Here is a 72089-nt window from a genome sequence, read left to right as displayed (position 1 = left end):
TGCGAAATGTACTGGCTTAGATGGATATTGGGCAACTTTGTCTTTTCCTAATCCAAAGCCACTGCAAAGAAAATAAGAGTAAAAAAGAGGGATTAAGTCTAATGCCACTATACAGAGTTGATCGAGTCTTAGGAAAGACACCATTTCTGACTCCATGTCTGTGTTCTTCTAAAACAGAAGCTGCTCTTCGAGCAATAGAATCTTTGCTCAGAAATGGAACAATGATGCAGGGACTGATTGAGTAGCCCAGGAATAAGCTGTACAGTCATTTATTCATAGAACACACTCTTACTGAATGACTCAGGAAATGGGCACTGAACTATATACTAAAGTTCAAAGTTATGCAAGGCATGGTCTCTGCCCTCAAGGAGCTTATAATTTAATGAAGAGGGAAAATAAAGTCAGTCTACAGAAGTGTGGAGAATGCCGTAGCCTACTGAAGTTCAAAACTATGACTCTCACCCAAATATAAAGTGAACATATGTCAAATATTTTATTCGGCTCATTAATTAGAGTGTGATGTTATGACCAGATCATAGAACATATCAGAAGCTAGGTATACACAAGCAATCTTAGGGTAAGATTAATGGGTAGATAAAAAGCAAGTCCATTTCCAGCAGGACCATAAAACTTTAGGGTGGTCTTTTCCACAGGAAAGAAATTATTTGAATCTCTACTATGCAAAAAAGACTACAAGTTAAAATGTAACTTCACTATATCTGGAACCATTAATTAATTGTAAACAGTGAGGTGATCTAAGTACATTTCTTAATTATTCCTTGGAATGTCTTTGTTCCCATAGGAAATCAAAAAGACTGCTGCCAACATTTTTGCCTTGTTTTTAAATTTCAGGTAAATTTTCTGAAGCACAGAGAAAGACACCTTTGCCAATTCCGGTCAAGACGGTATGGGCTGGAGGCAAAGGTGTTGATATTTGAGTTTAAATTTGAGAGATAAGTAGGGAAAAAACTAGACAAGGATCAGAAGACAGTCATTCCAGGAAAAGGGGTATTACGTGACAACTTTATGTTGACTCCTGTGCTACTTGTATGTAACCCACCCACAGACTGACTGGCAAATCACAAAACCACTCTGGAAAGACGCAGAGTCCACAGAAGCTCCTTTCATTGAGATGAGGGGTAGAAGTTGCTGATTTTTGATAGGCATGAATTAAGGAATAACGTCTTAGGGTGGCATTAAAATTATTCATAAACTGGGAAAGGACCTGGATGCCTTCACAAAGCCTAGGGCCTGCCTCATTTTGGACCTTGAGCTTAGGTGAAGACTGAGAAAGAGAGGGAAAAAACAAAACAAAACTGTATATCATCTATTTACTAGCCACATGTGCTGTTTGTCTGAATCAGTTTGTGGTCTTTCACTTAATCTGTTTAGAATTCTGTACATCTGGGTGTATTTTTTCTAGTGTTTCCTATCATATCGGTGACAGAACTGCCAACACAGAGGTATCCATAAATTATACCGCAGTCTAGTAGTTTCTAGTGTCTGGAAAGCTTGGAACAAAAGACTCAGATGCAAATGTGAGCTGCTTAATTCAGTGAGTAGTTGCGATGTTACCCAGGTGCCAATGACATCTTTCTGACCAGCCAAAGGCACCAGGGACCAACCCAACATACATTTTTAATGTGCTCAGCTGTGATAGCATATACACAAAAAAGGCCTTAAGGCCTTAAAGTCATCCTCTTGGAAACCACTGCACTTTTAGGGACCCAAAAGAAATGGTTAAATTTATCTTCTTTTTCAGGGTTGCTTTTTTTAGTATGAATTATGTACACTGAAAACCTGTCAATTATAGCAAATTAAGGGACTTGGCAAGTGCATCCCTCAGAGGCAGATGGTAAATAATATTCAGATCTGATTTGAAATAGGACCAGAGATTAGCTGGTGCAGAATGTAAAAGCAATCCAGATATGAGAAATAAACAGATTTAATGTGAGCTGAAGAAGAGGTTTTTGGTTTAGGATAGCTATAGCGATGTGTTTAAAACAGACGACTCATTACACAAGGTCTCATTGGATAAGCCTGTTCTTTGAACTTCTTTCTGGGATTCTTTAATGGACAATTATTTACAGTGTTAGTATCTTTGTGATGTTACTCAGATGCCTCAGATTCCTCATCTGTAAAATGAATACAATGGGTTGGTATGAGCTAACGACATCACCATATGATGTGCTTAGCAGAGTACTTGACATACAGTAAGTGATCAAATATTTTAGCTGGCTTTTTTTTGAGAAGTTATTTTTTTCTTTGCTATTGATGAGAATATACACAGAACATACACCAACACAACAATTTCTACTTGTACAATCAGTGACAGTGATTACATTGTCTTCAAGTTGTGCAACCATTCTCACCCTCCTTTTCCAAAGTGGTCCTCTCCAATTAACGTAATAAGTAAGGAAGACGGAAGAAGAATTGATGCCTTTGAATTACTGCATTGGCAAAGGATATTGAATATACCATGGACTGCCGGAAGAACAAACAAAATCTGTCTGGGTAGAAGTACAACCAAAATGCTCCTTAGAAGCGAGGATGGTGAGACTTGGATTTAAGTACTTTCGACATGTTATTGGCAGGGACCAGTCCTTGGAGAAGGACATCATGCTTGGTAAAGTAGGCAATCAGTGAAGAAGAGGAAGACCCTCAACAAGATGGATTGGCACAGTGACTATAACAAGGGCCAGGTAGTGTTTTGTTCTGCTGTACATTGGGTCACTATAAGTCGAAACGGACTCAACAACACCTAACACCAATAGTAACATAAATCCACTGCCTCCTAAATTTCTATCTAATCTTAATAAGCTGCTGTTGTGAAGTGCAATGAATTACTTAATATGGCCCTTCTAGCCATGGTGTTTGTGATTCAGATACAATGACTGGATGGGGCTATGCAAATAAGGTCTATGGAAACCTAATGAAGGGATTGGTCGGTTTTGCCACCCTGTTAAACTTAAAATTAACCATCCCAGAGGCAGGAAGGAAAGGATCTTACCACCACCAAGAAAGAAGACCCCGGAGTGGAGCATATTCATTGGACCTGAGATCCCTGTGCTGAGAAGCTCCTGGAACCAAGAGACCAAGAGAGACAGAGACAGAGAAAGAGAGAAAGCTGTAACACCGAAGATGGTGAGAAGTGGTGGCAGAGGAATGGTAGCGGGGCAGGAGACCAGCCCACTGAGAGATAAAGCTGAATACCTTCAGGCAGGAGGCTTGCTGGCAGAGTAGGGTACCTCCAGGTGCTTGGTGGAGCTGGGTTTGCTTACACATGGAGCTAGAGCTGAGTGCCTTCTGGCTGAGGCTTACTGGCAGAGTGGGGTGCCTCAGGGCAGATGTCTGCAGATCCAAAAGAGCTTTGTAACCCTTGCCCAAGCAGGGTAGAGGCCAAGGGGCCAGAGAGGTGTGTCTGTAAGTACTGCTGAGAAGAAGCTGTCTTGACTGAAGAACTGTATCCTGAGTGTTCCTGTACCTGAATTGTAACCTGTTACTTCCCGAATAAACCCCATAACTGTGAGTATGGTCTGTGAGTTCTGTGTAGCCAATGCAATGAATTATCAAACCCAGCAGAGAAATAGAGAGTGCCATCAGAGAGACAGTTGGTATCAGAACTGGTAAACATGGCAGAGAGAGGAGGTATGTCTGACCTCCACCTCATAGCAATCAGCCTTTGGGTTTTGATTTTGATATTCCTTCCGTCCTGTGAAGTTAGAGGAGGTCAGATGCTGCTGCCATGCCATTTTTACATGTTGTCAATTTGATCCCATATAGATAGATCTTAAAACAGCACAATTGGTCAGGGCAGACATCCTTTACTAGTTAAGCTATAGTTTCATTTTAAGATTTCAGGGGATTTTTTTTTTGTTAGTGTTGTAATATGATCAGCAAAATAAATAAGAGCTGTCACACACCCCACCCCCAAATATTATTTTTTACACAAAATAATAGCTAATGCTGAGTGTTGACTATGTGATAGGTACTATTCCATTACTTTCATTTCACAGAGGACGAATGAGAGGCTCAGAGAGTTTAAGTACTGAGTCTTTGTCGCACAGGGAGCAAGTGGCAGATCCTGGATTCCTAATTACCTTGACGCTCTGTTGTCACTCAGAGACTGACGGCTACTTAAAACCCAAGGAAATCCTGAAACGTAAAGTGACAGAAAAGCCCTGTGTATATCTAAGTTGAGGTGATTTTCTGGGGATAAGGTAAAACACAGTAAAAGATTTGTTCTCTGCTTAGCTTTCTACTCCTCCAGACTCAGTCTGAGTACTACCCCAAGGGCCATGGTGATCTCATCTGATTTGCCTAATAACTCCCTTTCTTTTAAACCAATTCACCACAGAAATAATCTAGAACAGTCACTAGGCTCAGTTACAGACTCCACTCCTTAAATAAAACTTGGGAGAGAGGAGGGGAGAAACCAACGAGATGACAAGACAGGAACACACTAGCTAGAATGGAGGTAAATCAGCAAGGCCAGCAGGACAATGCTCTCAGGGTCTGCTTGGGCAGGGTCACTGTAATCCCTGCAACTCTTAGAAAACACTCCTAAGATCAACCAGTCTGAAAACTGGTAACTTCCTGGAGTCTGAAGTCACAGATAGGACAAACTAAGTAAGCATATGTTAGTCATGTAATTCATGTTCGGCCTAGGTTGCTAAAATTAGGAAATGACTCAATCGCCATACACCATTACAGCTATTTTCAAGGCTGTAAGCAATGCGGCACACCAGCACTGATGCAAAAGCTTACCCCAATTAGCCTCTGCAAACGCTCTTCCTGCAACAAGGCTGCGTTTGCTAGGAACCTTCAATCTAATTACAAGGCTTGATTCTCCCGCAGGGCCTGCTTCACCGGATGATTTCATTTTACTTTTAGGCTAACCTTTGCCATCAGTGATGTCACTGGAGTGTTCCTTCTCTTGAGAGATTCCTAGGAACACACTAAAAGGTTAATTTGTTTGATATTTGGTTAAAGAGACTTCACTATGGAGGGGTCCTGTTTTGCTTTAGGCAGGTAATGGTACAAAGCAGGCTTCTTCAGAAGAAAGTAATTTGCACCCAGCCAGCACCAACATAGCTTTATACACTAACTACCCAGAAGTCACTCAGATGGAAAATAACTGCTGTGAAAGAAGTCAGTGGGTCCTTTCTACAATTCAGATTATTCACTCAAGGAGACTTTGCATATTTCCTAGTGGTTTTCCTCACAAAAATAAGAGCGGCAAGGCTCAGTGGAAAATGTAACAGTTATGCCACAGGAAAAAATTGCGTTCAACCACCTTAAACTCTCTGAAAAATGAAGGGAAGGGCACAACAATTTCATCACCATTAATTCCCAAACTTGAAGTACAATTATTACCTATGAAGATCCTTCTCACTCCTCCTTTGCCCTTCCACTAGTGAGCATGGCCCCATTGACGTGTAGGACTAGAGATGCTTCAGAAAGGCTGAATCCAGCTTATAAACATCTGCATTACTCATCCTTAATACCTCTTTCATCTAGGGCTGACAGTTGAGGGTGTGTAAACCAAGCCAATGTCACCAGTTGAAAAGCTGAAAAAAATTCATGGCACGTTAACATCGTTTATGAGCTACGTGATAAAAAAAATAATTGATTCTGCTAGTTTCTTCATTTATAAATATTTTGACCTTAAATTTATCTTTTCTTTTTAAATCAAATCGTAGCATTCATTTTATAAATCGGGCCTCTCCACCGCATCCCTCACCAGCTTTTCAATAACTGGTTGACCATTGCTACTGAGTCAACTCCAATGCATGGTGACCCCATGTGCGTCAGAGTAAAACTGTGCTCCATAGAGTTTTAACTGTCTCATTTTTTGGAAGTAGATCACCAGGTCTTCCTTCCAAGGTGCCTCTGGGTGGACTCGAACTTCCAACTTTTAGATTATCAGCTGAGCACGTTAACCATTTTTACTTCCCAGGGACAGTCTAAATCGTTATTTTTTGTTTAATTAAATTAACTCCATCTCCTTTCTCTATACAACATTTCAGTTTTGATTATTTTGTCAAATAATGAAAAAAGACTTTACAACATAATAAAAAAGATTTTGAAGCACAGTAGTGGTATGAAAGAAAAAAAAGAAAATTTTAGGGCTCTTGATACATGAAGAATAATAGAATGACTATATAATAAAATCTGGCAAAATAATGAACCGTATGGGCAGCTGGACACAGACTTATTGAATATGTGAATGTGGCTCACATTAAATTTTTAAAATTGTGGCAAAGTTTAAGAATAAAAGAAAAATTACTAGATTCAACATGTAATAAATATATAGAATTCATTGTCTAATTGGTAGGTTAGTGTGAAATTTTAAATGTAAATACAACTTCTGATAAGTTTTTGAATAATAAAGCAAAAGTTGGTTGTTGAACATTTGGGTAAAGATGGCAGAATAAAGCCTGATTACATCATTTCTATTTTTCATTCTGCCTTTGCGAATGAACAAATTTTAAAATATAAATTAAAAAGCAAATGAAATAAAGCATCATCAGCACCAACCAAAAGTGAAAGATGTGCAATTAAAAGTAATGAGCATTAATAAGTAAAGAAATTTAAAATAAAGAAATGGAATATTCTAGAATATAATGAAGAAGTGTGGGCCACCTAGTTGGCTTCTAACCCTTCACCAGCATTCTAGAAGCAATGATGCTGAGCTACAATATACTAATGGTTTTCACCAATGCTGCTAAACTCTGAGGAAGCAAAAAGAGATTGTACCCTTGTATTTTTGTTCTTCTAACTGGAAAGTAGTGGAAATAGTTCCTGAGAGGAAGGGTGAAAAGACGGAAATGGAAAAATGGGGATAGTTAAATTTTCAGGGTTTCACACTGAATAGAGAATAATCTTAATGGAAATGAGATACAAACTCTACTCTTTACAGAAAACCAGATCATCAACACAGTATCAAAAGAGAGAAAAGAGCCCCAAAATTGTTTAATCATAGAACCTCAGCTTAGCTCCTTTTTCTCTCCCATGCTCTCACATCACATCTTCAAGGAGAAGCAACAAAAATTGATACCAACCATGGTGGAAAAGGAATAGAACAATATTTCTTTGCACTATATCAGCAAAGTTAACAATTAATCTCATCTGCACCAAAACACTCATGTCAAATATAAGCGAGATGAAAAGAATCTGCATGCCAACAATTCAAAGACACTACAGGGAAAAATCAATACAGACAATAAGTTAAAAGAAACAAAACATGCAAAGACAAGAAAAATTATATACGGAAAAAGAGCAACCCAGAGAAGAAAAGAAAACTGTCTAAATGCATTGTGCTATACAAAAATTTAACAAGAAGACTATTGCAATTTAAAAAAAGAGAATGGAAAGATATAAAAAGAGAGTCTCCCGTGTTAAGTAAAAATGATGTGCAAAGCAAGAATATTATGTAACACATTAATATTAAAAAAAAAAGAAGAAGAAATAGAATATAGGCAAGGCTAAAAATAAAATGATACCCTAAATAAAAAGCTTTGGAAAATCACACACACAGACACACACACGCACGCACACACATATACAGAGAAGAATAACATATCAAAAGGAAGAGAGACAGAGAGAAAGAAAAAGAAAGGAGTAAAGAAGGAGGAAGGAAGTAAAGCTAAGAAAGAAAGAAAGAGGAGAGAAAGAGATGTTCAGGACAGATAAAGATGAACCTACATAAAATGATTGGCTTTCTTGAAAACACCTCAACCGGAAAACCAAAAATATATTTATTGTTAATTGCTATTGAGTCAGCTCTGACTCATGGCGACCCCATAAACAAAAGAACTAAATGTTGCCCAGTCCTCTGCCATCTTCGTTATTGCTGGTATGCTCAAGCCAATTGTTGCAGCCACTGTGTGTTTTGAGTATCTTCCAACCTAGGGAACTCATCTTTCAGTACTATGCCAGACAATATTTGAGTGTGTATGTGTGATCCATAGTGTTTTCTTTGGCTAATTTTTGGAAGTAGATGCCCAGGTCTTTCTTTCTAGTTTGTCTTAGTCTAGAAGCTCCACTGAAACCATGGGCGACCCTGTTGGTAATTAAAATACCTGTGGCATAGCTTTCAGCATCATAATAGTGCTCGAGCCACCACAGGAAGATGAACTGACAGAAGGGTGGGGGGAAAACACATTAAAGAATATAAAATTAGAAAGTTTCCCTGAAAATATGGGGGAAAAGGTGCAGATAAAAAGTACATATACTAATATAAGAAACAAATAATTTAGAATGCTCAAAGCCAAAATATATCCTGGTTTACTATTAATCTTCAAAGGTAAAGAAAGACTTCTTAAGGCTCCTCTCCAGAAATTCCAAGTCCCACATCAGGAGACAAAATTAGGGTGCACTGAAACTTCTCCATGGCAACATTTAAGGCTAAAAGACTAGAAGAAAATGTCTATAGAGTTCTAAGGGAAAAAAAAATTTCTTCTATGAATTGTGTGCCCAGTCAAGTTCCAGATATAAAAATGATAAAAAAAGATCTTCAAGAGCTATACAAGAACTCAGAAAATACAGTATCATACTTTTATTCAATCAGTGTGCTTAGGAAATAATCCAAGCAACTGGACTATGTGCAGAAGAACTGGGCATCAGAATTGAAGGAAGACTCTTTAACAACCTACGATATGCAGATTACACAACCTTGCTTGCTGAAAGTGAAGAGGACTTGAAGCACTTACTGAGGAAGATCAAAGATCAAAGCCTTCAGTATGGATTATACCTCAACATAAAGAAAACAAAAATCCTCACAATTGGATAAAAACGCAATATCATGATAAATGGAGAAAGACTGAAGTTGTAAAGGATTTCATTTTACCTGGATCGACAATCAATGCCCATAGAAGCAGCTGTCAAGAAATCAAAAGACCCACTGCATTGGGCGAATCTGCTGCAAAAGACCTCTTTCGAGTGTTAAAAAGAAAAGCGTTACTTTAAGGACTAAGGTGCACCTAACCCAAGCCATTGTATATTCAATTGCCTCATATGCTTATGACAGCTGGACAATGAATAAGGAAGACCAAAGAAGAATTGATGCCTTTGAATCATGATGTTGGCAAAGAATACCAAATATACCATGAACTCTCAGAAGAACAAAGAAACCTGTCTTGGAAGAAGTATAGCCAGAATGCTCACTAGAAGTGAGGATGGCTAGAATTGGTCTCACATACTTTGGACACGTTATCAGAAGGACATCATGTTTGGCAAAAAAGAGGGTCAGTGAAAAAGAGGAAAGCCCTCAATGAGGTGGATTAACGCGGTGGCTGCAACAATGGGCTCAGGCATAACAAATGTGAGGATGGTACAGGACCTGGCAGTGTTTCCTTCTGTTGTACATAGGGTGGCTCTGAGTGGGAACCATCTCCACGGCACCTAACAACAATGTTTAGGAAAAACTACAATAATCCATTGCGATACATTGTACTTCTTCTTCTTCTTTTTTGTCACTTTTAAATAAAAGAGCATTTTAAGGAGATTTGTATCCAGCTGAATTAAACTTTGAGATTGAGTACGGGATAAGGATTGGTTGTAGCAAGACAACATGGGTAAAATGAAGACATTTTAAGCTGGTAGCAATATAAATGGAAGAGAAGAGACATGTTTATGTGTATAGCTACAAAGTTTGCAAACAATAGTAGCTAAATTGGTATTTTCTTACATGCACATATCTCTCAGCTTTACAGAAGATCTAGCTATCCCAGTCTGTTCAATAACACTTTATATTTGTATGCATTCTATACCCTACCCATTTTTGTCACCTTCTAAAGCTTGTTTTCTAAGAATATTTGCAAGCCAAATTATAACACTTTTTCCATCCAGAAATTTATAATTTTATACAACTTTCTGAATTGGTAATGTAATTTACACAAAATAATTGGAATATTTATTATAACTTTTGAAAATTGATAAAAAAAAAAAAAGTTTGTATATTATTCCACGCCTATTCACGGTTCAAGGTTCAAAATGCCGTATTTTAGAAACGAAATTGTATTTTTGATATAATGCCATGCTAACCAGGCCTCTGAGGAATTAGCCTGGTTTTGTCTGCATGTGCTGAAATAGGTACGTTAAGAGTCTCTGTAGAAAACTCACTTTCAGAAGTGTCTGTGGATTCCGTGTTTACATATTAGCAGATGTGCCGACTGAGGCATTCAGGATTCCTTACATAAACCGAAGGCCAGGCTGCCTTTATTATAGCGTGGTTATTTTAGCCCCTTGAGCCCAGAATGCAGAACTCAGCCCTTTCACTTAATTTCAGAAGAAATTTCCTCCTACAGAAGTATTACTGGACATTGTAGACTTCAGTAGAGATTTGGGTGGTCATGGGAGGGGAGTTTACATCTCACAACACTAAGCATTCTCCCTCTGTTCCTTACCCTTATGTCACTTTCTTCTTTCTTTCTACCTTTCCTATAGATTTCCAATCTTAAAAAAAAAAAAAAATTGGTGTCAGTCCATTCTGACTACGGCAACCCTATGTGCATCAGAGTAGAACTGTTGTGCTCTATAGTGTTTTTAATGACTGATTTCTTTGGAAGTAGATCTCCAGGATTTTCTTCCAAGATGCCTCTGGGTGGACACAAAATGCCAACCTAGCTTTTGGTTAGTAAATGAGCACATTAACTCTTTGTGCTACCCAGGGCCTTCCGGATTTTACCTTTCAAACACTGGAGCCACGTGCTAGCCCAATCGACCTCTGAGAGTGTTTATTATCAATGCACAGTCTTACAAAACTCGGGTCTCTCAATGAAGAATTCTCACAGCAGAGGTAAAAATGTCCCTGTAATGTGCTATTGCCTCAAAATTATAAGCAGTGATAATATTGCTGGGATGAGGACTTCACTATCTGATTCAAATGGGTAGTACACACAAGACAGAAAGTGTTGGCATTTGAAAGCCTTTACTATGATTTATAGAAGGTAAACAGTAAACAACCTTATGAGTCTGCTCTACTCTGGCCTACAGGATCGCTAACCACAAGAACAGATTACGTATTGAAAGAAAACAGAAATAAATTGGAGGCGGCCTGGTCCCCTGTACCTCTACAAGTATCCACTTAGCATCATAGGGAAGGAACCCACTTATGCCTGAAAGGGGACCTTCTCACACTTCCCAAATTACCCAGGTCCATTTCCATGTCGCTGGGTGGGCATGCCATGGTCCAGGTGTCAGCAGTTGTCTCTCTCTTTCTTTCTTAGCAGATGTGTCGTCAGGTCAGTTTGGATGGAGCATGGCTATGTTCGTGTCTCTCTCTTTCTCTATCTCTCTCTCTGTCTCTCTCCATGGCTTTTCCTGGCTGGGTCTGGCCCCCTGTGCTTGCTGCTCCAGCTCTCAACCAACAGATTCAGAACAACCCTGGGCTAATGCCAGGGTTAGGTCAGCATTACAACAGCTATTAAGGAAAACTGTTACGGGCAATTCCTATACAGTGTATGCCCAAGTCTCTGTTCTTTCAGTGACTTCCTGCCCAGAAGTGCCTAGCTGTGCTCCATGGGTTGACTTGTTTGTCAACACCATCTTCTTTGAGGGCTAACTTTGCCCACCACTGCTGGCTCTCAGTCTTGTGTTTCCCACTGCTCATACCACTGCCGCGTATTGCGTATCTCTGCCACTGGGCTCTGCTGTGCTTGTTGCCATTTCTCTTGGTCTTCAGTGTTATCATCTTAATGAGAGTACCAGCTCAGTGTCACAGCCCTTGACCTGTATTATAGCTCGTCTAGGTTCTCAGTGCAGCGCTCCTTGTCCAAAGGATGTGCTCCCCTCCTGGCTCTTATAGATATGGAAGCCCCCAAAACCTCTGTGACATTGGCCACTTATATAGAAAAACCTGTCAATTTTTGTGCATGGCTTATGTAAAACAACCAATCCCTCAGGCAAAATATAAACCAACCGATACTACTGGGTGGATTTGCAAGCCATTTGTGAGAATAACAAATCAACCAATTCCTGTCAGCTACTTCCGTGGCTAGTAAACCAACTAATCCCTTGCAAATTTGCAGTCCACCAAATTGTTTTGGGAAAATAACAAACCCAAGGCCAGAAAGTCCTTATAAAAGAAAACCCATTGGTTTTCTGTACCCAGTGGTACAGAGATCAATGTAGAAAATTTAAACTATGGTCAATATGTAATACGTTCTAATCTGCTACTATATACCAAGCCAATTACTACAAATTCAGTGAAGACCTCTGTTTGGGGGATCTTCATTTTCCTGTTCTCCAGCTAACCAAAAGGTCAGTGGCTCAAACCCACCAGCCACTCCTCAGGAGAAGGATGTGACAATCTGCTTCCGTAAAGATTACAGCCTTGGAAACTGTATGGAGCAATTCTTTGGTGTCCTACAGGGTTGCTATGAGTTGGAATTAACTCAGCAACACAACAACAACATCATCTACACATAACATGGGTGTCTGTGTGTGTGCGTATGGTTAGCTCCTTAAGTGATTGCATAAAATTTTCTTAAAACACTGTCTTGACACACTTTTGAGGGCCTGGCTGGAGGTCAGTCTCTTCCCTTTACTGAGCAGCTAAGTCCATTCTTCAACCACTTCGTTTATCAGATTCTCATACTCCTAGACTACTATGTATCCACGGAATCACCCCCAGGTCAAGTACCCAATAACTAGGTACAGTCCCTATGTCCCCTGAGCCTGCAGAATTATTCAAGGTGCCTGATCTCAAGGAAACCCATGAAACCTAGCTAACCGGACCCTGCTTGCCTCACATAAACCCTCTCCTACAATTTCAGCTCATTGTTACCCTGTCCCCAGGTGCAAACCCCTGTGTGCCCCTCCATCATGGCTGCTGCACCTCCCTGTCTCTGGGACCTGTGAGTACAATAAACCTAGCTACTTTTCACAGCCTCCCTGACTCCTCTTTGCCACATCATGCCTGACTTACCATCCCACAAGTCTAATGGAGCAGTGACGCTACCGGGAAGCCAGGGATGAAAACCACCCCACTTGTGTAGTATCTCCAGTCTCTGTCTTCACCAGTGTTCACCCCCCTCCACAGAGGGAAGTGTGACTTATTTGGGATTGGTAAGATCAATAAAAAGTTTGATTATTATTCCATTTCTATTCATGCTTCAAAGTTTCAAATGCCATGTTTAGAATGCCTAGAACTTTAAGAACACATGCGCATAGCCCCTTCATTTTCCTCCATTTGGATTTTTCCTCTTATGAAGCTATAATTTTTGAAGCTCCTGCCTCCACGCAGTAAACACACTTGGTTTCGGGCCAGCCCTGTCTTCTAGAGATAGATCTGGAGACTTATATCTCTCTGTGTCCCAAATTTGAGAGAAATAAAAGGCAGCAATTCTAGGTTAAGTGTGTCTCTTTTACTGACTCAAACAGTCACTCAGTATGGGTCATATCAAAGTCTTATCTTAGAAGAAATAATAGAAAACCTGATTAGGTCTATATATTTATGTTACTCTTCAATTCAGATTCCTTCCTTCCTCGCTGGCTTCCTTCTCTCTTTCTATTCCTGGATTATACAGGAATGCATAGGTAGCACAGTGGCTAAAAGCTGCAGCTACTAACCAAAAGGTCAACTGTTGAAATGAACCAGCTGCTCCTTGGAAGCCCTTTGGAGCAGTTCTACTCTGTCCTATAGAGTCACTATGAGTCAGAAACAACTTGACAGCAATGGTAGTAGTAAAAAAAAAATTTTTTTTTTTTTTACTACTACCATTGCTGTAGCAGTGAAAAAAAGTATAGGTTAAATAGAGCCTAGTCCTGTCATCAAACTAGGTGTGCTTCAGTCACCCCAAGCACACAAGAACTGTCCTGGGGTGTCTCTGTGATAGCTGTCCTGTGGCAGCCATGCAGCAGCAGTCCCAGTGCTGTCAAGCCGATTCCGACTCATAGCGACCCTATAGGACAGAGTAGAACTGCCCCATAGAGTTTCCAATGAGCACCTGGAGGATTCGAACTGCCAACCCTTTGGTTAGCAGCCATAGCACTTAACCACTAAGCCACCAGGGTTTCCAATGCGGCAGCAGTAGAGCAGTGAAAATCTTGCCTTGGAAACGAGTCACCTGCCTCTCATTTATGACTCTTCAGATAAATATCAGGCCATCCATTTATAAAGAGCTGTATTTTCCCATACTCCTACCCACAGTTAGGATTCTATTAATGTTCATTAATTCCTGTGGCCTGTGTTAAGAGATATCTCAGGTGTATGGTTTGTCTCATCTAACTGGCAGGTGACCTTCTTGAGGACAGGGACAAGTGATTGCTTCTTGCCTTTGATGTCTCGGCCTACTTAGCCAATCTTCATTTTACTTATGATATTCTAACTACAACCGATCCTCCAAAAAACTTGCCCTCTCATTGACAAACCATGCTACACAGTGGTACCAGCCTACTCGTAGAGCTTATATTCTAGAAGACACTAATGCAGACATTGACATTTACAAAAAAAGGTAAAATGATACATGATGAAAATAATTTTCAGGAAGCTCAAAGCTAAATTTGATTCTCCGTTTCAGAAGCTATCTTTAGCCTATAAATTCTGATATAGCTATCTTGACCTAGCATAGCCCATAATCACATTCATTTGTCCTTGCTTGAATAGTTTTAGCACATCTGTGTCTTTTTATTATAAGCTACCTCAGATATTTTGGGCGGTAAGAGGGGTTATAAATAACAAGTGCAGTTTACCTCTAACAAAATACATTAAGCATTAAAATATAATAATTGCATTATTCACATGTAATGAATAGGCACAGCTCACACAGAGGAAAAAAAATGAAGATGGAAGGTGGTTTTGTGGCTCAAATCTATTTTGGGGAATCAGAGATGAGCAGCTTGATCACCTGAACTTAGAAAGGGCAGAACATCAAGGTTATTGTATCAGCTGCTTGTGAAAATGATTGCCCAATCTTCAGCAAGTGGCCCGGAGCAGGATCTGTGTTCAATGACTCATCTGAGAGGTGGCCCTTCCATTAGCTCCTCTGCTATATACCACGGCATTCATTTAATCTGACTCACATTGTTAAATGCCACACACTGAATCACCAATCCTTCTACATAAAGCACCTGGTTCAAATGTCTCTATGAAGTACTTATCCAGGCTGAAAATCTCCTCTTGGCCCTGAGAGACAGTGGAAACTGTGGTTATAGCTAGTTGCCTTGGAAGCCTCATATGAGTTCAAGTTCACTGGCTCTCTAGATACCAGATAAAGCCCAAACAGCCAATAGATTTTATTTCTGTATTGTGCTTTATGATCCTGCTCATACCTTTCATTGTATGGAATTAAAAATTCTCATTAGTAATCCTATTTCTAATAATATTTGCTTTCAAAATATTTCTCTTTTACTGTATGTGGTTTTCTTATTTATGCTATTTTCTAATGGGATGCTCCAAATATGGGCTGAAAATTGCTCCAAGAGCCTTTAAATAAAATGCATTCTAACTGTCCAGATGTTCATTTCAATGCATGCATCGTATAAATCTAAACTGATGAGAATAGTAATGGCCCAGCTCAGTCTGTCTTCTTTGGTGAACTCTGAAACAAGAAAAATAAAAAATGTGCTGCTGTTGAAGTTATGAGTTTTAACTACCAGAGGGGGAAAAAAAAATTTTTTTTTTGATTCTGTGGACAATGAAGTTGACTTTCTGCAATGGTCTTCCTACTGTATAATAGACAAATACCATCTCTGTCAAAATCAGGTCCAAAAGCTTCCTCTATAATAAGGCTTCCTTGTAAAAAGACAAATAAAAACCCGAGTAATCCCCGAACAAATTCCAAAACATGACCATACTCTACTGCTTTCCTTTCTGAGGACTTTAATAGATACTCTGCATGTTTTCATTGTTCCTCAAACATCTCAAGCATGGGTAATGTGATAATCTTCATATCTTCCATCTCTGAGAGTTTATATAAAATTGTACTGAGCTAAATAACATATCCCGTAGCTTCACTCACTGTTTGTTGACCTTTGAAAGTATGGCAGAATGGCTTCAAACAAGGCCCAGTTGTTAGAACCCAGCACCCTGGTTACTGGGTTACCCACATAGCCATCTCCTCTGATTAACAGATTTGGGAGAAATTCTCAGAGTTTTGTTCTAGAAGAGGCAGGTGCCCTTGATGATACATGACACAGTTGATCTTATTATGATTTTCACTCCAGAAAAAAACCACAAGGTATTATTCACCTTCCTGCCCCCTCACTGAGGCAACCTTGAAAAACTATGGATGTCCTTAGAGCAAGCAGCCTTAGTTTCTGGGCTCTCTCACCTTTGTGTCGTCACGAGAGGTGTGGTGCCGCATTGCTGATGTTTCACCCAGATTTTTCCCCAATTATAGCATTTCCTGTAGGTGTGTTTGAGTGAGGCTCTTAACCTTGAACGTGCAGCTGCTTAATGAAATCATTTCCATAGTAACAGCCAGAGTTAACACTTACTCTACCCCACTATGCCCAGAGCTAGAATGCTGACATTGTATTCCAAGAAAAGAATATTTTTCAGGGATTCTACCTTACACTTCATCAATAACAAATATTTATCAGTTCCTTTATTATATATCATAATACCAGACACTAAACTCAGCCTTGTTGGTAATGCTATAGGAACATCAACATATCTGTAAGAAAAATCTTCTTGACAAACCTTATCTGCTACTAATCATTCATTCACGGTGTATGTACCCTTGGCCATATTTAACTCAGTTTTCTAAGAATATATTTTAAGGTTTTTAATTTATATTTACTCTCCTCTCCCCCACTAATAGATTATGAATTCCCTCAAATGCAAGGACTCCTTAAGAACCTATTTCTTTTATGATCTTTCTACAGCTTTTAATGTGGTGCCCTGGACATTATAGAAGGTTGATGACAAACAGAAGTCAACAGAACTATAAACAAAAAAAGATTCCTTTAAGTGTGGAAGAATGATTACTAATTTTCTTGGCTCATAAAGAGAAGCATCAGGTTCAGTATTTATGTAATAAAGACTGTGTGCCAGAAAGTGCATTGATTGTTATATCTTGATTTAATTTAAGAAGCTAGTCAAATGAAAAAGATATTTGTGGTTTCATGTACTGCTAAATTAGTACTGTCACTTCAAAATTAGATAGTAAAATCTTGAAAAATTCCCTGAAACTGCTGAAATACCTTTAAATGCCAGAGTTAGTAATTTATCTTGTGGCATTAAAATTAAGTACGTGGTTACTATCTGACATTTCTCTGGATTAATTTCTAAGTCTTTGGGATGATTTCACAGATGTCCATCCAAAGACAAGGAAATGACCTAGAACTACACAAAGGTTTCTCTAGCCCTAAGTAGAAGCCCTTGTGTTGCAGTGATTAAGAGCTTGGGTGCTAACCAAAAGGTCAGCAGTTTGAATCCACTAGCCCCTCCTTGGAAATCCTACGGGCCAATTATACTGTGTCCAGGGTCACTATGAGTCGAAATCGACTAGACAACAAGGGTTTGTTGTTGTTGTTGTTTTATGGCTATGTAACTCATAGATATAGTATGAGGGATGTGGTCTTGGCATTTATTCAAGACACACTGAAACACATCTTGGTATCCCATAATCTTCTCTCACACATCTGCATCCCAGTGATGGTTACCTTTGCTCTTAACTCAAGAACCATTTGGCCTGCAGAAACTGGTCCCCTCTGTTAGTATCAGGACGGCTGTTTGCAGAGTGAGCATCCTCAGCACTCCTTCCTACACACCCCACCCACCCACCTGGATTCAGTAAAACATTGAACTCCCCTTAGTATTTTCATTTTAGCACCTTCCTCTACAGGTCCAATAAATGATATTTTAAGTGTTTCTAAACCTCAGAACCTACCCATTTTTCACAAGCTCATCTCATTAACACTTTCTCCTGGCAGCTCCCCATATAGATACACTACTTGAGCAAAAGGTGCCATTATTCATTTCCACCTTTCCTCATGGAGTGATAAAACCTGCCCCAAATACTCAGATTTACTTAGGAGCTTGCTGGGTATCCTTACCTTCCTATATTAATAATCATTTCGCATTTTCAGGGTAAGATTCTATTTACTACATGGAAGGCTGCTGGAGGACTAGCGATCACTACCATGCATAAAGCAATGGATTAATGTGCTCCTGGCAACTTCTGAAAGAAAAGATTTTGTCTCTCCTCTCTGAAGTGACCAAGTTGATATCCTCCCTAGTCCAGAGCTCCATGTGCATACCTCCAGGGGCAAAACTAGGCCTATTTGCAATCTGGCTGCATAAATATTTAATAAAGAGTTTGAGAGGAGGCTGACTAGAGATCCATCTGTTAAACTGCTGGAGACATACCAGACAGCGTGAATTAACTACAGAATAGGTCCATTATATTGTCAGGGTTCGATAGAGGGCCAAAGATACGCAGCTGATCCCACATTCTAAGAAGACCAACACTGCTATAGAAGTGAAGCAGTCAAGAGAGGATGGATATAAATCCTGCCACCAAATGAAGCCAATTTCTTGTGCAAATCAGTTAATGATGCTCTGATGAGGTTTTAAAAAAAACTAGCTCTGAGGTATTTAGCATAAACCGAATGTCTAAGCTAAGCCTGAGTCCTCAAACTTTGATTTCAATTGCCAGTTGTCATTGTTCCTATTAGTTGCCTTTGAGTCAGCCCCTAACTCATGACAACTGCACGCACAACAGAAGAAATTGCTGCCCAGTTCTGCCCCATCCCCATTATCATTTGCAGGTCAGACCACTGTGATTCATAAGGCTTTTATTGGCTGATTTTTGGAAGTAGATTGCCAGGCCTTTCTTCCTTGTTTGTCTTAGTCTGGAAGCCCTACTGAAACCTGTTCAGCGCCAGAGGAACATACAAGTCTCCACTGAAAGATGGGTGGTGGCCACTCATGAGGGAATTGAAGCTAGGTCTCCTGCATGGAGAACAAGAATTCTACCACTGAATGACTGATGCCTCACCAATTGTCAGCAGTTCTCTAATATTGTCATTGCTTAATAAATAAAATGAAAATCAAGTCAGGAGAAATGCAACAAATGTAAGCTAGATGTATTCGTTCTTCAATAGTTATTCAACCCCTAATGCTTTATAGTATTAATAAAAATATTTTTTAAAAAACAAATGCTTAAGCCATCACTAATCAGACTGTCACGGTGCTTTCTTTGACATTGTGAAAGCTTTTTTTTTTTTGAGGATGAAGAAAGTCAGGATTTCTAATAAATAATTGATTGTTCATAAAAGTTATACAAGCCTCCTTTAGGGCAAACAGGCCTATGTTAATGTGGTAGATGAATAGCAAAATACACTGATGCCAAGTTTTGTCTCATTTAACCTTTCCATCCTGTTTTCCAAGAAAAGATTAGGATTGAAGCATATGATTTCAAATAAAGAAAAGTACAGTTTTTTTTATACTAACAGATTTTTTCCTTTGCCACCCGTTATGGATTGAATTGTGTCCACCAAAAAGTTATGGTGAAATTCTAACCCCCTTACCTGTAACTATGACTCTGTTTGGAAATAGAAGGTCTCTTTTCTTATGTTAATGATGGCATACTGGAATAGGGTGGGTCCTAAACCTAATACCTTCTGAGTGGAGTCTTATAACAAGATCAGAATAGACCCAGATAAACACAGGAGAAGACAGACACCATTTGAAGATACATCTATAAGCAGCAAAGAATGTCAAGGATGGCCATCAGTCAACAGAAACCAGGAGAGATGCCCACAGAAGGAATCAACACAGCCAAGGCTCTGATTTGGGCATTTAGCCTTCAGAACTGTGAGACAATAAATTTCTGTTCTTTAAAGCCACTCATTTTGTGGTATTTTGTTATGTAAGCCCTAGAAAACGAAGACACTCCCTTGCTTCTATTCCTGCCCCCACGCTCAAATTTTGGGAAAGAAAATACTTCATCAAGAAGCAGCAACAAGTTCTTATTTTTGGTCAAATGCCTTCCATTCCTTTTCTGTTTTCTAGTTTTTTTTTTTTTTTTTTTTTTAGCAGCCTTACCCTTTTGACATAAAAAGAAATAGCATAGATTAGACAAATCCCTTAAGGCGATTTGTTGAGATGGGGAGGGGGGGCACAGGAGGACAAAACATTGCTTGGTGCTGAGAAAATAAGGAAATAATTTAAAGCTCTCGATTGCATTCAGAGTCAAAATGCAAGGAGAAATTGGTTCTTTTCTTTCCACTCCTCCCCCCCAACACTCAACAGACAAACACACACTCATACATGCACACACACACATATGCAAATGCACACATAGGTAAACACACACTCACGTGAACACACAGCACATGTCCTACAGTGTTTGAGGTAAAAAGTAAAAAACCTATTTAATCTCACACATATTGTATATGCATATAGTTTTATTTCCAGTAAGTAGGTTTTTGTTCCCAGATCTTCATCACTTTGGTACTTCGCTAGTATTAAGTCTAATCAATGCACCATCAGTAGCCAATCCATTATTATTTGGTAGAATGTAGTAAACGTATTTTTACTGCCATGTTATGACAGGTACTAAGACATTGAGATAACAAAGGTTTTCTGTGTGACTACTAGACAGTATTGCACATTTTAAATGTACCTATTTTAAAATTAAACTTTCTGTGTTATAGACAGAAACAGATTCATTCCATTAAAGAATAATTACAGCTTTATTTTGGTTGAGTTTCCAAAAGACAACAACAAACCCTTATTTCAATTCAGGATTTTTGTTTTTTTTTTTTAAATTTTATTGTGTTTCAGGGAAGTTTATAGTACAAATTAGCTTTGCATTCAAAAAGTTTATACACAAATTGTTTTATGACATTAGTTTCAATCCCTGCGATGGAATCACAGTATTCCCCTCTTCCCCTTTCCTCCTTGTGTTGTCAGTGTCCATTTGTCCAGTTTTCCTGTCCGTTCCTGCCTTTTTGTCTTTGCTTTTGGGCAGGTATTGCCCATTTGGTCTCATATACTTGATTGAACTAAAAAGCACATTCCTTACATGTGTTATTGTTTGTTTTATAAGACTGCCTAATCTTTGACAGGGGCTAGGGCTGGTGGCAGAAAGGTGGACTTCCAGAGCGGCTTCAGTTCTGAGTTAGCAGGGTGTCTGGGGGCCATGGTCTCAGGAGTTTCTCCAGTCACTGTCAGACTCGTAAGGCTGGTCCTTTTGTGTGAATTTGAATTTTGTTCTACATTTTCTTCCCACCCTTTCCAGAACCCTTTATTGTGAACCTGTCAGAGTGGGTCGTGGTAGCCTGGCACCATCTAGTTCTTCTGGTCTCAGGCTGGTAGAGGCTGTGGTTCACGTGGTCCATTAATCCTTTGGACTAATATTTTCCTTGTGTCTTTGAGTTTCTTCATTCTCTTTTGCTCCGAGTAGGATGGGACCAATAGATGTATATTAGATGGCCTTTTGAAAGCTTTTAAGACCAGATGCTACTTACCAAACTAGGAAGTAGAACATTTTCTTTATGAACTATGTTATGCCAATTGACCTAGATGTCCCCCAAGACCATGGTCACCAGCCCTCAGCCCCAGTAACTCAATCCCTCAAGGTGTTTGGATGTGTCTAGGAAGCTTCCGTGAATTTGCCTTGGTTCAGCTGTACTGACTTCCCATATATTGTGTGTTGTCTTTCCCTTCACCAAAGTTAACACTTGTCTACTGTCTAATTAGTGATTTCCCCTCCCTACCCCTCATAACCATCAAAGATTTTTTTTTCCTATGTGTAAATCTATCAGTAGAGTGGTTAAAGCAATCAACTGCTAACCTGTTTGTGATTTGAAACCACTTGAGGCTCCAAGTGAGAAAGATGTGGCAGTCTGCTTCTGTAGAGATTTACCGCCTTGGAAACCCTATGGGGTCTCTATGAGTGGTAATTGACTCAGTGGCAGTGGGTTTGGATTTTAAACCTTTTCTTGGGTTTTTATAATAGTGGTCTCATACAATATTTGTCCTATTGTGATTATTTCACTCAGTATAACGCCCTCCAGACTCATCTATGTCATGAGATGTTTCATGGGTTCATCATTGTTCTTTATCATTGCATAATATTTCATTGCATGTACGTACCATAATTTGTTTATCCTTTCATCTGTTGATGGGCATTTAGGTCATTTCCATCTTTTTGCTATTGTGAATAATGCTGCAGTGAACATGGGTATGCATATGTCTATTTGTGTGATGTTTTTAATTTTTTTAGGACATATTCCTAGGAGTGGGGTTGCTTGATCATAGGGTATTTTTTGTTTCTAGCTTTTAAGGAAGTGCCGTACCATTTTCCAAAGTGGTTGCATTTTATATTCCCACCAGCAGTGCATAAGAGTTCCAATCTCCCTGCAATCTCTCCAATATTTGTTATTTTCTGTTTTTTCCTTTTTTTTTTTTGATTAGTGCCAGTAATGTCGGGGTGAGAAGGTATCTCATTGTAGTTTTGATTTGCATTTCTTTAATGGCTAATGGGAGCCCTGGTGGCGAAGTCGTTAAGAGTTCAGGCTGCTAAGCAAAAAGTCAGCAGTTCAAATCCATCAGCTGCTCCTTAAAAACCCTATGGGGCAGTTCTACTCGGTCCTATAGGGTTGCTTTGGGTCCGAATTGACTCTATGGCACACAACAACAATGGCTGATGATTGCCAGCATTTCCTCATATGTCTGTTAGCTGCCCAAATGTCTTCTTTGGTGAAGTGTTTGTTCATATCCGTTGCCCATTTTTTAAATTGGGTTATTTGTCTTTTTGACTTTGAGGTGTTGAAGTATTCTACAGGTTTTAGAGATTACACCCTCATCAGATGTATCTTAGCCAAATTTTTTTCCCCAGTCTGTAAGTTCTCTTTTTACTCTTTTGTTGAAGACTTTTGATGAGCGTAAGTGTTTATCAGTTTAGGATTTTAGAAAGCAAAGCTGATGATAAAGTAGAGATCATTACTATCTGAAGGCATACCTGAATTCTAAATCATGGGCTTGTTTACAGGCATGAGAGCATTAAAGTAGTAGCAGGACTTTAACAAAATACAATTTAAAGGTTTTTGCTGTTGTTCATAAAGGATAAATGAAATGATAATACTACTATTAAAATTTTCAAAATTCAAGTTCTGTTAATAACCAGGTTTGAGGAGTAGGTAACTTCTTTAATGCATTTCTGTAACATGTAAGATTATTCTACAAAGTCTTTGTCAAACATGTGACTGTGTAATGTGTAAGTAATAACGCGAAGAGGTTATTTCAGATCAATAGATCTGCTTCTGTCCTTTGCACTAGAAAATGGGTTTCCTAAAGAAAAAGGAGGAGATCGAGTTTTTGGATTTTTCTTCCCAAACAAGAGGGGAGGAAAAAAAAAACAAAAATTAACTAACTACCTTTCCTTAGACATCAGGTTTTTGCGTGAAAGAAGTCACCACAAATGTCCACACTGGAAGAAGAGCACAGGAAACCATTGCTGCCCCTCAGGGGAGTTCCCTCTACAGCACGGAGATTTGAACCCAGCGTATTACTGATATGATGGTGAAACAAAGACTGTGGACAGTTCGTGTTGCCTTTGCACTGACTGACTACTTCCTCAACAGGGAGCCGCTGTTGACCAAAGCAGCCAGGGTGTCGGTTTCCCTTCTCCTGAGGAAGTAGTGGTTGTGGACAAAGGAGGATTCTAGACTCTGGCTCTTTTTAAGTTTCACCACTTCCATCTCGTCACAGCCACACAGATGACTCATGTCTCCCCATTTCCAGGGCAAGAAGGAGCTTAAAGAGAAAACATCTCTAGTTAGATTTCCTCCTCTTCTTGTTCACTCCTGGTAATTCTCATATCCCACAGCTGGGATGTAGAACCACTTTCAAAGTTCACGCTGACCACAAAACTGCTTGTTATTTCCTTTCCCCAGGCAGAAGTCCTGTGTGTTCAGAGTAAAATGAGAAGTATATAAAGGTACACCTGGGAATGGTTTTATATGGGGGAATGAAGTTTGCATAAGAGTGTTTGCATTTAATTGATTAAAACAGTTTTACACACACACACACACACAAATTATCTAATAGAAGAACAAGAAAAATCTGTAAAATTATATCAATTATCTCTGGACTACTACCTCCCACAATAACACAAATACGTTCACAGTGTCCCTTCGGAGACCAGACAAGGCACAGTGTACAAAATTTGCTGTAACCAAGGTAACAAAACATTGTTTCTTTGTATCAACTTTTAGGACAAAAGTATTGTTATACTTACTGGCTGTTATGCTCACTGTTATTTTCAAGATTTAGATTTGGCTATTTGTTTTCCTCTAAGCACTCGCTCTCTAATTCCTACAACTTTCAACAGGGACCTAGATTATAGGCCAAAGCCTTTCTGGAATTATAAATAAATAATATTATAGCTGGAACAGGATTCCTCTTGTTTTGACATTTCTATGAAAATGTATTTATTAACATAATTGAGTATCAGTTAACAAATATATATATATTAATTACATGGGCTGCAAGTATGCATGAAATATTCAAGATAATATAAATAATTTTCATGTCTACCATTTTATATAAAACCATGTTATACCTTTGTAACCAAGCTTGAATCATTCATAATTATCACCATCTGATTCTATGCCAAAATAGACATCCATCCTGGACCATATGTAACCTCGTAACCTTGAAAGAGGATTATTCCTTCCAAGCATATATGCACACATCCTTCTTAATACAAGTATTATTTTACACATTTTCACTTACATAAGAATTATACTTAGATGCTCAACTTTGCTATACAAGCAAAACTGTCAGAGGTGCATGAAATCAAAGCTCAACAGCAGTCTGGAGTTCTGTGACATCAAGTTCTCCCACTAAGGCTTTACCCGCACTGCCTCAGTTTGATACAAATCCCTGGTAGACATGCTCTCATAGTCCTCATCCTTGCATGGGTTTTTACCTTTTAAAAATATCACTATTTCTTTGCACAAAATTGGCTCAGAAATGTTCTCTGAGTGTTATTAGTTTGGGCTTGCAGTGAATGATTACAGGTCTAATTGTTAGCAAGTTCCTGAGAGCTTTTGCATTGTGTGTGTGTGTGTGTGTGTTGAGTGTGTGTACACATTAGAACTTACATTTTACCACATCATGTAGCTGCAAATGTATATTGAATATCACCAATGTAACGATTGAGTTTGTTGTTGTGGTTGGCTGCTATCGAGTTGGCCGCCAACTCATGGCAACCTTATACACAACAGGATCAGACTGTTGTGATCCAAAGCATTTTCACTAGCTGATTTTATGGAAGTCGATCTCCAAGCCTTTCTTCTTAGTCTGTCTTAGTCTGGAAGCTCTGCTAAAACCTGATCATCATCACAGCAAGCCTCCTCTGACAGAAGGGTAGTGGTTGCCCTTAGATTTGAGGTGCATTGAATAGGAATTGAACCCAGGTCTTCCGGTTAAGAACTTGGGTGCTAACTAACTGCTTAGCAGTTTGAACTCACCAGCTGCTCCTTGGAAACCTTATGGGGCAGTTCTTCTCTGTCTTATAGGATCATTATGAGCTAGAATGGACTCGATGGACATGGGTTTGATTTTTTTGGTCTGCTCCACATGACTCAGTGCTGGAAGTAGTCGCTCATCTATGCCAGGAAATTTGGAAGATAGCTACCTGACCAACCAACTGGAAGAGATCCATTATTTATGCCTATTCCCAAGAAAGGAGATCCAATGCACAAATTGTCAAACAATATCATTAATATCACAAGCAAGTAAAGTTTTGCTGCAGATCATTCAAAAGCAGCTGCAGCAGTACATGGACAGGGAGCTACCAGGAATTCAAGCCTGATTCAGAAGAGGATGTAAAACCTGGAATATCATCCGCGATGTCAGATGGATCCTAGCTGAAAGCAGATAATACCAGAAAGATGTTTACCTGTGTTTTCTTGGCCATGAAAAGGCATTCAACTGTGTGGATTGTAACAACTTATGGATAACATTGAAAAGAATAGGAATTCCAGAACATGTAATTGTGCTTCTGAGTAATCTGTACATAAATCAAGAGACAGTGCTTCAAATAGAATAAGGGGATAGTATGTGGTTTAAAGTCAGGAAAGTTGTACACCAGGGTTGTATCCTTTCACTGTATTTACTCAGTCTTTATGCTGAGCAAATAATATGAGAAGCTGGACTATATGAAGAAGAACAGGGCCTCAGGATTGAAGGAAGACTGATTAATAACCCATGATATCCAGATGACACAGCCTTGCTTGCTGAAAGTGAAGAGGACTTGAAGCACTTACTAATGAAGATCAAACACCACAGCCTTCAATATGAATTACACCTCAACATAAAGAAAACAAAAATCCTCACAACTGGACCAATGAGCAACATCATGATAAATGGAGAAAAAACTGAAGGATTTCATTTTACTTGGATCCACAATCAACACCCATAGAAGCACCAGTCAAGAAATAAAAAGACACATTGCATTGGGTAAATCTGCTGCAAGAGACCCCTTTAATAAAAGAAAAAAAAACTTAAAGACTAAAGTGCGCCCGACCTAATCCATGGTATTTTTCATTGCCTCGTATGCATGTGAAAGCTGGACGATGAACAAGGAAGACTGAAGAAGAATTGATGTCTTTGAATTATGGTATTGGCAAAGAATATTGAATATACCATGGACTGCTAAAAGAAGGAACAAATCTGTCTTGGAAGAAGTACAACCAGAATGCTCCTTAGAAGCAAGGATGAGGAGGCTACATCTCACATAAATTGGACATGTTGTCAGGAGGGATCAGTCCTTGGAAGACATTGCGCTTGGTAAAGTAGAGGGTCATTGGAAAAGAGGAAGACCCGCAACAAGATGGATTGACACAGTGGCTGCAACAATGGGCTCAAGCTTAACAATGATTGTGAGGATGGTGCAGGACCAGGCAGTGTTTCGTTCAGTTGTACATGGGTTAGCTATGAGTCAAAACCGACTCAATGGCACCTAACAACAACCTCGTGAAAGGTGAGAATTCTACAACAGAACCACTGAGGCCGTCATAATTGGATTTCCATTTCCTTAATTTTAAAATGGCCATTTTGACTTTGGAAGTTAGTGATTGGTTATAGAAGTTCTGCCTACAAGTTAAAATTTAGAAAACACTTATGCAAAGATGAACTAGCTTTGAAATCTAAGCCCATGGGTTGTAACTTTTCTTCTGTCAAAAGAAATAAACTATTTTCTTAAAGTTTAATAAAGCAAATATTAAGTTGTCCTCCTAAGCACCCAATTTCCTCTGAAGTGTGTCTTGCTTAATCTGTTTATCTTATATTTTTTCTTACATTAGGGAGAAATTGCTGCTCTGAGAATCTGGATTTGTATTCTCTGAGACCACGTTTCCCACATGACTTAGTCTGACTAGAATAATTTTCATTCATGGAAGTATGGGCAGTGTAATGTGCATATGATTGAACTTTTCCAGTAGTATAGGCTTAATAGCTCTAAGAATTTGCAAATTTGCATTAATTTTTTCCTCCTGTATTATATTTGCCCTGTAGCTCTTGAATTAAATTTTTTATATGCCTTCACAGATGTCATTTTAGTTTCAGATTTGGACATCACCTAGAGATGTAGGACAGGTGCTTAATTTATATTCGTAAAGGGAAATTGTTCCAATCGTTCTCCTGAACTAATTTTAAGAGAGGATTCCTTTGCAGTATGATTTAGTCTCTATTATTAACTATCGAGAGCAAAACATAGATTAGCAATATTAAGAGATCGATCTAAAAATAGGTCTTACTAAACGCCGATTAATGATCCATCAAAAATGTCATTAAATTTTGTCAACTACGTTCTGGTGTTTTGACCATTATTATAAGTAATGGTTATTAACTTACCTGTTGACATTAAACCAAAAAAAAAAAAAAAAAACTATTGCCATGGAGTCAACAGGGTAGAAGAAATTTTTCTTGTTGTTATTTTTTAATTCAAATTTTATCTATGTCTAAGCTCCACCAGCCTTACTAAAAGGAAGCTGATCATGTTTGGGGTCATATGCTCCTCTGTGAGAGTCTCTCCAGTTTAAGCCATCCTGGTGTAGGGCTAGGCAGGCAGCTCCATACTTCACAGCCTCTGCTTTTGGCCCTTGGACCATTGCCAAGGTTTCAGGTCAGGGTCTGTTGGAAGTTAATTCTCAGGTAACCACTCCACTCACTTCAAGGTCCTACCCAGCCTTTTCGCTCCCAGGTCTCATGGATCCACACTGTCTCACAGGTAGGTTGGCCATGCTCAGTTTATTCCACTCTTCCAGTCAGAGCCCCATCATCGTTCTGGCACTGGAAAATCCAGGCTGCCATCTCAATGAACCCAGGTTTTCAAAGTAATAATGACAGCAAAGGTTAACAGTGCTTCCTACATGAGGGAGCCTCAAACGCATTAGCTTCTTTAATCATCACAGCAACATTAAGAGAGATGAGCTTATGAAATCCATTTTACAGATGAGAATAGATAGGCACAGAATGGTTAGGTGACTTGTCATTAAGACAACAAATGGCAAAGCCGGAATTCAAATCCATGCATTCTAGGTCCAGAGTTTATGCCTCTAGCCACTCTATTATACTGTCTCTCAGAAGAAGGACAAATACGTGTTAATCTTTTTCTTAGTAAGATAAAGAATCTGTACCTTTAGTCCACTGAGATTTAATTTTATAGAGTGACAATTAAGATTGGGGGTAAAAAGTATGTGAAGGAAACCTTTCAAGAATTCCTTTCAAGAAATACCCCCAGGAGAATGTAAAACACAGTTAAATTCAAAGTGAAGTTATTTGGTCATATATATGTAGCAGAACCTCAAATATACTCACATCATACCTGGAATATGCAGGGGAATGTACTTTACATATTTTCATCTCTCAGTATTCTAATCTTCCACATAAGCCCCCATCCATTAGGTAATGTGGTGTGGAGGGGGTAGGGGTGCAAGTGAGGGGTTGCTAATGTCTAATATAGTTCTTAACATAGTTTGATTTTGTAGTTTAAACACCCGGTGTTTATTAGGGGCCATTGAGTTGTTTCTGACTTATAGAGACCCTATGCAGTGTACAACAGATGAATATGCCATCCAGTCCTGCACCATCTTCACAATCATTGCTATGACTGAGCCTATCATTGGAGCCACTGTGTCAATCCATGTCATTGAGTGTCTTCATTTTTGCTGGCCTTCTACTTTACCAAGCATGATATCCTTCTCCAGGGACTGGTCACTCCTAATAACATGTCCAAAGTACTTGAGACAAAGTCTCACCATCTTTCATTTTAAGGAGCATTCTGACTGTACATCTTCCAAGAGAGATTCGTTCATTCTTCTGGCAGTCCATGATATAGTCAATATTTTTCACCAACACCATAATTCAAAGGCATCAATTCTTCTTTGGTCTTCATTGTTCATTGTCCAGCTTTCACATGTATATGAGGCGATTGAAAATACCATAGTTTAAGTCAGGTGCACCTTAGTTCTCAAAGTGACATCTTTGCTTTTCAACACTTTAAAGGGGCCTTTTGCAGCTGATTTACCCAGTGCAATACATCATTTGATTTCTTGACTGCTGCTTCCGTGGACATTGATTATAGATCCAACAAAATAAAATCCTTGACAATTTCAATATTTTCTTCTTTTATCATGATGTTAAACACCTTAGGTGTACCCAGTTTATTAATATAATTATTCAAATTCTCTTATTTTTGGACCCTCCCTTAAAAGTCTCTTTGACTTTTTAAAAATCATGGCCAGGTATGTGAGAAGGGGGCTTATATGACTTCATGGTATCCCAAGGGCTTGGAGACCCCTGGAATTGTCCTTTGTTATTCAGTAACTGATGACTTCTGACATGTTAATGGTCCCAAAACTGAGTTTTCTGTGGCATCTGCTGATAACATCTGCAGCTAGAACAACTCATGATGTCACTCTGTCATGGCTTTATCCTAGCCTAGCAGTGGATTTCTGGCTACCGTTGTCTCACGTAGACTCTAATGTACCGTTGTCTCCATCACATCTTTTTTCTAGGTGGGACAACTCTAACCTCTATGCTGGTCTTGTTTTGCCACAACCTTTGCAGACTCCAGGGAAGGTCTGCTGATTCTCAGCTCGGTGATCAAACCACACAGAATAAACCCACTAAAAGCAGTTGCCATCATGTTACGTCAATCCTAATTCATGAAAACCTCAGGGGTGTCAGAGTTGAACTTTGTTCCATAGGGTTTTCGATGGCTGATTTTTCAGAAGTACATTGCCAGGTCTTTCTCCTGAGGCACCTCTGAGTGGACTCAAACTTCCAATCTTTCAGCTAGCAGCTGACCATGTAAACTATTTGCACTACCCAGGGACTCCATACAGAACAAAAAGAGATGAAACTGAAGTACAAATTTGACCTTCTTGTCCCCCCTGACTATGCTAGTCTGCCTTCATAACCTTACTCATGTGTCTCAGTGCTGATGTGACACCTCCTGTCCAGGGCCCTCTTCACAGAGCAGCAAACTGAAAACAGGGCAAGAACCCCCGCCCTTGTTCCCGGGCACATTTCCCCTGTCCCTAAGCCAAAGCATGCAAAAGTAATTGAGACAAACATCTGATTGTTTTCCTCTCCTTTTTCTCTCGTTATATCCTCCTCCTTTGCTCCATAATCCCCTGGATGAACTTCCTCATTCCTCGATTTCATAGTCATCTTCTATCCAAAAAAGCAAGCTATACTTACAAAGCTGTTTTTCTGTTTTGTTTTTTTTAAGTTATATTTTTGCAATCCGATTTTGTGGCTATGAAAATCTTACTTGCTAGGTAGATAATAAATGGGTATGATAATAACTGTTCTTAGCTTTAATCCCAAACTCCCATTCCTCAAGAAGGCATAAAATTAATGTTGCAGTTATTTATGGTTATGTAACAAACCACCCAGATACATGGTGATTTAAAACAACAATAATTTATTTTGCTTACAAATCTACAATTCGGGCAGGATTTGGCAGAAATGATTCGTCTCTGCTCCAGACTGAGTTAAATGAGGCACCTCAATTGAGCATAGATGATGCACTTCCAAGATGACTAACTCACATGGCTGGCAAGTTGGTGTTCAGCTGAGGCTGTTGGCCAGGTATCTCAGTGCCTCTCCATGAGGTCTCTCCAGAGTGCTGTTTCTTCCTCAACCATGGTAGCTGTGTTTTGAGTAAGGAAGTGAAATTAAGTGAAAGTTGCCAACCTCTTAAATCCTGAACCCAGAAATTTGTAGAGTCACTTCTGCTGTATTCAGTAAAATCAAAGTTTTCAAAAAACCTCCAAGATTCAAGGGGCAAGGGTGGTTGGGGTAGGAGAGGAAGGATACAGATTCTACCTTTTGATAGGTGAAGTTCAAAGCATGTGGCCACCTTTTATCCACTTTTTTTTTTACTCAATGTAGTCATTTCCAATTACATTAAGTCACTCCTAGGCTTCCTCAGATAACTGTTCAGAAGTAAGTTAGAAGGCAGAACTTCTGACAATGGTGGAGTAAAGAATTCAGTAAATTCTCCCCTCTTCCCTCTCCCAAAATATACAACTGAACAGAATTGTCAAAACAACCATTTAAGGACTTGGAAGTCAACCAAAAGCAAACAGCTCAACTCCAACTAAGTAGAAGGACTATCTTTAGCCTAGGTTGCTCCATCCCCTTACCTTGCTCAAATGTACGGAATAATACTACCAGAGCAGGGCTGGCCTTGAAAGCTAGGAACTTTGCTGCTGCTGGAGTAGACCAACTTGTTTTTGAAAAGAGGGAAGGAAAAATCCCAATTGCAGTGTTAATAAAAATAGCAAGTCAGTAAAGAAATGAGCAGGAAAGCCTACAGCCCTGCTAGCTGAGTTTTAGACATATATTTGGAAAGCAACAGACCTTCAGGCTAGACATAAATTTTACAGGAGATCCTGGAAATGAGAGAGTCATAGATGGACTAGGTAATTTCTCCATACACCTATGACTTAATCAGCATGCACATGCAGAGAGACCAATGGGAAAAAAAAATATCAAACCTGTTGCCGTCGAGTCGATTCCAACTCATAGTGACCCTATGGGACAGAATAGAACTCAAGAGGGCCCAATTCTACCACATATTCCTGGCTGACTGTGAGTCTTTGTGAACATACAGGAAATGCTTGAGAGAAACCAAGCTCTCCACACATTCCTGCCTAACAAAGAAGCTGTGCACACACGGGAAAGACCTGGGAAGGCCTAGCAAAAAGAAGAGTTGAGACAGTCTAGAAAACTGCCTCAATATTTAATGCACACACCAACCCACACAAAGATCTATCAGCAGATGGTAAAAGCCTTACTGGTGCAAAGTGTTCAAGCACAAATTTGGAACAATCATAGACTTACCTCTAAGTTATGCTCACATAAAACTAAACAGAATCATCAGTGGTTGCACATGGTGGGAGAAATTGATTCTGCAGTTAAAGTCCAGGCAATAAAAAAAATAAGTGAACAATAACAATAATCCTCAGGGGTAAAAATTCAGAACCAGAATTGCTCAAATATATTATGTAAAATGCCCAGTTTAGAAAAAAAAAATTTTTTTGACACATAAACAGAAAATCAACCCTAATGTAGGAAAAAAAAAAAATAGTGGAAACTAATTCTGTGTGGAGGCAGATATCAGATTTGATAGGCAAGATCACCATGCAAATATTATTAAAGAATTAAAGGAAAGTATGATGACAATGACTCAACAAATAATGAATTTCAAAGAAGAAATAGAAATTGTTATAAATAAATGAATAAACCAAAGACAGAAGAAGAATCAGTGAACTGGATGAAAGATCAATATAAATTATGTATTCTAGAGAACAGGGAGAAAAAGATTGCAGAAAATTTAACAGAACTTCAAAGACCTTCAGAGACCTACTGGGCAACATCAACATCAAAGAAGAGGAATTAAAGAAAACTACTTAAAGAAATAATGTCCACTAACTTCTCAAATTTGATTTAAAATATGACCCTACAGAGTAATTAGATTTACAAACTCCAGTTTAGATGTGCACAAAGAGATCCACACCTAAACATCATGGTCAAACTGTTGAAAGCCAGAGACAAAAACAGATCTTGAAAGCAGCATGAAAAATACAACTCTTCACATATGTGGAATAACAATTGACAGTTAACTTCTCATCAGAAACAATAGATTCCAGAAAGCAGTGAAATAAAATATTCTCGGTACTAAAAGAAAATTACAGTCACCCAAGGACATCATACTCAGCAAAACTTCCTTCAAAAACGAAGTCATTCCCATATAAACAAAGACCGAGAGAAATAAATGCTGCCAGACTTAACTTACTAGAAATTCTAAAGGAAGTCCATTAGGCTGAAAGGAAATGACACTAGATGGTAACTAGAATCCACAAGAAATGAAGAGTACCACAAATGGTAAATAGAAAAGAATCAATACATACCTTTTTTTTCTCATAATTTCTTTAAAAGATATTAACATTGTATAAAACAATAATTATAACATTCTATTTTGAATTTATAATCTACTTACATTTATATTTGAAAATAATTGCACAGAAAAGGATGAGGAAATAGAGCTTTATGAGAGCAAAGTTGTTATATTTTCTGAAATTAAGTCAGTATTAACCTGAAGTAGACTGTGATAAGTTAAAATGCATATTGTAATACTAACACAACCACTAAAAATTATTTGAAAGACATAGTTAAAAAATAAAAAGGGGAATTAAAGTAGAACACTCAAATATTTAATACAAAAGAACCTCTAAAGGAGGAATAAACAAAAATGATAAGAGACATAAAGAAAACAAGTGAACAAAAAACAAACATCCAATGTTAAAAATAACATTAATAATTACATTAATTACATTCACAAATGGATTAAACAATCTAAAATCCAGAGATTAGCAGACTGGATAGAAGAGCATGCTCCTGCAGAATCTAATCACTTAGCTCTGACACCCCATGCATTAATCCCTGTATACTAATCCTACTCCACTGTTGTATGAGGCGCATCTCTAACCTTCCCCCCCATAGTTCCAGCTTGGACATGTCTCTGCAATTTCTAGCATACTAGTACTGTGCCATATTGTTGTGAGCTGATTTCCTATGAGGCTTGCTATTTCCCCAAGCTTCACTCTAGAAATGAATGAAACAGATTCACTCAATTTTCAATCCTCCAAATCCCGTGAGTGGGAACATGGGAGGTGATACATTCCACTCCAAACATAAACACTCCTATTTCTAATCTTGGATTATCCTCTAAAATCTTTTCCTTACCTGGTCTTGGGAACTAAATTTTCTTGCAAATCTTTCTGTACTTAAAAGAGAGATTTATAACATCTTTGTACTTTAGTGCGGCTGGATTCTTTCTCCCTTGGGACAATAATCATCTTGAACTAATAGGGACAGAGACAGTCTGTGACAACAATGAAAGTATAAGAATTCATACCAAAATGGTTAAGAGCTTGGCTGCTAATCAAAAGGTCAGCAGTTCTAATCCACCAGCAGCTTCTTGGAAATTGTATGAGGCAGTTCTACTCTGTCGCCTTGAATCAGAATTGACTTGATGGCAATGGGTTTGGTCTGGGCTTTTTAAAACATTAGTGGGAATAACATATATTGTATGTAATTTATGGACATATGAGTATATTACAATGAACAATTTTAGTCTTATCCCAGCTTCCCTGAATTTTGATAATTAAGATTTAATGAGATATTTGAAGAAACCCCATGATGCCTAGTGATCAAGCAGGTCTTCAGATGGATACATTTAAAGATTGTCTTGGACTTGACAATATTCTTAATGGTATTACCGATTAACATTTTTACTTCCTAGCAGAATGAAGTTTAAAAAATGTTTACTATTGTTCTCTTTCCCGACATCCGTCTGAAGCACTATTGAATGCACCATATAGAATAAGCTTTTGAGATATAATGTAATGAAAACTATGTAAGTTTTGAAGGCAGATAAAAACCTGAGCCACAATCTTGGCTCTTCTGCTTAATGTCGATGGCAAAACAAATAACAGTTTCGACTTTGACTTCTTTAAAAACCAGATGCCATTGAGTTAAATTTGACTCATGGGGACTCCTTGCGCATCACAGTAGAACTGTTTCATAGGGTTTTCAATGACTGGTTTTGCCGAAGTAGATCACCAGGCTTGTCTTCTGATGTGCCTCTGTGTATACTCAAACCTCTAATCCGCACGTTAACCATTTGCACCACCCAGGGACTCCTTGGCTCCTTTAAGTGTCAGTTATTTATGTAAATGAGGAGGGGCTATTTTGAGGATTGAATGTATAATAAATGTGTATACAAGCCCCAAAACATAAAGCATTTTGCATATGTTAGTGTAATGGGGTAGATTTGTGAGAATACATTTAGCTCATCAATGAAAGAAATGAGGGCCAAATTGCAAAGCTGAAGGGGCAGGTGAAAAGTATAATACAATTATAGTGCATGTGTGTATAACAGAGAGCGAGTGAAGGAAAGAGAGAGAAGAAGGAGTGATAGCTTCGTTCTCCAACTTTATTCCAAAAGAGGAGGAGGGGGGGAAAAAAAAAAGAAAATAAGATAAAAGCAATCAGATGCTGTGTTTGTTTCTTTCTTCTTTCTTTCTCATGCTTTAGACCATCTCTGGATGAGCTGAAATGTCTTAGGAATGAAAACCTGACACACAACTGACAAAGTCAGAAACAGTAAAAGTTGAGCACGAAATCAAGGAACCGAGAGAGGCTGGATGGTAAAGAACATGGGTAATGGTTACACAGCAGGGGTGTACAGAAGTCATGTGGCTTAGCACAAAGTATGGTTGGGGCTGGGTTCTGCAGCTGTCCTTTACAAACTGTAGGAAACACCCGTTGGTAACAGGTGACTGTACATTTGGAAAGAATGGAGGAAAGAAAAAGCAGAGACAATGGTACATCAACTAATTTTCTCATCAACAAAAAAGCAGCAAAGTGGGGAGAATTGGAGATAATGTGTGCTAAGGGCCTAGCATATTAAAAAAAAAAAAAAAAAAAACCTGTTGCTGTCGAGTCGATTCTGACTCATAGCAACGCTATAAGTAGAGTAGAACTGCTCCATATGGTTTCCAAGGAGTGCCTGGTGGATTTGAACTGCCAAACTTTTGGCTAGCAGCTGTAGCTCTTAACTATTATACTATCATCATTTTCTAGCACATAGTAGGTACTAAATAAATCATCTCCATCTCAGTGTGCAAAAAATCTCCATCTCAGTGTGCAAAAAAAAAGTGTGTGTCTACCCATCATGTCAATCAAAATAAAAACCAAAACCAAATCCATTGCTGTCAAGTTGATTCTGACTTACAGTGAAAAATATTGGATAAAATAGTGATTTTAACAGTTTTCAGCTTTCATATACCATCTGTAGACATAATAGCTTTTATACTTTTACTATTGTTACCCAAATAAATTTCTTTGTGCTAAGAATTCTTTCAAAGGAGGAGAATGAGGGAGCATGAGGCTGTCCAAACTAACGGTCATCTTCTGCTTTATGACAGAATTCTGCCAAGTTACCTGAGAAATTCCTAAAATAATAACTTGTATTCCCACTACTGTAGAAATGGAAATATTTATTATTGTTATTATCACAACTATCATCACTATGGCTATTTTTCTGACTCTGCTGCCAGACCAATAGTTCCTAGGGGAATTTGGTGGCCTGAGTTTCATGCCCACACAGTTCGACCACTTTAAGCTTGGTTCATGTCCACACTGAGCTCACAGCCATTCACCACAGCAGCTACCTCCCCGGCTTCAGCATCTTGCTTAGCTGCATCGCCGTTTACTCAGTTTCCCGAGTTCAAAACCTTAGATTCATCATTTACTGATCCATCTCAGTCTCTCCTCTGTCTTCCCAGATATGGTCGAGACCTTATTCTTGATTATACTTGCGAAAGCCACCAGTTGCCATCCAGCCAGCTCTACCTCACGGCAGCCCCATGCGCATCAGAGAAGAACTGTGCTCCACAGGGTCTTCAATGGCTGATTTTTTGGAAATTGATCACCAGGCCTTTCTTCCAAAGCATCTCTGAGTGAACTCAAACCTTCAACCTTTTGGTTAATCATTTACACCATTCACGGACAAGCATCTTCTAAATTCGTTTCTCTGCTGCCTGACTGTTTTTACTGCCTTATTCAACTCCTGAATAAAATTAAAAAAAAAAAATTTTATGCTCTTAATGGTCTTTCTACTGCTAGCATTTAAGAAGGATGTTTTAGATTAATGAATCTTTTCACCAACAGTGTTATTTTTAAAAAAAAAAAAAAAAGTAATTAAAAACTTAAGAGCTAATCCGTAACATGGGAGATTCTGGGATACCGAAATAACAAGGAAACCTCTCAGTTTTAGAGAAATTTTAGGATAGCCTGAATTATACTTGCACTTACAAAGTAATTAGTCAATCCATTTACCATGCTCCCTTTGACTTTACACTTATCTTCAACATTTATCATATTTCAATATAAGTACTTGGCTTGCACACTAGTCTATATATTCTAAAAGGCAGCCACCATCTTATTCTGCTACGAGTCTGCTCAAGCACCTAGAACAGTGTGTAAACCCTTACATGCTCACTATAAATGGCAACTGAAGATACTGTCTTTCACAAAAGAAATAGATAGGAAAAGAATGGCACTCAATTGCTCCGATGTCAAGAAAATACATCAGTGTGGCACTAATCACAGTTTTGGGACTGAAGGCAATCTTTGATTGAAGAGAATCTCACAGGACAAGCAGTGAATGTACTTGCCAGAGCATACTAGAGCTTGCCTAATCTGACAAATGATATGGACAATATTTTCCTTACACACATCCCAAAAATGGAGAGAAGCAAAACATAATAACTGTGAAAGGAAAGATTCTAACACTAAAACCCACTGCCGTCGAGTCGATTCCGACTCATAGCGACCCTATAGGACAGAGTACAACTGCCCGAAAGAGTTTCCAAGGAGCGCCGGGCAGATTCGAACTATCGACATCTTGGTTAGCAGCCCTATCACTGAACCACTACGCCACCAGGGACTCTAACACTAAACACCCTTAAAAGTCTCATTTTAGCAAAAGCAGAAAAGGGGAGCGGTATCTCTTCACCTTACTGTTAATTTGAAGGGAAACTGTAGCAGACGCTGTTGGCGCCCTGCCCATCCACAGGAGCTCTCACACTCCAGAGCACATGAGCTGGCCTAGCAACTACCAGCACCTGCACTTCGCTGCCTGAGGCTTTCCCTGCCGACAAAGCCTCCTTTGCCCACCTGTGCAGCATTCTGGATATGTTTGTTTATGACTTCCCTTGGGAGTACCCCTCATCCAATGACTGAGAGGAGTTGGTGTATAAATACCCCAGCAACCTTATCCCTTGGGTAGAATAACTTGGAGGTATGTGCTCTATACTAGGTTTCAGGCTTTTTCCAGTGGGATTAAGCTCGAGTTGACCACAGAGGTAGATGACTTGATAATGTACACTTTACTAGCTGCTTTCTCTTAGTTGCCTTATTTTGACTTTCCAATACCAGTGTTTCCTTCTCCTCCCAAATAAATTAGTTGCACATGAGCCTATGTCTCAGACTCTGCTTCGGAGGCAACACAAACTGAGACTCTAATTGCACTCCCATCCCCCAGCCAAAAAAAAGAGAGCTGATGGGTAAATTAGAAACACTGAAAACTCTCGGATGAATTAATCTTTTAATTTAATTCAGTAAACCAATTACTGAGCATGGACTGTGTGCCAGGAACTATGCAAAGTGCTGTATGTACAAAGATGAATAACACAAACTCTGAGCTGAAAAAAACCACTAATTTCAAAAGTAGGCTATTACTAATTTTTTTTTTAAGTGCGATATTGAGGGAGCACATGCAGAAATAGCTACTAAGTACAGAATAGAGAGTATGTAAGCATGGCCATTGTGGAGGTGTGAAGTAATGGAAGACTTGCCAGAAGAAGAAATACTTGATCAAGCTCTACCAGGCAGAAGTGGAATGGGGAATACCAGGTAGGGGAACGTTATGCTCAAAACCACATGGTGTAGTCTCCTCAGTTACAAGGATTTGGGTAGGGATTCACAGAGGCTGGATGATATAGTGACTAACAGCATGAGCATTTCAAATCCTGGTTTTTCTACTTATTGCCTGGGTGACCCTGGGCAAAGTAAGTAATTTCTGTGTACCTCAATATGTCCAGCTATAAAACTAAGACGCCAAGATCCTACCTTCTTTTTTTTTTTTTTTTTTTGTCAATCATATGAGTTAACACAGGTAAAGAGTTTAGAAATGTAGCTGGCATGTAGAAAGTGCTGAACGAATGATAACTGTAATTTATTATTACGACAGACTAACACACAGAGAAAAAATGGGAGATAAAGCTAGAGGAGTAAACAGGAGACAAACCACATAGGGCCTTGTATCCTTATATTCCACGTTAATATTCTTTTATTCCTTCAGTTTGGGTTAGCAAACTACAACCCACTGACCAAATCCAGCCCACTATCTATTTTAATAAAAAAGTTGACTCGAACACAGCTTTACTTATTAGTTGGCATATCGTCTATGACCGTGTTCATGTGACAGTGGCACAGCTGAATAGTTCCAACAGACCAGGTGACCCACAGAGTCAATAGTATTTACTACATGTCCCTTTAAATAAATTTGCCAACCTCTGCTCTAGATGGAAGGGAATGGCACTTGGAAGGATGAGTCGTATGCGAGTAAAAACTACAGTTAGAATTAGGTGACCGTCCCAAAAGACAAAATAGACGAGGATGATAAAGCCAGATTTCATGAGCCTCAAAAGAGGCAGGGTGTAGTACGTGGATAAAAGAGCAATACACTGGGAGTGATAATAAAATGATGGAATAAAGTTTACAAATTTTCAGGCTATGGGATGTAACTAGCCTACAGACAAGTTTTTTGTTTGTTTTTGTTTTCCACAATGTTTAAATGTGTTAAATTAGTTGCCAATATTTAAAATAGAGACATATCACCAATAAAACCTGAATTTTTTACTTCTTTTGAAAAATTAGAAGATATTAGAAAAGTTTGCTTATAGTACGGAATGACAAACAGCTGCTCTAGCTCCAACCAAGGTAGCTGCCATAATTACAGGGGCATGTGCTTTCCGACATGTCAAATCCTCCACCATGTCACATTTCCAAATGGGTCAGCTTCATTCATGTCAATGACTTGCTTGTTCCCCATCAACATGTGAACTTGAGATGCCTAGGATTCAAGAGTGCTGCAACCTGCCACTTACAGCCACAAGAGGATGGAGTATGGAAGGAAGAGTCTTCTCTTAAAAGAACTATAATACAGTGGTCCTGAGTGACAGCCAGATTTTAGTAAGAACAGGTGAGGAGAGAGTACAATGTGAAGCTGTGGCACGGGGTCAATTTTTTTATGAAAGAATAGAGGTTTAAGGTGGCCGAGGAGAAAAATCTCACATGGAAAATTAAGGGGAAGAAAGTTCACTGCACGATAAAAATAATCAAATAAACATGGATTAGTAGTCAGAGTTGTATATATTTTGGTTGATGGATGAAGTTGATTTGGATGAGAGCCTTGGAAAGCACTGATGAGCCTCAAAGTTCCCACCTTCCTTGTAAAGTTGCTTTGGTGTCAGGAATAATTGCGGGTTGATTACTGTTAGTATAATTTTAAGTTTTGCCTTCCTAGATGCTGCCAGCCAATCAGCAGAAGTTAATTAGAACTACCCTTAAGCTAAATCAGTTTCGTGGTGAGTGCTCTGTCAGGAAAGCCCTAGTGAGGATTGCTAAATCGGTTGTCTATAGTTGCTCCTAATTCTAAGATCATATTTTTGTAATATCTTTAGAAACGAACAAAGAAAATGTCATTTAAAACTACAACTGCCTTAAAAAAAAAGTCTGTTTAATCCTAGGATCCTGCCCTTCCTTTCTTCTCCTTAAAAAAATAAATGTCCCTTTGGCTCATGGTGAGTTCCCGGGTGCTACAAATGGTTAATGTGCTCGAATGCTAACAGAATATTTGCAGGTTCGAGTTCACCCAAAGGCACCTTGGAAGAAAATTCTGGTGATCTGCTTCTTAATAATTAGTTATTGAAACCCTGAGGAGCACAGTTCTACTCTGGCACACGTGGGGTTGCCATCAATTGCAATGGACTTGATGGCAACTGGTGGTTGTGGTTGGTTCATGAGCACCTTGATGAACTTTGTACATGGAAAATCATTGTCCCTAAACAGCTGAAGATGTAGGTCTTCTCACCCTGCTATGTAAATGTATTCTGGTCCTTCATGCACCTTCCATAATTTTTCTCTTATTTTTTCCCAATTTTCTATCCTTTCTTCCCAGGGGGTCACTTATGCGTTAAGAGATGGGACTATAACGAAGGAGAAGATGTCAATAAAACCCTCAGCCCTTTCAGTTATCTATTATTATTTTTTTTGTCTAAATCAAAGAGAAGCATTTCCTTGGTCTTTCATAACTGAATATTTGCTCCTATTCTTCGATATTTGTCCCAGAAAATCCTATAAGTCATATTTTATCCTATTAGCTGTTAGAAATAGCCATCAGGGAATGCCACTACTCAGCCGTATCCGCCCAGGGACTGCAGTGGTGGAATCAACCTTGAATAGGAGGAAAAATCCAAGGCTCAGAAGCACTTAATAGGCAAAAATCTTACACTGTATGCTGGAAATGAAAAGATGTTTTAATACTTGCATTCTTGGTTGAATGTGACTCTTTATTCAGTATGAAATATTTTATAGTTTAGAAACAGAAGTTAAACTGAAGACAGGACAGATGCAGATACCTAGAGTGATAAAGTTTGGTTAATAAATTCATTTAAATTTCTTCTCCTGGGAATTGTCAATTCTGAACAGGCAGTACTTAGAGTAAGAGTTATAAATAGATATGAAAATCATAAACAATAGAAACCCTTGTTAAATTTAGAGAAAGATTATAAAATATTGCATATAGTGATATTTTCCCTTTATACGAAGAATCATTCTGATCAATGCCCTGGGAGAAAATCTACTTGGAAACGGATAAATAAGAATTTTGGAGACCATTTCAGAAGTTAACATCCACGACTCTCTTAAGTGTTTTATAAAGTTGATTTCCCACAACGTTTTAAGAAGGAAGGAGAAGATGAGACAGGAAATATAAGTCCCTAATGACTTATCTTTTGACCCACAAACTGAAAAAGAGGATGAGAAAACACAAAGTGGTGCTCGAAGTGAAATATCAGAGTCCAAACTTCTGCTAGAATTAGAAGTTTTTGACTTCATGGAAAAAGGAAGGCTGTGGGGTTATATTTAGTCTCCTTAAAGCCTAAGATCCCTAGGAATCTAGAATTTTGTTTACTTCCTTTTTTCCTCTTTTTCTTTCTTATTCCTTTTTTTTTTTTTTGTAAATAGACTCATAATCTTTTAAAATAATAATGTATATGTCTCTCCTTATCCTTTTCTAGGCGTAGGAAAAATGTCCCACTGATAAAGAATTGATACAATTCTTCCATTCTTTTAAAGTTTAAGGGAGTGTTCTCCTTAGGATATAAAGTTTGCTTTCTATATTGTGTAAGTCAAGTTAAAAAGTGGTTTTTGCTATGTGTGTTACTGCCTCTTAAATACAAGAAATTTAAGCAATCAAAACAACTACTTATTTTCTCCACTAGACACAGAGGTCAAGATCCAATGGTGTGTCACAATCTGTTGTGAGCTCTGTTGCAAGTAATTTGTTACTATTAATAGTTCAAAGTTTGCAAATAATTTACTTTTGTTTGTAAGTTAGAGAGAAGTCAAGGTTATCCTGAGATGTCACTCTCCTTCAACTGCATTTTGATATCCTCCTCTGAGTGGGAGAGGAGGGGAAGCTTGATAACTAGGATGCTACTGAGTGAATGTCATGCACTGTGGGTTTTCAAACGTAAAAAGGCGGAAGCCACTTCATCAGACTGAGGGCAGACAGCAAAATATCACCATAGACATTAAATACTAGATGCCATCTGAAAATTAAGCTGTAAAAGCCAGCAAGATGAATGTAACCAGAGAAATACAAAGTCATTCATAAGAGATTTACAAGCCAGAATCTTCTTCTTTTCTTTTTCTTTTTTTGGCATTTTTTTAGATAGTGGTAAAAATATGTATAAGTCAGTATTTGCCAATTCAACAATATTTTTACGTGTACAATTTAGTGACACCAATTACATTAAGCGTATTGTGCAACCATCACTACGTCTATTTCCAAATTTCCCATCACCATTAACAGGTACTCAGAGCTTCTTAAACAATGACTCCCCCCTTTTCTCCCCTCTCCCACACCTGGTAACTGCTAATAAACTGCGGTCTCTATACATTTGCCTATTCTAGGTAATAAAAATGGATCATACAGTTGTTACCCTTTTGTGATTGAATTTCCATATTTTTACACAAATAACGCTCACCTTCTACATTTGTTTGCCAACCGCTCCCTTCTCCTGTATTTTCGTAAGTACCGCTATGCTAATTTTTTAAAAAATTAGCATAGCGGTGCTTACGAAAATACCTCTCAGGAGGTGGGAGCAGGTACCAAAGTAGAAAAAAAAAAAAGTCACCTGTTATTTGTGTAAAAATATGGTACTTCTCTCAGAAAATGCTTTCAAGTTTCTTCCATGTTCTGGCATGTATCAGAACTTTGTTTCTCTTTATGGCTGAGTAACACGTATGTATATATATACCACATTTTGTTTATGCATTCATCTGTTGATGGGCATTTAGGTTGTTTCCACCTTTGGCTATTGTGAATAATGCTGCAGTGAATATTGGTAAACAGAGTCCCTGCTTTCAAGACACTTTGGTATATACCTAGGAGTGAAGTTGCTGTAGTATATGGAGTTCTAGCTGTAACTTTTTGGAGGAAGTCAGAATAATTTTTAACTGAAAAACTAAAAAAAAAAATGTGATCGTCAGAAATGAGGGACATGAGGGAAATGGAGGACAGTTTAATAGTGAGACGAATGTGTCAGAGTCAGAGAGACAAACTTGGACATTCCCTTCCTAGGGCAGACAGAGTAAGAAGGTGTGTGGGGCCACGGACTGAGAGCAATGCCAGTGCCTCTCTTGTGGGGATGAGTGCATCAGGCCCAAAGCAAGGGAAGCTTTAAATGGCTCAGTGTTCCTTGTTCTGAATGATACACTCAGAAAATGCCCTTCTGAGCCCGTTTTTTTTTTTTTTCTTTCCAAAGAATGCAAGTGTCTGGGTCTTTCGACATATTATTATTATAAAGTAAGAAATTATCATTCTGTTTATGTGAGCAACTGAAATATATTAATCATTTTATTCCAGGTCCGATGCTAGACAGTAGGTTTACAGAGATGTATTTAAGGAAGAATCCTCTCCTCATGGAACTTCCTTTGTCAGATTACTTGATATGAGTTTGCTCCTGAGAGGTTCATATACTTTTCATGTGTTCTAAAAATCATATTTAGGAGCCTACAAAATTGAGGACAAGGTTTGAATTGTGGTGAATCTATCACATTAGATAACATCATATGAGCCCTCAGGACAAACAACCAACTGACCTCGGCTGAAAAAAAATTAAAAAGAAAATCCTCATCTCACGTTCTCCTTGTGTTTATAACCAGTTTTAGTCATCATAGAAAGTCACTGTCACTGAGCTAAAAGTCAGATGGTGAGTCCACTACTTATTAACTTTAATAATTGTAAATAAGTTAGTTAACATCTTTGGGATTCCATTTTCTCACCTGTAAAATGAGGATAATAACTCTTCCTGACTAGTTCACACAGATGTGAGGATGCGGGGAGGGATGAGCAGAAGCAAGGAGCTGACACCTAGTCCACGACTTCGGTGTGTCAGGTACAGTGTTAGGTGATCTCCCTGCCTTCTCTCTCCCCTTTAACCCTCAGAGCAACCCTTCCTTTAGGTATTAATTGACACCTCCGTGTAGTGGTGGCTCTAGGATTTGAAAACCTGTTTGTCTCCAGAGCCCACGCTCTCATCACTTCACCCGCTGATAAAAAAACCAAAACCAAACCCAGTGCCGTCAAATTGATTCCGACTCATAGTGACCCTATAGGACAGAGTAGAACTGCCCCGTAGAGTTTCCAAGGAGTGCCTGGCGGATTCAAACTGCCGACCCTTTGGTTAGCAGACATAGCACTTAACCACTACATCACCAGGGTTTCCTGCTGATAAAATAGCACACCTGAAAACTGGAAAGTGTTCTGTGATGCTAGCTACTGCCATTATACAAGCCTCTGGCCTAAAAGTGAAAGTGATCCCCTAACACCTACAGTCTGCCTTTGCTCATGGCAGTTTGTCTACATGCAAAGTTGTTTACTTTTCTGCAAAAAATTCTTACCCAGGTTACTACTTCTCTGGGCAACAGTGACCTTGCCTTGCTATAAACTCTTCTGATGTATCTATGCCATTCCACTGTCTTGTACATTTAATATATATATATAACAAAGACCAAAAGGTGGTTGCTAAAAAAACGTTTTCTAACTTTATCTATTTCTAAGAGAAATATAAGCATTTATTCCCATCAATATTATATAAAAAAGACACATTCCATTTTTATAATCTTTTTCTCATATTGAAAATACCATAATACGAAGGAAATAAAAAGAATGTTATTGTTTGGATAAAACTAGTTGCTGTTTTTTATGTACCCCTCTGTTTATTCTATTTGAAATAACTGTATTTCTAAAATTTGAATTAAAAAAAAAGTGAGTGATGAGGAACTCTATCTGGTTATATACTTGTTTAAATATAATCCATAAAGAACACCTTTCTGTATCATTATATATTTTTTATTACATTATATATAATATGAAAATAGACCATGTGTGCACTAATTTGTTTCATATTTATTAATTTGTTTAGTGTTTGTTTTGTCAGTTCATTAATTGAACTCATTACCATAATGCCTTTGATGTCTGCTTCAAGTGCCAGCCCAAGACATTCAGCTGAGTTTCCATTTCTCTCTCACAAGATGACTCTGTTGTTTTTCTATACAGTCAAGGCATCTTTTTCTCTCTGAATTTTATACCCAATAGAGAAACATGTTCTTCCTTCCCACCCCTGTTCTTACTCTAAAACTCTTCTTCTACAAACAATTATCACTACATACATGTATGGAATAGAAATATTGGAAATGCTGTCTCCTATTTTTCTGGGATATCTACCTAAAAGTATTCTGGGAATAAACCAAGTGCTCCCAGAAAAAAAAAAAAAAAAAATCCAGCAGTCAAAACTAGTTTGGTTTCTCTTTTGATTTGACCAGGTTGGGGTTGTGTTTAATTTTTATTTGTGATTCCTTTTTTAAAAATTTATTCATTCAAGAAATATTTCCAGATTACCCAGATGTGCCAGGTTCTGCTTTGTGTGCTTGGGATGCAGGGAAAAGGAGTCAGAGAACTCTGCTCTATTTATACTCTATCAGGGAAGATAAAAAAAAAAAAAAAAAAGTAAAACATCACATAATAAGTTACAATGTGATCAATTTTATGGAAAAAAGTAAAAGTAGAGCAGAGTAAGAGAAGGACAGTTGGGATGAGGTGACATTATTTGGAACAGGTATAGTACATACTCATGGTGAAAAATTCAGTTTGTTTAGAATAGATAATGTTGTTGTTACTAGGTGCCATCGAGATGGTTTTGACTCATAGAGACCCTATGCACAACAGAACAAAACATTGCCCAGTTCTGAGCCAGCCTCATAATCGTTGCTATATTTGACCCCACTGTTGCAGCCACCGTGTCAATTCGTCTTGTTGAAGGTCTTCCTCTTTTTCATTGACCCTCTGCTTTACCAAGCATGATGTCTTTCCCCAGGGACTGATCCCTCCTGATAACATATTCACTGTACATGAGACATAGTCTCTCCATCCTTGCTTCTAAGGAGCATTCTGTTTGTACTTCTTCCAAGACAAATTTTTTCATTCTTCTGGCAGTCCATGGTCTATTCAAGATTCTTCACCAACACCGTAGCTCAAAGGCATCAATTCTTCTTTAGTCTTCCTCATTCATTGTCCAGCTTTCTCATGCATATGAAGTGACTGAAAATACCATGGCTTGGGTCAGGCATACCTTAGTCCTCAAGGTGACATCTTTGCTTTTGAATACTTTAAAGACGTCTTTCGCAGCAGATTTAGCCAATGCAATAAATCTTTTGATTTCTTGGCTGTTGCTTCCATGGATGTTGATTGTTGATCCAAGTAAAATAAAATCCTTGATAACTTCAGTATTTTCTCCATTTATCATAGTATTGTTTATTGGTCCAGTTGTGAGGATTTTTGTTTTCTTTATTTTGAGGTGTAATCTATACTGAATGTTGTGGTCTTTGATCTTCATCAGTAAGTGCTTCAAGTTCTCTTCACTTTCAGCAAGAAAGGTTGTTTCATCTGCATATCACAAGATATTAATGAGTCTGCCTCCAATCCTGATGCTGTATTCTTCTTCATATGGTCTAATTTCTCAGATTATTTGCAAAGCATACAGATTGAATAAATATGATAAAAAGGCACAACACTGAAATACACCTTTCCTAACTTTAAACCACACAGTATCCCCTTGTTCTTTTTGAACGACTGCCTCTTGATCTATGTACAGGTTCTTCATGATCACAATTAACTGTTCTGGAATTTCCATTCTTCCCAATGTGATCCATAATTTGTCATGATCTACACAGTAGAATGCCTTTGCATAGTCAATAAAACACAGGTAAACATCTTTCTGGTATTCTCTGCTTTCAGCCGAGATCTATTTGACATCAGCAATGATATCCCACATTCCATGGCCTCTTCTGAATCCAGCTTGAGTTTCTGGCAGTTCCCTGTCAATGTACTGGGGCAACCATTTTTGAAACCTCTTCAGCAAAATTTTACTTGCATGTAATATTAACAATATTGTTCAATAATTTCTGCATTTGGTTGGACACCTGTCTTTGGAATAGGCACAAACATGGATCTCTTCCAGTTGGTTGGCCATGTAGCTGTCTTTCAAATTTCTTGGCATAGACAAATGAGTATTTCCAGCATTGCATCCATTTGTTAAAACATATCAATTGATATTCCGTTAATTTCTGGCACCTTGTTTTTCACCAGTGGCTTTAGTGCAGCTTGGATTTCTTCCTTCGGTGCCATTGGTTCTTGATCCTGTGCTACCTCCTGAAATGGTTGAATGTCTAACAATTCTTCTTGTTACAGTGACTCTGTGTACTCTGTCCATCTTGTTTGATGCCTTCTGCATCATTGAATATTCTGCCTGTAGAATCCTTCAGTATTGAAACTTGAGGCTTGAATTCTTTCTTCAGTTCTTTCAACTTAAGAAATGCTGAGTATGCTCTTCCTTTTGGTGTTCTAACTCCATGACTTTGTAACATTTTATCTTCTCCAGCCACCCTTTGAAATCTTCTGTTCAGCTCTTTTACTTCATCATTTCTTCCATTCACTTTAGCTACCCTACATTCAAGAGCAAATTTCAGAGTCTCTCCTGACATCTATTTTGGTCATTTCTTTTTCTCTCTCTTTTTAATGACCTTTTGCTTTCTTCATGTATGATGACCTTGATCCCAGAACTCATCTGCTCTTCAATCATTAATGTTCAATGCATCAAATCTATTATTGAGATGGTGTCTAAATTCAGGAGAGATATATTCAACGTCATACTTTGGCTGTCATGAATTGTTTTAGTTTTCTTCAGCTTTAGCTGGCACTGGCAAATGAGTAATTGATAGGTTGTTCCACAGTAGGGTCCTGATCTTGTTCTGACTGATGACATTCATAATATTTTTACGACTTAGACAAGTGGTAAAGTTTGTTGTACTGTGGTGGCTTGAATGTTGCTGTGATGCTGAAAGCTATTCCACTGGTATTTCAAATACCAGCAGGGTCACCTATGGTGGATGGTTTTATCGGAGCTTCCAGACTAGGAAGAAGGACCAGGAGATGCACTTCTAAAAAAATTGGCCAGTGAAAACCTTATGAATAGCAGAATAGGTAAAAATATGTACATAATAAAAATTTTAATTGATGAGAAATATATGTAGTTAAGGGAAGTATCCCTCTCAGCCCTCTTCCCTCCACCCCAATCCTCCATTTCCCTCCCCACAGCAATCATTATCAGATTGTTATACGTTCTTCCAGAGTAAATCTGTGCATATAGAAGCCAACTATGGAAGTCTGTATCTATCTCTTGGAAAATACAATGAAAGCATACTATATACAGTCCTTCTTATGTTGCTAAAACATGTATGCATCTGTGTCTCTGTGTGTATGTGTCTTCTCCAACATACACCAACCAACTCTAAACAACCCCTCTGACACAAGCTATAAATGCAGTTCTTCTTCTGACCCTAACTGCCAGAGCTCACAAATTAAAGGGCACAGTCCCCCAAACTGCCAAGTCTGCCCCAGACTTCAGATGTCAGTCATAATCTCATGGGTCCGCAGACCTCCTTCACTTCTGATCTGCTGGCTACAAATTTAGAGGATCTCTCTACCCCTCGAGATGCAGCCATAAGCTTGGGGGTCCCTAGGATCCCCTTGCTTCTGACCTGCTAGCTACAAAATCAGGAGTTCCCACTACCCATCAGGGTTCAACAATTTACTAAATATCTCGTAGAACTCAGGAAACAGCTGTACTTAGGATTACAGTTTCATTATAATGAAGAGATACATAGGGCAAGTTCCAGGACAGTATGCATTATAGAGTTTCCCTGTTCCAGAGGATGTATTACCTTCCTGAACATTTATGTCTTTCACTAACCAAGAAGCTCATAGAGCTTCAGTGTCCAGAGTTTTTATAGAGGTTTAATGGTGTGGTGTAGGCATAATTGAATGAATCAGTGAACACATGGTTGAACTCAAATGTTTGCCCCCCCTTTCCTGAGTTCAGGCTGATATAAGATGGGGGATCTTTTGATATGGCCAGCCCCCACCCAAGATTCAGCTCTTTAGCATAACAAAGATTCCAGTCACTCAGGAAATTCCAAGGGTTTAGGACTTATTCATTTAGAAGCAAGGGTGCAGGCCACAATCTTTCGGAAAAGTTCATTGCACATCCTACACTTGCCTTTTCATTTAAGTATGTATTTTGGAGATTGTTCCATTTCAGCATCTGTACATGAGTCTCATTCTTCTTAATTCCTGTATAGTATTGCATTGTATAGATTTACCAAAATTTACTTAATCAATTCTGTATTTAATAAATGATATTTCTTTCACTTACATGATTTGCAATACGTATATCCTTCCTTCATTCCCCAAAATCAACCATATAATCTCTTCTAGCAAATACAATCCCCCCTTTTTTCCCTGAAGGCCTTGCTTCTAGAGCCTTCCTTTCTTTTGTTTCTGTCTGAACAGGTTGCTATCTAGGTCAATTACAAAGTCGGCCTGTGGGTTTGACTATGAGTCAGAATCGACTTGGCGGCACTGTCCTCTAGATACTACAACTTTCTCTTTCTTGGTTAAGTTTTTCATTTTGCTGTAAAACTATTCTCCTGTAGTTACCTAAAAAAGCATACATGAAGTGTATGACCTCTGGGTCCTTAGAAGTCTGAGCTATTTATTTTGTCTTTATAGAGAGCTTGGTTGAATATAGATTTCCAGATAGAAAATATCTTTCATCCAGATCTTGAAGGCATTACTTCCTCGACTTCCAGCCTGCAAAATAGCTATCGGCAAGGCCAGGTACATTAACCCTTCCTTAATCTAGTACAATAACCCTTTTTCCTCTCTTAGTTAAATTTGTAAATATACTTTGCTTTCTGTTTTCAAAATTTTGTTGCACTTATTTTCCAGTAATAGCCCATTTGCTGTTTTAACAGAGTTCATTTATTTTTCCAATAGAATCTTGAGAAGAAACAATAAAAAAATGTATCAATTCAATTTGCCTCTTCTCCTAAAGCCCAATCTTTAACTATTGTGATTCTTAGGATATTTAAGAAGTTTTTATTTTTATGTTTCACAAATACTTGAATATCTTCATGTCATTGTCATTAAGTGCCATAGAGTCGATTTAAACTCATGGCAACCCTATGTACAACAAAATGAAACACTGCCCGGTCTACTCCATCCTCACAATCATTGCTATGTTTTAGCATACTATTGCAGTGACTGTGTTAATCCATGTTATTCAGGGTCCTCCTATTTTTCACTGACCTGCTACTTTACCAAGCATGATGTCCTTCTCCAGGGACTGATCCCTCCTGATAACATGTCCAAAATAAGTGAGATGAAGTCTTGCCCTCCTCGCTTCTAAGGAGCATTCTGGCTATACTTCTTCCAAGACAATTTGTTCATTCTTCTGGCACTCCATGGTATATTCAAAATTCTTTGCCAGCACCATAATTCAAAGACATCAATTCTTCTTTTGCATTTCTTATACACAGTCTGGCTTTCATATGCATATGAGGAAATTGAAAATACCATAGCTTGGGTCAGGATCACCTTGCTTCTCAAGGTGACGTCTTTGCTTTTGAACACTTTAAAGAGGTCTTTTGCAGCAGATTTGCCCAATGCAAATATGTCATTTGATTTCTTGACTGCTGCTTCCATTGGTGTTGACTGTGGATCCAAATAAAATGAAATCCTTGACAACTTCAGTATTTTCTCCCTTTATCATGATTTTACTTATTGGTCCAGTTGTGAGGATTTTGGTTTTCTTTATGTTGAGGTGTAATCTGTACTGAAGGCTGTAGTCTTTGATCTTCATCACTAAGAACTTCAAATCCTCCTAGCTTTCAGCAAGCAAGGTTCTATCATCTGCGTACCACAAGCTGTTAATAAGTCTTCCTCTAATCTTGATGCAGTGTTCTTCTTCACGTAGTCCAGTTTTTCAGATTAACTATGCGTATCTCCATTGTTGTTAGGTGCCGTCAAGTCAGTTCCAACTCATAGCAATCCTATGAACAACAGAAGGAAACACTGCCCAGTCCTGCACCATCATCATGATCGTTGTTATGCTTGAGGCCATTGCTGCAGCCACTGTGTCAATTCATTCTGTTGAGTGTCTTCCTATTTTGTGCTGACCCTCTACTTTACTAAGCATGGTGTCCTTCTCTAGTGACTGGTCTCTTCTGATAACACGTCCAAAGTATGTGAGATGTAGTCTCGCCATCCTTGCTTCTAAGAAGCATTCAGGCTGTACTTCTTCCAAGACAGATTTGTTCATTCTTTTGGCAGTACATGGTATATTCAATATTCTTCACCAATGCTGTAATTCAAAAGCATCAATTCTTCTTTGGTCTTCCTTGTTCATTGTCCAGCTTTCCTGTGCTTATAAGACTATTGAAAATATTATGTCTTGGGTCAGGTGCACCTTAGTCCTCAAAATGACATCTTGACAAATTTGCCCAATGCAATGCATTGTTTGATTTCTTGATATTGCTTCCATGCCTGTTGATTGTGGATCAAAGTAAAATGAAATCATTGACTATTTCAGTCTTTTCTCCATTTATCATGATGTTGCTTATTGGTCCAGTTGTGAGGGTTTTTGTTTTCTCCATATCTAAATCTATGGAATACATGAAATATCTCTGTAGCTAAATATAATTATTTATTTTTACATTAGAAATCAAAATCTTTTTTTCCCATCAAAACAATGTTTATGTTAACTGATATATTGCCTTCTGAAGTGAATAATGCAAGATGTTGCTTCACATCAAAACAAAGACAAAAAAGTATAAAAACCTACCATGTTATAACACCATATTCTCTGTGCTCAAAAATTAAGTAGTAAGAAAAGATTCTACATTGACATGTATAAATCACTAAACTTTTTACAGGAGGGAGGAGATTTACAATTTGTTGTCTAGCAGAATTTTTTTTTTTTATTGTGCTTCAGGTGAAGGTTTACAGAACAAATTAGTTTCTCATTAAACAATTAATACACATATTGTTTTGTGACATTGGTTGCCAACCCCAAGATGTATAAACAGTGATATGTATCAACACTCTCCCCTTCTCAACCTTTGGTTTCCCATTTCCCATTTCAGCTTTCCCGTCCCTCCTGCCTTTGTGTTCTTGCCCGTGGGCTGCTATACCCATTTAGTCTCGTATACATAGTTGAACTACATATATTGTTTTTATTGTTTTATGGACCTGTCTAATCTTTGTCTGAAGGGTGAACCTTAGGAGTGACTTCAGTACTGAGTTAAAAGGGAATTGGGAGGCCATACTCTCGGGGTTTCTCCAGTCTTTGTCAAGCCAGTAAGTCTGGTCTTTTTTGTAAGTTAGAATTTTCTGCACTTTTCTCCAGCTCTCTCCAGGAACTTCTATTGTAATCCCTGTCAGAGCAAATGGTGGTGGTAACTGGGCACCATCTAGTTGTGTGAACCCAGTCTGTGGTAGTTGTGGTCCATTATCCCATTAGTCCTTTGGACTAATATTTCCCTTTTGTCTTTGGCTTTCTTCATTCTCCCTTGCTCTAGATGGGGTGGGACCAGCTGACGTATCTTAGCTGGCTGCTCACAGCTTTTAAGACCCCAGACGCTACTCACCAAAGTAGGATATAGAACATTTTCTTTATAAACTATGTTATGCCAGTTGAGCTAGATGTTCCCCAAGACTATGGACCCCAGCCCTCAGCCCAGTATTTCAATCCGTCAGGGAGTTTGGAAGTGTCTATGAAGCTTCTATGATTTTGCCTTGGTCATGTTGTGCTGCCTTCCCCAATATTGTGTACGGTCTTACCCTTCACCAAAGTTACCACTTATCTATTGCCTAGTTAGTGTTTTTCCTTCCCCACCCTTCCCCTTCCCCACCACTCCCTTCCCTCATAACAATCAAAGATTGTTTCTTTCTGTGTGGAAACTTTTCCATGAGTTTTTATAATAGTGGTTTCATACAGTATTTGTCCTTTTGTGATTGACATATTTCACTCAGCATAATGCCCTCGAGATTCATCATTTGAGATGTTTTACAGGTTCATCGTTATTCTTTATTGTTGAGTAGTATCCCATTATGTGCATGCACCGTAGTTTGTGTTTCCATGCATAAGTGGACACTTAGGTTGTTTCTATCTTTTTTGCCATTGCAAACAATGCTGCAGTGAACATGCATATGCATATGTCTATCCATGTAATGGCTCTTATTCTCTAGGATGTATTCCTAGGAACGGGATTGCTGGATCACACGATATTTCTATTTCTAGCTTCTTAAGAAGTGCCATATTGTTTTCCAACATGGTTGTACCCTTTTGCATTTCTACCAGCAGTGTATAAGAGTTCCAATTTCCCGCAGCCTCCCAAACATTTGTTGTTTTCTGTTTTTGTATGATTTCTAATTATTTATTTTGACTTTTTTTCTTGTATTATTTTCCTGAATTCTTCCATTTCTTTGTCTGTGTTTTCCCTGTATTTTCTGTGATTTTTTCTATTTTTTTCCTTAAATTTATCTATGTTTTCCTTCATCTCTTTCCTAATCTCTTAGAGAGCTCTGGATATTAGACTTTTAAATTACCTATCAGATACTTGCAATGCCTTTTCTTCTACTGAGAGGTCATCTGGTGTTTTATATTGGTTGCTTGCTGGAGCCATCCTGTCCTGTTTCTTTTTTATATGTTTTGATATTTTTTGCTGTCTCTGAGACACTCAGGAGCTATTTTCTGCACTCATTGATTGTAGGTTTGTTTGTTTCATCCTGCTTTTTGTTTTATTTAGTTATGTCTGGGTGGGTGGGCTGTGCATGATTGTTGCTTGCTCATTTGTGGGCACAATGGTTCTCACCATCTTGTCGAGGTGGGAAGAGCTGGTCACTCAGCTATGATGCAGCAGGGTAGGTTCATCACTAGGGGAAGGGATGGGAATGGGTTGTTTGTGGCACAAACTATGGCTGTTGGGGTGGGTTGAGGGGCATCATGGAGCAGGGTCTGAGATTCTGGGGGTCCACTCTGGTGTCATCCAGGGGCATGGCATTCAGTGGTAATGTCATGGGGTCCAGAGGTCCTCACATGTGCCACTCAGGGGCATGATGCTCATCACATAGTGCAGAGAGGCAGGAGGGAAGGGAAAGCATGTGATGTGCAGAGCTAAGTAGGATAGAGAAAGAAGAACTGAAACAGAAGCAAAAAAAAAAAAGAATAAAAAAATAAATAAAAAGATGACACTGTGGGAGGTGGCAGGTGGGGGCAGGACAGGCCCAGGGAGCCCATGTGCCAGTGGCTTTCTAGCCAAGCAGTTCAGCATGACCTGTCAAGAAGGGGTGGAGGTGGCACACAAGGCTAGGTGGGTGGGAGAAAGGAAAAGAAAGAAGGCAGAGAGAGAGAAGAAACAAAAGAAAGCAAAAACCAAACAAAAAAAATATGGTGCTGAGGGAATCAGCCTTTGAGGGCAGAGTGGAACTGGGGTGGTGGTGAGCTGGTGTCTCTTAGTGGGTGGCACAGCATGGCCTATCAGGAGGGGATGAAGGCAGCACAGGGCCTAGGTGGAAGTGAGAAGGAAAAGTGAGAAAGAGAAAGATAAAGAAAAAAAGATATATATATATATAGTGCTGAAGGATACCCCTGTGTGCTGGTAGCTCTCTAGCCAGGCAGTGCAGCACATCCCATCGAGAAAGGCTAGGGGGGCACACAAGGTTAGGTGTGAAGGAGAAAGGAAAGGAAGGAAGGGAAAGAGAGAGGAAACATAAAAAAAAAAAAAAGAAGATATGGTGCTGAGGGAGCCAGGTGCTGAGGGCTATGCAGACCCAGGGAGGTATGTGCTGGTGGCTCTTTAGCCAAATGGTACAGCATGGCACATCAAGAAGAGGCATAGAAGTCAAATTCTTGACTAAACATGTTTGCAAAAATTCTAATGATTTGATAGATATTTTCAAGTGCATTAGTTTACACGAGCCCAGGTGGTGCAGTGGTTAAGAACTAGGTTGCTAACCAAAAAGTTGGCAGTTCGAATCCACCAGCTGTTCCTTGGAAACCCTATAAGGCAGTAGTTCTATTCTGTCCTATAGGGTCACTATGAGTCGAATACACTGAACCCAATGGCAAAAAACAGGAATTGATGGAGTACCAAATGACATGTTTCAACAAATGGATGCAGCACTGGAAGTGCTCACTTGTCTATGCCAGGAAATTTGGAAGACAACTACCTGGCCAGCCAACTGGAAGAGATCCATATTTATGCCTATTCCCAAGAAAGGTGATCCAACCAAATGCGGAAATCATTGAACAATATCATTAATATCACATGCAAGTAAAATTTTGCTGAAGCTCACTCAAAAGTGGCTACAGCAGCATATCCACAGGGAACTGCCAGAAATTCGGGCTAGATTCAGAAAAGGGTGTGGAACCAGGGATATCATTGCTGATGTCAGATGGATCTTGGCTGAAAGCAGAGAATACCAGAAAGATGTTTACCTGTGTTTTATTGACGATGAAAAGGCATTGAACTGTGTGGATCATAACAAATTATGGATAACATTGTGAAGAATGGGAATTGCAGAACACTTAACTGTGTTTATGAAGAACCTGCACATAGACCAGAGGCAGTGGTTCAGACAGAACGAGGGGATACTGCTTGATTTAAAATCAGGAAAGGTGTGTGTCAAGGTTGTATCCTTTCACTGTACCTATTCAGCTGGAATGCTGAGCAAATAATCTGAGAAGCTGGAGTATATGAAGAAGAATGGGGCACCAGGATTGGAGGAAGACTCATTAACAACCTGCATTATGCAGATGACACAACCTTGCTTGCTGAAAGTGAAGAGGACTTGAAGCACTTACTAATGAAGATGAAGCACCACAGCCTTCAGAATGGATTGCACCTCAACATAAAGAAAACAGAAATCCTCACAACTGGACAAATAAGCCACATCATGATAAATGGAGAAAAGATCGAAGTTGTCAAGGATTTCATTTTACTTGGTTCCATAATCAACACCCATGGAAGCAGCAGTCAAGAAATCAAAAGACGCATCGCATTGGGCAAATCTACCACAAAAGGCTTCTTTAAAGTGTTGAAAAGCAAAGATGTTACCTTGAAGTCTAAGGTGTGCCTGATCCAAGCCATGGTATTTTCAATCACATCATATGCATGCAAAGGGTGAACAATGAATAAGGAAGACAGAGAAGAATTGATGCCTTTGAATTTGGTGTTGGCAAAAAATATTGAATATACCATGGACTGCCAAAAGAACAAACAAATCTGTCTTGGAAGAAGTACAACCAAAATGCTCCTTAGAAGCAAGGATGGCGAGACTATATCTTACATATTTTGGACACGTTGCCGGGATAAATCAGTCCCTGGAGAAGGACATTATGCTTGGTAAAGTAGAGGGTCAGCGAAAAAGAGGAAGACCCTCAATGAGATGGATTGACACAGTGGCTGCAACAACAGGCTGAAGCATAAAAATGATTGTGGGCATGGCACAGGACCGGGCAGTGCTTTGTTGTGTTGTACATAGGGTCACTATGAGTGGGAACCGACTCGATGGCACCTGACAAGAACAATAGGAGTCGATATCGACTCAATGGCAATGGGCTTGGTGTTTTTGGTGTTGTTTTCCAGTTGCTGTATAACAAATTTCCACTAATTTGGCACATATCTCAGTTTACAGGAGTCAGGAGTCTGCACACAGTTTAACCAGATCCTTGCTCAGGGTCTCATAAGGCTGCGATCCAGGTGTTGGTCAGGGCTGCAGACTCATTTGAGGCTCAGTTTTCTTTCCCAAGCTGAAAAAGCTGTTGGAAGAATTCACTTTCTTGAAGCTATAGAAATCATGGTGGCTTGTTTTTTCAAGGCTTTCAGGGGAGATTTAAGCCTGCTTTTAATGCAATTAGTTTTGTTTTTGTTCGTTTTCTGTGAGTCAATTCCCACTAACTCTGACCCATGTGACAGAGCAGAACTGTTCCATAAGGTTTTCCTGGCTATAATCTTTACCAAAGCAGATTGCTAGGTCTTTCTCCCACAAAACTGCTGGGTGGGTTCAAATTGCTAGCCTTTCAGTTAGTGACCGAGCACTTAACAGTTGCACCACCAGGGTTCCTTTTTAAACTGATTAGGGACCTTGATTGTATCTGCAAAACCCCTTCAATTTTGTCATATAATGTAACCTTATGATGGGAATGACATCGATCGTAGTTTTTCCTACACTCAGGAGAGGGAATTATACAGGACAGGAACACCTGGGGGAGGGAGGAGACTTGGTGGCCATCTCAGAATTCTGCATTATGCTAATCAATGAGTGTTGGGAATAAAAAAGTAAATAAACCAAAATCCCTAGTCTTGGGGTACATACAGCCCATGATCAACAGTGACAAGCAGAAGTGTTCCAGTAAGTTAAAGAGGTCCTGGGGAGGTACTTTTTAAGCATGAAACCAACAGAACTCAGAAATAAAAAAGACAATGAATTTCACTCATAATAAGCAAGGCCCTCAGTTAATCAAAAGTAATAAAAGCAATAGAGAGTATTACAACAATAATCACACACAAACACACTCAACAAATAGGGAAAAACATAAATGCATAAATAGACAACTGTTTAAAGACATGGGTATAAAATTTATAGAAAATACAAATTAGCAACAAATTTTTGAAGAGTTATTTGATGTCTGCAATAATTAAGAAAATATACAGAAAGATGACATTTTCACCTTTCAAAATAGAGATTTATAAAATTGTTATCACTCAGTGCTAGTGAAGGTAGGCAAACTAGCCCTATGATGCATTGTTGTGGAAGAATAAATTCTGCAACTTTTTTTTTTTAAAGAATTTGTTGATATTAAGGATGATGAATGATCTTGATACTTTTTGATCCAGTAAGGGCAGAAATGGTGAAAAAATTGGAAGGAATTGAAAATTTCAACACTAATTTTTTTAAGGGAATATTTGGTAAATGAAGGTACACCTATATGATAAAATATTGTACTGTCATAAAAAATTGTGTTTTCTAAAATATTTTTGTGACATGGAAAAATACTTTATTATGTTAAAAAAGCCCACAACATAATTGGTATCATTTTAGGTGAACAATGTCCATAGCAAAAACTTGGAAAGGTATACCATAAAAATTTTAACCATAACTATACAAATAATAACACAATTTATTCTTCTTTATTGAAAATATTCTGTTATCAAACTTTAGTGAGAAATAATAATTGGCTTATAAAGTTATGAAGTTGATAAACAGAATAGGGAATGGAATGTCTTTCATGTCTAGGAGAAAAGGCCTGGTCAACATTAAAGCCTTGAGACTTCAAGGATATCATCAGAAAACAGCAAGTGAACATGAAATTCACCTTGTGTTTGAAGACAAAGTCTTAAAGGCATCCAGGGGGAGCTCTCATAGTGACACTCAAGTTGATGACTCAAGTTGATCAGAGAGTTACCAGGAATATAGAACAAGTGACTGAGAATCAAAAGCTGGGAAAACCAGTCTAGGTAATGGGATACCAAAACAGGGAGGCACTTACTGGCACAAAATGACTAATTCTAACAAAATGCAAGTTGCATTAACTTAACAGTAATATGCATATTAAATATCAGTCAAACTCTTAACAAGTATTCTAGTTTGGAGACTTGTGGGTTAAAAACAATATACATAATTGCATATTGCTGAATTATCAGAAAATTAAAAATCTAAAAGGTGAAATAAACTGGAAGAGGTGGTTTACCTATAGCAGAAAAATTAAGGACCAGATTTTTTATATGCACTTCAAGTTTCTCAAAAATTATTTAAGAAGTATGCCCGCCAGCAAACATTCAAAAATTCTTTGGAATTTTGATTATGAATTAATATTTATCTCCAACAGTAAGAAGAATTACTATAAGGTTACTAGCAAACTGTTCTTCATTTTCATAAAGGATTGAATCATGGAAGAGAAAATAGGCTTAAATCATAGTAAGATAGAAGTCGTTCTTTTTCTTTTCATTACTTTTTTTTTTTTTTAATGAATAAAGAACTTACGGTAAAATTACTTCTTAGAAGTTTGTCTTGCCACCCTTGAAGATCTTCAAAATAGTCTGAGTTCCTTTAGGTTTTCACCTGGAGTTCAAAGTCTCTGACTAGAAACAGAAGAAGAGACAGAATGACCTTTTCCTCTCCTTTAAAATGTCTGTGTGAAATAAGCCACAGTACACTGCGTGAGGGAGAGAGAGAATAACAGATAACATACACCATTTTAGTTTAAAAAAAAAGTAATAAATACTGCATTAGAAAGATGCCAGATTTTTATTGGGCTATTTGTCTTTAATTTCATTTCACATCTCTAAAAAGGCAACCACGCGGATGGGCCATACCTGAAGGAGATTTGTGGAGGACTTGAGGCTGGTGGATAGGCCTTGCAATTGTTAAAACATTAGTGAATGGGATCTTTTTCCTAGAGGAGAAATGCAGTTTTGTCAGGAGAAAGAAGGAACTGTTTCCTTTTTTTATGAAGCAGAATTCCTTTCTAATTCTCTGAACCTTTTACTATAACTGCTGTAGCATGTGTTTTAAATTATATTGTATGCATGTGTTCCCTATAAAATTAGCCATCATGACCCATTGTTCCACAGTCCTTCCTTTCATCACATTTTAGAGGCCTGTGTTCCATATTAGCAAATAACCCTTAGGGAAAATTATGAATTTTCCATACACCAGCTTTGTTACATGCTTGATAACACTTATTGTACATTTAAGGATATGGGTCAATACATAATTTTTTTTTTTTAATATTAAAACAAGTGGTCAACTGTTTCCTCATGGTGAACAAAGTAGGAAGTCAGAAAGAATATATCTAGCAACAACATCAAAACAGAATTAACAGCTCCACTTTTAACCCACTTGTACATAGATCTATAACTCCATCAATATGTTAACTAGGGTGAAGGCACATTGCCAAGTTTCGAACCCGCTCAAATTCCTTGGGTTCTGAGTATAAAATGAAATTTGAAACTTTCCAGGTTCAAGGTCCTTTTTGGTACCGTATAATGTGACCTCCTGGCTGAGAAAACGAAGTGTTCTTAGATACCAGCTTGCTCATGCAAAACAATATGATAAGTGTGAAAAAATCAGTAACATGTGGATTGGATTTTTATCTGTAAAAATCTATGATTTCTTAAACTTTTTAAATAAAAATTTCATGGTAAAAATATGCATTGGATTTAGCCTACTCTAAATCACTTGAAAAATATTTATCAGACATTTTTCTCTCAATGAATATCTGGCAGAATTTCCAGGCTGTAATATTAATGTGACTGCATTTCTTTCCCCAGCACACTCCACCAAGGTCCCCAAATTCATACAACAGAGAAAACAAACTGCTGCTAAATTCTCCTTCTCTCTCTTGCTCGTTTTCTCTCCCAGGTTTTTGAAGGTGTCCTGAAGAACTTTGTGTATTATTTCTGTTGCAATGGCACAGACGTTTTTTAATTAAATTGTGCTCTAAACTATTTATTCTAAATGTAATGCTCTAGCGAACAGCAGCAAAGGATGTACATTAATGATTTAAATAAAGAAAACAAACTTGTTTGTTTGTAATTCAGAATGGACATCCCGAAGATGAAAAGAGCCATTTCCCTGTCCCCACTCTACGATCCATTTATAGTAGCAGAGTCAAAATTAACTATTAACCAAGTCATTTCTTAGAATGACCTGGGAGAGAGAATATCACAATATCTTAAACATCAGTATGTTGGTTTGTGTGTGTGTGTGTGATACTATTTTCTGTTTTTATACTTCCTAATTTGAATTGTTTTCTGTGATGAAGTACCTAGAATTAGGCTTTGGCACTAGAATATGATTTTTGGTTGTGGTCAATCTTATATCTAAATTCACTTAATCATCTAATTTTTTTCTAAAAATAATATTACATTATCCATGTGGCCTTATGACTGCAATTCTGTTCAGTTTTCTAGAATCCTGAATGTTTGTTTCTTTGAGTTGTACAACAATTCTGAATTTGGTCAGGGCGCTGTGCCAAGTGCATGTTTTGAGAGTTGTGCTATCTTACCTCTCAGCTTAAACTTTGCAAACTAACCACATGGTTGGCAGTTTGAATCTCTCTGGTAGTGCCACGGAAGAAAGGCCTGGTGATCTACTTCAATAGGATTTACAGCCATTGAAAACCTTCTGAAGCATAGTTCTACTCTAACACATGTAAGTTCTCCAAGAGGCAGAATCTACTTGATACCAGTAGGTTTGGTTTTGGGGTTTGAGCTAGATTTGGGTTACCAATCAGAATTTATCTTTTAATTGATTGCTAATTTCAGAGTAAGAAAAACTATATTCTATTCCCTGTGCAGAATAATTACCTTAATATATTTGGCAACCCATGTATTTATTTCATATTTCCATTCAAATAATACCTATAAATATATAAGCAATGTATTTGGAATATTGAATAACATAGTATGTGATATCAGTCCAGGTTATTTGTATAAAGTAAAAACCAAGAAGACTATTAAAAACCAATTAGACAATAAGTTTTCATATTTTATGTGATAGTACAAATTCTGAAATACTACATTACCTTTATCTAAATAAAACGTAGCTCCAAAATCATGGATAGCTGCAGTTCCCTCAACTGTGGCAGATTAATCCTTGAAGATTGTCTCCCAACTCCTCCAATTGCAATCATTGAATATAATTACTGTCATGGCTTCAATATTATGCTTGTCTTAATTTTGTCATATAATCTACTGCTTCTCTTTTCTGCTTACAATGTAAAGGTGTGTTGCCCTAAAATTTTTTTCAAGAATGGTGAAATTTCCTAAGAAATTTGAAATTCAACTGTAATAGTCCTGGTTTTATTTATTTAACATTCAGCAAAATTTATTGAGTGTCAAGGAAGTGCCAGACACTCTCCTACATTCTAGGATTTGCAACAGCTACATAAATTTTATGTCCTAGTGCTGAGATAAAAAAATACCCATAGGCCGTAATGACTGATATTCTCTTTCATGCTTCCAGATATTAGCGAGTCAATTTTCAACTCATTCTCCAGATTTTATTTATCTTTAACATTGCATTATAGTGAAGACTGGCTTTTTCCATCCTTCTAAATGAAGTTTCCAATAAAAAAGGAAAACAGCATAAAGAAATATCTTTGTGCTACAGTCATTTGCTGAGTTCTATGTACTTTTTAAAGACTAAAAGAAGTAATATTTTAATAGATGGACTCAGGAGATGTCTGAGTGACTGCAGGTTCAATTCCTGATAAAGAATAAAGTATCACTCAAACTAAGAAGTGCATCCTGGGAACATCTTCTTTCATTACAAGCACATTAAGTGAAGAATGGCTGCCGTGCTTTATCTTGGCAACTTTTGGTTCCGCATAATTGTGAATCAAGGGGGTTGAAATAACCAAACATTTACAAATGATGAGTCTTTATAATTAACAGGTTTTAACAGGAAGTAAACATTCACTTATGTCCATGAATCAACAAATAACAACTTATGGCTTATTTTCAATTTTTTTTTTTCTTATTCAGCATCCTCCCACTTAGGATGGAGGTATAGTCATAAAGTAACTGCTGAAAGTGATGCTGAATGTTTTCAAGGTGAAGAAACAGGCCTGGTTGAGAAATGTATCTGCAGGATGTAATACTGGCATTTCATTTTAGTCACTTAAGTTATTCATATAATTAAAGCTGAACACCTAAGAGTTGGATAGATTCACCAGAAACAGTGGAAGGAAGAGCGAAACTTTTAAAGAGGCATGAGAGCTGAAAACATTGTAAAGGACAACCCTGGGTCTAGACCAAAAGTAATGCATGGAAATTATCCACCTAGTTGCCTTGCTACAATCAGTTTCTATTAGTTTGCTTGAATTTTAGTTTATATCATTTCAGTGATTGTGAATCTACTCCTTCACAAGAGCAACTCAATTTATTTTTTGTTTTTTTCAAGAGCTTTCTAGCTACTACATAAAGTCCCTGAGTCGTGCAAACGGTTAACACTCTGGCCTGCTAAACAAAAGTTGGAAGTTCAAGTCCACATAGAGGCTCCTCAGAAGAAAAACCTGGCAATATACTTCCAAAATACCAGCCATTGAAAATCCTATGGAGCAGAGTTCTACTCTGACACATATGGGGTCACCATGAGTTAGAATTGAATCAATGGCAACTGGGACTGGAACTGGTATCTACTACAACCTCATTACTCTGCCTCACTAAAAATTCTTCTTAGGGTTCTGAGTTCTGCCCTCAGAAGCCAAATAGTACCCTACTCCACATATCATCACTTTGTATGTATAAAAATATATTCACTGATGTCATCGATGTTATTTAATCATCGACTTGATGGCAATGGGTTGGCAATGGGTTTTTTTTTTTTTTTTGGCTTAATGGACAATAGACATCCACTAGGTGACAATAAAACACAGGAAGAGTAATCCTGGACCAAATGTCCTCAAGGAAAGCTGTTTATGGCACTAAAGGACCTGAGACAGTATCCAAAGATAATTTCACATATTCAAGAAAGAACACCCAAGTCCATGACAAAGGTACATGAGTTTAAGAATATGGCAGAAGTAAACCTGCAAAACCATGTTACACTAGTGTCATATGTGGAGTTTGGAACTACTCTACCCCTAACTTCCCCACACACATGCACACACAAATCAAAAAAAAAAAAAAAAAATTTTACTATTGATTACTTTAGTCAGGAAATCAAACAATGTATTGCATTGGGAAAGTCTGCTACAAAAGAGCTCTCCAATGTGTTAAGAAGCAAAGATGTCATTTTGACGACTAAGGGGCACCTGACCCAGCCATGATATTTTCAGTAGCCTCATATGCATGTGAAAGTTGGCCAATGAATAAGGAAGATCAAAGAAGACTTGATGCCTTTGAATTACAGTGTTGGCAAAGGATATTGACTATACCATGGACTGCCAGAAGAATGAACAAGTGAGTGTGTCTTTAAGAAATACATCCAGAGTCGTCCTTGGAAGTGAGGATGGTGAAACTCTGTCTTGTGTATTTTGGATATGTTATCAGGAGGGATCAGTCCCTGGAGAAGGACCTCATGCTTGGTAAAGCAAGGGGCCATCAGAAAACAGGAAGACCCTTGTCATGGATTGAATTGTGTCCCCCCCAAAAATATGTGTCAACTTGGTTAGGCCATGATTGTGTTTTGTGTATTCTGTGGTTGCCCACCATTTTGTGATTGATATAATTTTCGTCTATGTTAAAAATCTAATCCCTGCCTGTGGTTAATGAGGCAAGATTGGATTATGTTAAAGAGGATTAGTGTGGGATGTAACATGCTTACACAGGTCATATCCCTGATCTGATGCAAAGGGAGTTTCACTGGGGTGTGCCTTGCACCACACTTTATCTCTCAAGAGATAAAAGGCAAAGGAAGTGAGCAGAGAGGTGGGACCTCATACCACCAAGACAGAAGCACCAAGAACAAAGTGGGTCCTTTGGACCTGGGGCTCCTGCACAGAGAAGCTCCTAGTCCAGGAAAAGATTGATGACAAGGACCTTCCTCCAGAGCTGACAGAGAAAGCCTTCCCCTGGACTTCTAGCCTACTAGACTATGAGAGAATAAACTTCTGTTTGTTGAAGCCAGCTACTTGTGGTATTTCTGTTATAGCAGCACTAGATGACTAAGACAACCCTAGACAAGATGAATTGACCCAGTGACTGCAACATTGTATTCTAACATAAGAATGATTGTGAAAATGGTGCAGGACCAGACAGTGTTTCATTCTGTGTTCTGTTGTATATAGGATCACTATGAGTCGGAAATGACTCGACCACACCTAACAACAACACTTGTATATCAATGTTACCTTTCCCAACCAGCCTTCAAAATGATTTAAAATAGTCTCGCCAGTGTAGAAGAAATAGGCTATCACATTAAGACTTCTTTCCCATATCCTAAGTGTGGTACCTTACAAGATAGCCAACAAAAGGGAAAAATCAATGACACCAAATCCCAATAATTCTTTAGTTAATATTGAAAAAAACTCAAAAGTAAGGTTACATATTTGTTTATTTGCTTGTGTGTTTGGCATTGGAAGCCCCATGTCCATGAGGTGGGACAATGAGAATAGGTAGCTACAGGCAACTGGTAGACATTTTCTGGCCAACTACAAGACTCTAGATGGCAGCATGTCACTGGAATAGGGTACAGAACTAGTTTTTAAAAGGTGACTCACTTTGGGTGCCATAATAGGTAGCAATGTTTGTTGTAATCATGACTGCATACATAGAGCTTAGCACTGCTTACCTATCTAGGAGAACAATCAGTGACAAATGGGAGCAGCCAACATTCACGGCTGCATTCTTCAGGCTAAGTGCTGATCATATGAGAGTCACCACAGAAAGTTACAGAATCCCAGGGACTTGAGTGAGTAGAAAAATGTCTGGGTGAAGAGTTAACTGGAACATGTGGAATTTTGATTTACTTGCTTGGGACCTCAGCTGTATCTGCCACCCACCTGTTATATGCATATGCAAGCACTCACAATCAAGCACAAAGAACCACCTCACATCCTTGCATCTCATAGCCCAAATTTCTGTGCCATCATTGGGCAACTGAAGAGGAGCGTTAACTAAACTGCAGCGAGTGGATAGAGACTGGGTTTCGACCCAGGAAAAGACAGGGAACAAATTTATCAGTTCAAAATTTTGGGAATGTTGATAAACATTAAAAGGAATATACTTGGTTGATATGGGTACTCTACTGGATGATGTTAAATAAATACTAGCAGAAAAAATAACATAAAGAAAACAGAAATCCTCACAACTGGGCCAATAAGCAACATCACGATAAATGGAGAAAATATTGAAGTCAAGAATTTCATTTTATTTGGATCCACAATCAATGCCCATGGAAGCAGCAGTCAAAAAATCAAACGATGTATTGCACTGGGCAAATCTGCTACAAAAGATCTCTGTAACATGTTCAAAACCAAAGATGTCACTTTGAGGACTAAGGTGCACCTGACCTGTTGTTGTTAACTGCCATCGAGTCGGTTCCAACTCATAGCAACCCTATGTACCACAAAAGGAAACACTGCCTGGTCCTGTGCCATTCTTACAATCATTGCTATGTCTGAGCCCATTGTTGCAGCCACTGTGTCAATCCATCTCGTTGAGGGTCTTCCTCTTTTCCACTGACCTCGTACTTTATCAAGCACGATGTCCTTCTCCAGGGGCCGTTCCCTCCTGATGACATGTCCAAAGTATGTAAGATGCAGTCTTGCCATCCTTGCCTCTAAGGTACTTTCTAGTTGTACTTCTTCCAAGATAGATTTGTTTGTTCTTTTGGCAGTCCATGGTATGTATGTTCAATATTCTTCGCCAACACCACAATTCAAAGGCATCAATTCTTCTTCACTCTTCCTTATTCATTGTCCAGCTTTCACATGCATATGATGTGATTGAAAATACCCTGGCTTGGCTCAGGCACACCTTAGTCTTCATGGTGATATCTTTGCTTTTCAACACTTATAGAAGTCTTTTGCAGCAGATTTGCCTAATGCAATGCGCCTTTTGATCTCTTGACTGCTGCTTCCAGTGGCTGTTGATTGTGGATCCAAGTACAATGAAATCCTTGACAATTTCAATCTTTTCTCCATTTATCATGATGTTGCTCATTGGTCCAGTGGTAAGGATTTTTGTTTTCTTTACGTTCAGGTGTAATCCATACTGAAGGTTGGAGTCTTTGATCTTCATCAGTAAGTGCTTCAAGTCCTTTTCACGTTCGCCGAGCAAGGTTGAGTAATCTGCATAACACAGGTTGTTAATGAGTCTTTCTCCAATCCTGATGTCCTGTTCTTCTGCATATAGTCTAGCTTCTAGGATTGTTTGCTCAGCACACATATTGAATAGGTATGGTGAAAGAATACAACACTGACACACACCTTTCCTGACTTTAAACCGATCGGTATCCCCTTGTTCTGTCTGAACAACCGCCTCTTGATTTATTTAAAGGTTCCTCATGAGCACAACTAAGTGTTCTGGAATTCCCATTCTTTGCAATATTATCCATACCTTGTTATGATCCACACAGCTGAATGCCTTTGCATAGTCAGTAAAACACAAGTAAACATCCTTCTGGTATTCTCTGCTTTCAGTCAGGATCCATCTGACAACAGCAATGATATCCCTGGTTTCACATTTTCTTCTGAATCTGGCCTGAATTTCCGGTAGTTCCCTGTCGATATACTGCTGCAGCCTCTTTTGAATGATCTTCTGCAAAATTTTGCTTGCATGTGATATTAATGATGTTGTTCGATGATTTCCACATTCAGTTGGATCACTTTCTTGGGAATAGGCACAAATATGGACCTCTTCCAGTCGGTTGGCCAGGGAGCTGTCTTCCAAATTTCTTAACATAGACAAATGAGCATTTCCAGCACTGCATGCATTTGTTGAAATGATGTTTATGTGTTTCATTTCATTTTTGACAATTTCCAATTTTCCTAGATTCATACTTCATACATTCCAGGTTCTGATTATTAATGGATGTTTGCAGCTGTTTCTTCTCATTTTGAGTCATGCCACATCAGCAAATGAAGGTCCTGAAAGCTTGACTCCATCCATGTCATTAAGATCGACTCTACTTTGAGGAGGCAGCTCTTCCCCAGTCATTTTCTGAGTGCCTTCCAACCTGGGGGGCTCATCTTCCAGCACTGTGTCGGACAATGTTCTGCTGCTATTCATAAGGTTTTCACTGGCGAATTCTTTTCAGAAGTAGACTTCTGGGTCTTTCTTCCTAGTCTGTCTTAGTCTGGAAGCTCAGCTGAAACCTGTCCTCCATGGATGACCCTGATGGTATCTGAATACCGGTGGCATAGCTTCCAGCATCACAGCAACACACAAGCCGTGATAGTATAACAAACTGACAGACATGTGACAGGCACTTGGTCTAAGCCATGGTATATTCAATTACCTCATATGCATGCAAAACCAGTCAATGAATAAAGAAGACGGAAAAAGAATGGATGCCTTTGAATTATGGTGTTGGTGAAGAATGTTGACTATAGCATGGCCTTGCAGAAGAGTGAACCAATCTGTCTTGAAGATGTATAGCCAGAATGCTCATTAGAAGTGAGGATGGAGACACTTTGTTTCACAAACTTTGGACATGTTATCAGGAGGGACCAGTCCCTGGAGAAGGACATAGTGCTTGGTAAAGTAGAGGGTCAGTGAAAAAGAGGAAGATTCTCAATGAGAAGGATTGACATAGTGGCTGCAACAATGGGCTCAAGCATAACAACGACTGTAAGGATGGCAGTGTTTTGTTTTGTTGTACCTAGGATCCCTGTGAGTTGGAACCAACTCAACGGCACATAACAACAAGTAGAAAAAAATAATACAAACCCAAACTGAAGAAGGGGAGAGTGTTGACACATCATGGGGTTGGCAAGGAATGTCACAAAACAACATGTGTATTAATTGTTTAATGAGAAACTAATTTGCTCTGTAAACTTTCATTTAAAGCACAGTAAAAAAATAAAAAAAATAGTACAGGTCTTTTTTTATAATTTCCCAGTTTTTGTAGCCACCTATCTCCTGCTCTAATTTTCACAATCACATTGTGAGCTCATTTAGTTTTGGTCATCTAAAATTTTAAGGTGGATTTCATATGAATTATTTTCTAGACATGGCTTTTCTCTCCCGTAATATGGAATTAATAGCATGAACCTAAAGACAAGACCAGACTTTGATTCCTGTTAAATTTTATCTTGTTAGATTTGCTTCATTATTCAAGGCTAAAAAAAAACCCAATTTTTCATCTTGCTTCTTTCATTCATTATATTATCTGTCATTCTCATCACTATATAAATGAGTTGATAAATAGTATCTTTTATTCTTGAGGTCCAAAAGGGCCAATAGCAAACAGAAAATGTTCCTTAAGAAGTGATTTTTTTCAGTCTATTGACTTTTGAGTGTAATTCATTTCCCTCTTTTGGGTTTAATGAATGCAAAGGTTATGAACTGAAGTTTTGTCTAAAGGCTGGTACATACAGCTTTCGGGACAATGAAAGCATCATTGACCATGATTTGTAGAATGATCATCAATCAAACTATTCTCCTTATTTACTTGCATTTTTATTATTGCACTTCTTTGATTTTTTCTTTGTATGCTTTTGTTCTTCTATAAGACACTCTCTAAATACATATATTTTTTAATTTAATAGCCCAATTCATTGAAAAGAAGGGAGAAAAGAGTTAAATCCATGATACCTCCCTATGTTCCAAGTACTTTGCCTGACGTATGACAGTTGACATCATTCTTCTCAATGATCCAGTGGGTGATGTGTACTCTCAAACTTTTTATAGTCGAGGAAACAGAGATTCTACAAAAATTATGCATTGTCAGGGATCTCAGAGTTGGTAAGTGGTGAATCTATGGCACAAAACCAGGTTGACCTGCTAACAAGACTTGCCTTGTTTGCTTTAAAAAAAAAAAAACCAAACCCGTTGCCGTCGAGTCGATTCTGACTCATAGCAACCCTATAGGACAGAGTAGAACTGCCCCATAAAGTTTCCAAGGAGCGCCTGGTGGATTTGAACTGCCAACCTCTGGTTAGCAGCTGTAGCACTTACCCACTATGCCACCAGGGTTTCACAGAGGATATTCATTCCATTTAACAAATGCTCTTTAATGATTTATTTTAAGGCCCTTTGTGCAAAGAGCACCAGAAGTACAAATATGAGAAACACAGAAGAATCATTTTCCTAATATTAAGGCTAAGACAGGTATAAGTATATTTATAGTACAAGATGAATAGGATTAGCAATAAGACAAAGTCACAAAGACTGGGCTCAGAGGAAGAAGTGAAGAAAAGCTAACTTTATTGTGAAAGCTGTGTTTGCCTCATGCTACTCCCTTCATCTGCACTTGCGTTACTGATTTCCTGGATCATTACAATTTTTCTCTACCTCCTTTACCACCGTTGGCAACTACACGGTCTAGGACAATAGAATATTCTCTGGAATCAGGCAAACCTGGATCCAAAATCTGCCTTTGCTTCTTACCTGTGATCTTGGGTAAGTTGCTTTACCATTCTAAGTCCCTGTTGCTTCTTTGGGAAAACAGTCATGTGAATACCTAAATACGAGAGTGTAATGACAAGTTAAATTATGTAATACATATCATATTTCCCCACAGTGGACAGATAGCTGCTGTTGAGCTGACTCCGATTCATGGCAACCTTATATACAACAGTAGGAAATGTTGTCCAGTCCTGTGTCATTCTCGGGATAGCTTGTTTAACCTATCATTGCAGCTATTGTGCCAATCTATCTCACTGAGGGTCTCCCTCACCCTGCTGGCCCGCTACTTCACCAAAGGTGGTGTCTTCTTCCAACAATGAATCCCTCCCGATGACATGTCCAAAGCAAGCAAGTCAGACAATGTTCTGTTGTGAGCAGTAAGGTTTTCACTGGCTAATTTTTGGAAGTAGATCACCAGCTCTTTCTTCCTAGTCTGTCTTAGCCTGGAAGCTCTGCTGAGATCTGTTCACCATGAATGACCCTGCTATATTTGAAGGCTGGTGGCATAGCTTCAAGCATCATAGCAACATGGAAGGCACCACACCATGAAAAACTGACATACATATGGTGGAACCCCACAGGAGGTGTTCAGAAAATCATTTTTCCTTTCTTTTACTCTCTTTCAAATAATCTGCCTTGAACACTAGTGTTATGTATCATTTCTGATTTTTAGATGTTATATGTCATTCCCCTGCTCAGAAATCATTAATGACTCCTTTTACCTTCCCCATCAAACCCACCTCTGTACTTGTTTGATGAATTCTCCCTAATCCAGACTTTCGTACCGGACATTACGTCCTTGACTCTGTACTAATTAGACCAGAGCTTCACTGACTCATGACTACACATGATCTTCATCCCAGTCTCCAGGCCTTTGATCACCATTTCCTTCCCTTCTCCCTCCGCTTATTCATCCCACAAATCTTACCCAACATGTAAGACACAGCTCTTGTCCTAACGTCATCACTGTTAACTGCTCCAACCTTTATTGAATCTTCTTCCTGTAAATGTTTGCAGTGAGTAGTGTCTGTGTAAAAGAATTTAGCACTTTGTTTTCAGTCCTGTTCCCCGATCTACATCTTATTTCACTTTAGATCCCCACTGTTAGGCCTCCAACTTTATCTGGTCTCAATTTTCAGACCAATCTGGAAGTGAAACCAAGAGGGTGGCAGGTATCACAAGGCTCAAACTGTGCCTTTCT

At 38.5% G+C, this 72089-nt stretch overlaps 1 long non-coding RNA gene across 1 annotated transcript; it reads right to left on the bottom strand.

Annotated features, from left to right (window-relative positions):
• Positions 1–30410: 30410 nt before the first annotated feature.
• LOC135227274 (uncharacterized) lies at positions 30411–60160 on the bottom strand. Its single transcript, XR_010317430.1, has 2 exons — positions 59853–60160; positions 30411–31130 (listed from the first exon to the last, which is right to left on the bottom strand). It is a non-coding gene; the product is annotated as an uncharacterized LOC135227274 (long non-coding RNA).
• Between the last annotated feature and the right edge of the window lie 11929 nt (positions 60161–72089).

Source organism: Loxodonta africana, chromosome 1 (genome assembly GCF_030014295.1).
Source record: "Loxodonta africana isolate mLoxAfr1 chromosome 1, mLoxAfr1.hap2, whole genome shotgun sequence".
Classification (NCBI taxonomy): Eukaryota; Metazoa; Chordata; class Mammalia; order Proboscidea; family Elephantidae; genus Loxodonta; species Loxodonta africana.
Note: the sequence above shows the minus strand (reverse complement) of the source record. Positions and strands in the feature narration are given on the sequence as shown.